Raw genomic sequence first — 72,089 nt, 5'->3', positions numbered from 1 at the left:
ATGATAAGACTTTTAAAATTGAAATTTTGACTTGACTACCAAAAAACAACTTATTTTAAAATTTTTTGACTAAGTCAACCCAAAGATTTCGAAAATTATGAGTAAAATAAGGAAAAGATATTTTTTATGTTTGAATTTTTAATGAGGAGAGAGAAAAATACAAAAATGACCAAAAACATGAAAATTTTGGATCAAAACTAATGATGCATGCAAGAACACTATGAACGTCAAGATGAACACCAAGAACACTTTGAAGATCAAGGTCAAGTCTCAATTCACCAAAAAGACCACTCACATTGATTTGCTTTGGACAAGCAAAGCTTAAGTTTGGTGTTGTGATGACTTACATTATCTACCTTTTTTCTTGCATAAAAAGGACCATAAAGGAGGCATAATCTCATTTGATCATTGCAATTCATGCCTTAATTGATGAATATCATAGTACATTACTTTGAAATGAGTTTGTGCTGTATTTTAGGTGGAGAAGACATCAAAAATGGGAAAGAAAACAACAAAACAAGTGAGGCGTGTGAAGCAGGCGTGTCTCTTGGAACAAACGCCACAAAAATGTATTGGCGTGGCACGCCAAAAGCTGGGCGTGACACACTGGTACAACATTCCAGAGAACAAAATTGAAGACCATCAAAGGGGTGTGGCATGCCAGGAGCAACGCGTGGCACGCGAACTCGTTACAAGAAGAGCCATCACTATGGTGTGCCACTTTGTGTCAAAGGCGTGGCACGCCAGCCCCAGAGTTCACTTGGGCATGCCACTTGAGGACCAAGGCGTGGCACGTAAAGCCTATAAGACCCACAATTGAATGGGCGTGCCACTTGAGCAACAAGGCGTGGCATGCCAGTGAACAAGGAGACAATACAAAAGATGGGCATGCCACTTGGTATCGAAGGCGTGGCACGCTAGCTCAAGAAGTCCCACTAAGGTGTGCCACTTGAGAAACAAGGTGTGGCACGCCGGTACCTAAAGAGGCCAAATAAAGCTGGGCGTGCCACTTGGTATCGAAGGCGTGCCGCAGCTTAATTTTCTCACTTTGGCATGCCACTTGAACATCCAGGCGTGGCACGCCAACCTCTGGGACCATGCCAAATGAAGAGCGTAACATGTCAGTCTCATGGCGTGGCACGCTGGTAGTGTTTTCCAGAGGAGGAATTTAAGGGCCAGTGAACTCAGGCGTGCCACTTGGGAAATGAGGCGTGGCACGCCAGCAAGAAGAAGAAGCAAATGAAGGGCATGACAAGCCAGTCTCATGGCGTGGCACGCTGGAAGTATTTTCCAGAGAGGAAGAAGAGGAGCCAATGAACTCAGGCATGCCACTTGGATGACGAGGCGTGGCACGCCAGCAAGGGGGTGAAGCTTTAAGAAAGGCGTGGCATGCCAGACCCTGGGCATGCCACGCTGGTACAAATCTCCAGAAGCATAGAAATAAGGGAAGTGACATTGGGCGTGCCACTTTGGCTCGAAGGCGTGGCACGCTAGGTTGCTTTGCAATTTAAAAAGCCTTGGGCATGCCACTTTGGTTCGAAGGCATGGCACGCCAGGCTACTTTGCCATTTCAAATGTCCTGGGCGTGCCACTTTGGTTCGAAGGCGTGGCACACTAAGGGTGAAACAGAGGACGGCGTGCCACCTGAATGAAGAGGCGTGGCACGCCAAATCAGAAATAGAAGGAGCGTGACACGCCAGAGACACGCCAACTGGAAGATCACGTTTGTTGAGTTTCTTTTCCCTCCAAATTGTAATTTTCTTTTCACTTTTATAATTTTCTTTTATTTTCTAGATCTAGGAGTAGTGTAAATACCCTTGGAAGTATTGGAAAAGGGGTTAGCAAGTCACAGAGTTTAGTTTTGGGGGATTTCACTTTTAGCTTTCACACTTCATCTCTTCCATCTTTTGTACTTTCTCTCTGAGCTATGAGTAGATAAATTCCCTCTCATTGAGAGAGGAAGCTCTGTTGTACTTGATGGATTAATGATAGTGAATTTCTTCTTCTCTTCATCTTCTCTTTGATTTGCTAGAAGGAATTTCAATTTTCATGCTTAGTGTTCAATTAACTTGGAAAATAGATTGAATGCAAAATGGGTTTCATGGGAACCTTGGAAAAGGAAACATGAAACCATGCTAGAAATCCCTTCTCACACTTGAGTAGAATCTGGGTTTTGGTGTTTGGATATGGTGATTGGTGCACATAAATTGTGATCATCAACAATGGCGCCAAAGACTTAGAGCTCTCAAATGTGAATTACACTTTGTCACAACTTCGCACAACTAACCAGCAAGTGCACTGGGTCATCCAAGTAATACCATACGTGAGTAAGGGTCGATCCCACGGAGATTGTTGGTATGAAGCAATCTATGGTCATCTTGTAAATCTCAGTCAGGCGGATTCAAATGGTTATAATGGTTTTCGAAGATAAAAATAAATAAAACATAAAATAAAGATAGAGATACTTATGTAATTCATTGGTGAGAATTTCAGATAAGCGCATGAAGATACTGTGTTCCTTCTGAATCTCTGCTTTCCTACTGATTTCATCCAATCCTTCTTACTCCTTTCCATAGCAAGCTGTATGTAGGGCGTCACCATTGTCAATGGCTACTTCCCATCCTCTCAGTGAAAATGGTCCAAATGCTCTGTCACAGCACAGCTAATCATCTGTCGGTTCTCGATCATGTCAGAATAGAATCCATTGATTCTTTTGCGTCTGTCACTACGCCTAAAAATCGCGAGTTTGAAGCTCGTTATAGTCATTCAATCCCTAAATCCTACTCGGAATACCATAGACAAGGTTTAGACTTTCCGGATTCTCAGGGAATGGCCGCCAATAATTCTAACTTATACCACGAATGATGGTTGTCAGGCACACGTTCATAAGGACGGATGATGATGAGTGTTACGGATCATCACATCCATCAGGTTGAAGTACGAATGATATCTTAGAACAAGAATAAGCTTGAATTGAATAGAAGAATAATAGTAATTGCATTAATTCTCGAGGTACAGCAGAGCTCCACACCTTAATCTATGGTGTGTAGAAACTCCACCGTTGAAAATACATAAGTGATGGTCCAGGCATGGCTGAGAGGCCAGCCTCCAAAATGTGATCAATAGTCTCCTAATATGAAGAATTGACTAAAACTGAGACCGAAGATCAGACGCCTAGTACAATAGTAAAAAGTTCTATTTTTACTAAACTAGCTACTAGGGTTTACAGAAATAAGTCTAAGTGTAAAAATCCACTTCTGGGGCCCACTATGGTGTGTGCTTGGGCTGAGCTTGAGCTTTACACGTGCAGAGGCTTCTCTTGGGGTCAAATGCCAAGTTGTAACGTCTGTTTGGCGTTTAACTCTGGTTTGTGACGTGTTTCTGGCGTTTTACTCCAGAATGCAGCATAGAACTGGCGTTGAATGCCAATTTGCGTCGTCTAAGCTCGAACAAAGTATGGACCATTATATATTGCTGAAAAGCCCTGAATGTCTACTTTTCAACGCAGTTGAAAGCGCGCCATTTGAAATTCCGTAGCTCCAAAAAATTCATTTTGAGTGCAGGGAGGTCAGAATCTAACAACATCAGCAGTCGTTATTCAGCCTGAATCAGATTTTTGCTCAGGTCCCTCAATTTCAGCCAGAAAATACCTGAAATCACAGAAAAATACACAAACTCATAGTAAAGTCCATAAATGTGAGTTTTGCATAAAAACTAATAAAAGCATCCATAAAAGTAGCTAGATCCTACTAAAAACTACCTAAAAACAATGCCAAAAGGCGTATAAATTATCCGTTCATCAGTGACATACAATCCTCCCTCTACCTGGACCTATGATGATGTGTGGTATAATCAGGGACCAAGCATATCTCTTTTCATGAGTAATTAGACCAAGGAATTGGCTATTGATCAAGATCTGAGAGATTGAGTCACCAAGGGATTGTGGCTCAATCAATCATGATTGCCAAGAGGTCAATGAGTTGCATGATTGAAGAGGATATGAGCTGGAATTAATCCAAAGAGACAATATCTCCTGATCTCAATGAATTCCCCCATTCTTATCTCTCCCATTATTTTATAGCTTTACTTACATTCTGCAAAATCCCATTCCCCTTTACATTCTTGTTATTTCCTTTCTGCAATTTATTGCTTTCTTTTATTCCTTTTGCCATTTATGTTTCTGCCATTTATAATTCTGCACACACAACTTATTCTGTTGAGCTTGACTAATTCACTAATTGATTGAAATTGCTCAAATCTACCAATCTCTGTGGATACGATCCCACTCCACTGTGGGTTAATACTTGACGATAATTTTGGTGTGCTTGCCAAGAGCGGATTCATCATTATTATTGTGGAAGGGTAGTGAATTCAGCCCATCAGCTGCACCAACGCATCGATGCGTACGCGTCATGTACGCATACGCGTGCATGAAACTTTTGCTACAGGCCCAATGTTCGCACCACGTTCGTCCAACTGTCTGGAATCATGTATGGTGCTGCAGCCACTAATCAACGCGTACGCGTACAGCGTGCGTACGCGTCTCTGCCCCTTTTTTTCAGAAATACCAAAAATAGCTTAAAACCTTCCTAACACTACCTACAACACACAACCACTACAAATTCAAAATTAACAAAAATCTTTTTGGTTTTGAAGCTTTCCCAACTACTAAAAAAGCATAGATTGCATGTCAAGCAACCAACAACCAAATTATTAAAACAAGCCTATATGAAGAGAAAAACTACCTATAATGGTAATTCAAATCACTTATTAATCAAAGCTGCAAGAGAGTGGAAGGAGTTTACCATGGTGGGGTGTCTCCTACCTAGCACTTTTAGTTTAAGTCCTTAAGTTGGACATTTGGGAAGCTCTTTGTCATGGTGGCTTATGCTTGTACTCATCCTTGATTCTCCAAGGATGCATGCTCCTCAATCAGATGTCAGAAATTTCAACCGTCTTCACCAAGCATGGGTAGAGTTCTACCCAAGATATGAGCTCCCATGGTTGGTCTTCATGCTTCAATCCAGGATCCCATATCTTATTTTCACACTCGTCTTCAAGTTGATCATCATGATTCCTCCATCCGGTTAGTTGACACATAGAATTCTCTTTAGCACACCAAATTTTCTTCCTAGACCCATACAAAGCAGCATTCTTCCAATCATGGTCCCTATGTCTTGAAATCTTGACCTTAATGAGCCTAATTCCAAACTTCCAACCACTGTATAACTCCCTTTCACTCTTAGTTCCATAAAGAGCTCTAAGTTGTCCATCTGTTTCAATCAAACCATATTCAAGTGAGAAAGTGAAGCTTAAAGATAGAAATTTTACCCACATGAATGTTGTGTTGGATGGTGACTTAGGAATGGTGACATCCCCACACTTAGACAATGCGAGGTCAACTCCCTTATGCTCTTCCTTAGTTATTTCCACCTCTTGACAACTTCTTTCAATTTCTTCTTGCTTGTCAACTTCTTCCAATTCCTCTTCATCATCAATCAAATCAAATCTTAGAGGTTGTGTGAAATTTACTTCGACATCGGCTTCACATTCATTGGAAGAGTCTTCAACAAGGTCATCAATGTTACTTGATGGTGAATTGTCTTCAATAACTTCAATTTCAATTTCCATGGGGAAGGCTTCCATTTTGGATAAGAATTCATTAATGATGGAATCTTCCTCTTGATTACCCTCTTCAAAGTCTCCAACTATGATATGATTTGAAGGTTGTATACCCTCTTCAACATCAATATTAAGCTTCTTGGAGAAAGGTTCTTGAGATTCCCATGGTAGTTTCGCATCTCCTAAATCTTCAACCACTTCTTCCTCTTCTTCAATAATCATGGCTTTCTCTAATTGTTCCAATACAAAATCTAACTCCTCACTCCCCACCGGAGCTTCTAATCTCTCTTTTATGCTATGCTCTTCTTTTGATCTTTCACATATGGCCACGAATGTACCTTGAGTGTTTACTCATTGGTAGGCTAAAGTGTGCACTACCTCGGTCAAGATAGCCACAAACACTAGTGCATTCCTTTGCATGGCCTCTTGTCCTTAAAGTAGCAAAGTGAGAGAACTGTCTATTTGGACTTGGGGTGGATGGGAGGGTTCATCATTTTAGAGAAAGGGTTCATAGTAGGAAGGTGGTTCTTCTTGGTAAGGGTAGGGAGATGGTGTGTATTGAGGTGGTTCTTGGTAGTAATCATGATAGGTTTGTGGTGGTTCTAAAGGTTCTTGCTCGTAATGGTCACAAGGATAAGATAGGAGTGATTGGTCATATGATGAATATGAATCATAGGAAGGTATTTGGTAAAAAGGGGCTTGTGAGTATGGTTGAGGATCATGTTGAGGATAAGATTCATAGGCATATGATAGTGGTTGTTGATAGTCACTAGGAGATTCATCATAGTCATTGAATTGACATGCATTAGGATGGGAATTATACCTATGAGTATCCGGAGGTTGTTGCCAAGAGGAGTGATCAATTCCTTAAGGCTCCTCCCATCTTTGATGGTTCCATCCTTGGTGCACATCTTCATTGTAGCTCTCATTTCCTACAACATAGTAAGAACCAAACTCATAGCCAAAGTGAGAATTCATAGTAGCAAGAGAAAATAAGAACAAAAAACTAGTAACAAATAAAGGGAGCAAACTCCTACAACTACCAAAAACTAACAAAGAAGCAAAAGGCAAACATATTCACAATATTCACATATATACAATAACCAATAACAAGGCACACAATTGAAACTCCCTGGCAACGGCGCCATTTTGATGAACGGAAAAATTGATTGGTATAGAATTTCACAAATGAAATCTCGTTGCAAGTATAGTTTCTAAACCAACAATAATCCTTTCATACAAAAATTTGTTTGTCACAAGTACAAACCCCTAATAAATCTAATAAACCGAAGTATTTAAACCTCGGGTCGTCTCTCAAAGGAATTGCAGGGTAGTGTTATTGTTATTGGTTATGAGTTGTATATTTTGGGGTTTTGGATAAGAGACATGAAAAGTAAATGGCAATGAAAATCAAATGATAAAGTGTTCTTGGCAAGGTTTGGTGGTCAAGGATCTCTATCCTTATCACTAACCACAGCATGATAATTGTAAGGATCAATCCCATTAAATCATCCTCTAACTAGTAAAGGAAGGTCAAATGAGCTATATCAATCCAAGTCCATAAGTCCTACCTATCCACTAATTGAATTAATGAAAACTAGAGTCAACGGCTACCAATCATCAATCACTTGGACATTAGTAACTCAAGAGTTCCTAAGTTACCATCTCAAGCCAAGAACATAAAATTTTACTCTAACATCCTTCCAAGCATTTTATCAAACACTTAGAAGGCATAAAAGGAAAGCATGGTAAATTGACAACAAGGATGAATTCTAACAACAATTAATTGCAAAGAATTAACAACAACAATCAAGGAAATCACAATTAACATGAATTACCTCGAATTACATTAAAAGAAAAGAAGAAGAAAAAGAGTATATTAACTTACAAAGTATAGAAACAAAATGGAGTAAATTGCAACATGAGAATAGAAAAACAATATGTAGCAACACAGAATTGAAAGGTAGAAGTAGATGAAAGCATGAATTAAAATCTAGATCTAAGAACTTCTAACCTAAACTTAATCCTAATTCTAGAGAGAAGAGAGAGCTTCTCTCTCTAGAAAACTAACTCTAAAACTAGATCTACAACTTCTAATATGTGTAAAAATGATGGAATCCCCATTTTCCCTTCAATCCTTGGTCCTTTTAAGCATTTTGGCGCCAAAGTTAGTTTCAAACTGGGCCCATAGCTTCTGTGAATTCGCTAGGCATGATTTCACTTAAAAATCACGTGCCAGCACTGACGCGTACGTATACAGCACCCGTACGCATCCCTGGAGTTTCACGATCCGCGCATATGCGTCTAGTGCGCGTTCGCGTCCATGGACGTATCCCAAATCTTTGGCTTTTCATGATTTCTCCACTTTGCATGCTTTCTCTTCACTCCTCTAATCCATTCCTAGCCCTTTTCAATCTGAAATCACTAGCAAACATATCAAGGCATCTAGTGGAATCAAAGAAAGATTAAAATTATCAAATCAAGGGTCCAAAAGTATGTTTTCACATTTGAGCATAAATTAGGAGATAATCATGAAACTATGCTATTTTATTGAATAAATGTGAGAAAAGGTTAATAAAATGCTCTAAATTCAACACAAGATAAACCCTAAAAACAGGGTTTATCACACAAGCATGTGAGTTTTGAGCCCGATTGCGTGGTTAAATCATATAACCACTTATTTCTATTCTTGTGTGCATTATTCTCTTTCTATGATTGCAATCCTTGATTTGCTTGATTCTATATGTCTATTATTTTGTGTATAAATGCATTTATATGATTGAGGCCATCACTTCAATAGCTCACTTACCCGAATGGCCTTACCCTCTTAACCACCATTGTTAGCCAATTTTGAGCCTATGCTAAACCCACTTGTTCTTAATTTTAGTACATTACAAGCCTTAAAGCAAAAAATAATAAATGTCCTTAATTTGGATTTTGATTAGCTTAGGCTAGTGAGTGTGTGTATCATTCAACTGTGGGAAAACTTGGGACATTGGTTGAGGTAAAAGTATATTTTGTATTTTTTATGGAAATCATGGGATTAGGTACATGCTCATGCATTAAATATATAAAATCATATGCATTGATGCTCTTGTATAGATTTTATCTTGAAAAAAAATAATAGAGAAAAAAAGAAATAGAAAAATAAAAGAAAGAAAAATATATAGAAAAAGAAAGTAATAAAAGGGGACAAAAATGCCCCAAAGCAAAGTAATAATAACAATGCATATGAAATGTGAATTAAAGAGAATGCATGAGTATGTGAAAAAAGTGAGGATTATGGGTAGTAAGGTATTGTATTAGAATTGTATAGGTTGTTATGTGTGTTGGGTGAGAGCTTAGGTTAATCAAAGATTCAAATTTCAAACTCACTTGACCATATGCATCCCTACCTTTACCCTAGCCCCATTACAACCTAAAGATAAGTCCTTATGATAAATGTATGCATGCATTGAAAAACTGTTGATTGTTAGATGAAAAACAAATCATGGAAAGCATGATTAGAAGAGAATTTAGTGAATCAACCCTATACACTTGAGCGACAAGAACGGATATACTTTCGGTGAGGGTTCGATGCTCAATTCCTTATTCCCAGCTTTTATGAGCTTTCTTCTTGCAAGTCTACTTGTACTTTATTTTGAGATTTGAATTGGTGAAATTCATGAATCATTGGTGCACGAAATTGTGATACACAATGGCGCCAACAACTTGTACGCACAATTGTAATCTCACTCTTTTTCACAACTTCGCACAACTAACCAGCAAGTGCATTGGGTTGTCCAAGTAATAAACCTTACGTGAGTAAGGGTCGATCCGACAGAGATTGTCGGCTTGAAGCAAGCTATGGTCATCTTGTAAATCTCAGTCAGGCAGATTCAAATGGTTATGGGGTTAATAAATAAAACGTAAAATAAAGATAGAGATACTTATGTAAATCATTGGTGGGAATTTCAAACAAGTATATGGAGATGCTTTATCCCTCTTGAATCTCTGCTTTCCTACTGTCTTCATCCAATCCTTCATACTCCTTTCTATGGCAAGCTGTATGTAGGGCGTCATCGTTGTCAATGGCTACTTCCCATCCTCTCAGTGAAAAAGGTACTCTACGGTCTCCCGTATGGCTAATCAGCTGTTCGTTCTCGATCGTGTAGGAATAGGATTTACTATCCTTTTGCGTCTATCACTACACCCTACAGTCATGAGTTTGAAGCTCGTCATAGTTATCCCATCCTAGATCCTTCTCGAAATACCACAGACAAGGTTTAAACTTTCCAGATCTCAAGAATGCTGCCAATGGATTCTAGCTTATACCACAAAGACTCTGATCTCACGGAATGGGAGGCTCGGTTGTCAGGTGAGACAACCATGCATCGTGGGTCAGGAATCCAAGAGATACACACTCTAGCTTTCGCAAGTAGAACAGAAGTTTTTGTCAGGCACGCGTTCATAAGTGAGAATAGTGATGAGTGTCACGGATCATCACATTCATCAGGTTGAAGTGCGAAAGAATATCTTAGAATAAGAATAAGCATGAATTGAATAGAAAATAGTAGTAATTACATTAATACTCGAGGAACAGCAGAGCTCCACACCCTTAATCTATGGTGTGCAGAAACTCCACCGTTGAAAATACATAAGTGATGAAGGTCCAGGCATGGCCATGAGGCCAGTCCCCAAAACATGATCAAAGGATCAAAAGATAATCCCCCGATCCAGAGATGAAAATACAATAGTAAAAAGTTCTATTTATACTAAACTAGTTACTAGGGTTACAGAAATGAGTAAATGATGCAGAAATCCACTTCCGGGCCCACTTGGTATGTGCTTGGGCTGAGCATTGAAGCTTTCACGTGTAGAGGTCTTCCTTGGAGTTGAACGCCAGTTTGTAACTTGTTTCTAGCGTTTGACTTTGCTTTGCAACTTGTTTCTGGCGTTTAACGCCAGAATAGGGCAGAAAGCTTGCATTAAACGCCAGTTTGCGTCATCTAAACTCGAGCAAAGTATGGACTATCATATATTGCTGGAAAGCCCTGGATGTCTACTTTCCAACGCAATTGAGAGCGCGCCATTTGAACTTCCGTAGCTCCAAAAATTCCATTTCGAGTGCAGGGAGGTCAGAATCCAACAGCATCAGCAGTCCTTTGTCAGCCTCTGAATCAGATTTTTGCTCAGGTCCCTCAATTTCAGCCAGAAAATACCTAAAATCACAAAAAAATACACAAACTCATAGTAAAGTCCAGAGATGTGAATTTTGCTTAAAAACTAATAAAAATATACTAAAAACTAACTAAACCATACTAAAAACTATATGAAAACAATGCCAAAATGCGTATAAATTATCCGCTCATCAATCATCATGCTATGTGAGCCCTACATGCTTATATATGTTCTTGAGGATTGATTTACTTTTAACTAAGTAGGCAGAAGTATTTTGCAATTAGTTGCATTTATGTAGATAGATTGCATTAAATAAATATTCATACCCCCATTTCTTCTTTTTCTTTATGCTTAGCATGAGGACATGCTAATATTTAAGTGTGGGGAGGTTGATAAATCACAATTTTATGGTTTATCTTGTATTAAATTTGGTGGATTTATCAACTTTTCCTACACTTATTCATTAAAATAGCATGGTTTTGTGGATTTCTCCTAATTGTGCTTAAAATAAAAACATATTTTTTAGGCTCTTAAATTGCTAAATTTAATTCACCTTCCTCCCATTCGATGCCTTGATATTTTTGTTTGAGTGATTTAAGGTTTCGAAGGCAAAGATGGCTTGAAAGAAATGGAAGAAACGCATGCAAAGTGGGAAAATTCATGAAAACATAAAGAAATTGCTAAGTTGTCAAATCTGATCTCTTTGCGCTTATCTGATCATAACTTGAGCTATAGAGGTCCAAATGAGGCTGTCCTAGTTGCATTGGAAAGCTAACATTCGGTGCTTCAAAATTATATGCAATTTGCCATAGTTGCCAGGACATTTGGTGATGTGTACGCGTCGTTCCACGCGCAGGCATCACAGGATCAGTGTGGGTCATTTTAAGCAACTCGTGGCCAGCGATTTCTAGCTCATTTTGGCCCCAATCCAACTCATTTCTGATGTTATTGAACCCAAGGATTGAAGGGGGATGAACCAAGTAGTGTAAGGGGGAGAACCATTCATACACTTTAGCTTAGTTTAGATGTAGAAATCTAGAGAGAGAGGCTCTCTCCTCTCTCTAGATTAGGGTTCTTAGTTTTACTCTTTTTGTTAGATCTAGATCTCTTTCTCCTTCAATTTAGTTTTCCTTTACTTTTATTTGTTCTAGTATTTTGCTTCTCTTTTTAATTTCTTTATTTTGTTAATTTTAGTCCATGCACTCTTTTGTTAATTTCAATTCTCTTTTAATGCAATTTATGATTTCCATGTTTTTTTATATTTGCCTTAGTTTCCATTGTTGATTTCTCGCTTTGATTAGTTATAGCTTCCTTTAGTTCTTGCAATTGATGATGTTTACTTTTATTGCCTCTATTGTTTGATGAATTGTTTCTTTTAGTCATGATTAAGATTTTTCTCCTCTTGGCTTGGGTTGAGTAATTGGAGACTCTTGAGTTATCAAAATTTTTTGTTGATTGATAATTGGAAGTTGCTCATTGACTTGAATGCCACTAAAGCTAGTCTTTCCTTATGATTTGACAAGGACTTGTGGATAAGAGCCAATTCCATCAACTTGACTTTACTTCATAGTTAGAGGTTAACTAAGTGGGAGTAATGGACAATTCTTGTCACAATTGATGATGATAATGAGGATAGGACTTCTAGTTTTCATTCCTTGCCAAGAGCTTTCTTAGCTATTAGTTTATTTCTTTTGCTATTTACATTTCTTGTTTCTTATTATAAAAATCCCAAAACATTCCTTCATAGCCAATAACAAAGCACTTTATTGTGATTCCTATGGAGAACGACCCGGGATTAATACTCTCGGTTATTTTATTGGGGTTGAACTAGTGACAACTATAATTAAATTTGATTTGAGGATTCATTGTTAGTTTAGAACTATAGTTGCAACGTGATTATTTCATTGAGAAATTCTTTACCGACAATTTTCCTCCATCATGGATGTAGCCGAGAAATTTGGATTCGTGATGATGAAGGATCAGAGTAACGCAGCGAAGGAGTGTTGATTAGCATTTTTTAGGGCGAAAATCTTTTTAAGAGGGGATGATGTAAGAACCAGAGTTTCGCATAAAACCGCTTAAGTAGAGTAGAAATTTTAATGGCCCGTAATAGGTTCGAAAATACAAAAATATTTTTCTAAAATATAACTATAAGATTCGGATTTAGTGGATTTTTCTAAGTGGAAAAATATTTTCTTTTGAAAATTTTCGCGTAAAAACGCGTACCGATAGATTAGCCGGCAGTACCGACTTAAGTCTGTCCATTACTGTGTAAGAGAGAATAAAACAAAAGAAAATCTTATAAAAGCATTTGAAATAGCAAACCGGGCACTTATCCTAAAGGTTAGGCCCAAAGTTGGGACAAACGAATCAAAAATACTACGCGGTTAGACCAGGCCCAAGTTGGGTCCAAGCCCAACTTATATAAAGTCATAAATGAGCCAAGAAAGCTCATTTTCATCACAAGAGGGAGAGAGGGTCGTGAGATTGAGAGAGAGAAGAGTGTCCACTATTGACACTATTCATCATCTCCTTCTTTGAGCCATAACTTGAGCTATGGTGCTCGGATTGACGAGCCGTTTGTGGCCACGTGAAGCTCTTGTCAAGGTCTTCATTTCTAATGAAACCAACTGGTAAGAAACTTACTCTTTCCTCCCCAGTTTCTCTACCCTATGTCATTTTCAAAAATGGCTCTTTGTGTTGTTGAGTTTCTTTGTGTTCTTGTTGTTTAGGTACAATCTAGCTTGGGTGAGTAGCGGGTTTTATCCCAAAACTCGTTGGACAAGGTAAGATATTACTAAACCCTTGTGTTTAGTTGAATGTCATAAACCCTAGCTTTGATTCTTGTTGTTTTCATGTCATAAAGTGTTTTTGGTGTTGTTTGGTGTTGAGTGAATGCTTGAAAGCTTGTGGTGAAGTGTTTTTATGCGTCAAGGGTAATCGGCCAAGGTATCGTTTCAGTTTTCTTTATGTAATATGTAATGTTTCGTGAAACTTAGGCTAGTTGACCTTAAGATAGGATTGAATGTTTGGGATGTATGTTTAATTTTGTGTGAAATTGATGTTTGAAGATAAGTTGTATGGTGATGATGATATAGAGTTTTGAGATGTGAAAAATATAATACTATCGATGTTGCTTGTTGATTTTTAATGACTATAGAGGTTGATGATGAAGGTTGTGATTTATTGTTGTTGATGAGGGTTTGTTGATATTGTAGATTATTAATGATTTTAATGGTATGGAATTGGTGAAATTGGGTTACTACTAATAGTTGAGTTGAGGAACGATTGGTATGAAATTTTGTGTTGCCTTGGGTGTTGTTTGGGGTGTGTGTAACTAGGCTTGAATTGAGAGATTTCGTAAATTTGAGGTTTAAAGATTTTTGGTAAAAATGGATTTTTGACGAACTTTGGCGGATCATATCTTGAGCTACAATTTTTAAAATTGATTGATTTTTATATCAAATTAAAGATAATTGAAAGATCTTTAAAACGGTATAGATTTTATAGATATCAGAATTTTTTAGAAAAAGATATGATCGTTGGAAGTTGTTGTCAAAAATCTGATTTCTGTGATGTTGCAAAAATTGTGAGTTTTGGTTTGTGTGCGCACGCACACTGCTATGCGCGTGCTCTGATCAGGGACCACATTTTTACTTGTGCGTACGCACACTTTGGTGTGCACGCACACACAGTGATATGTCTTTTGTTGATAGCGTTCGCACACTCTGGTGTACACACACCCTGAGAATTTTGCAAGTTATGCGTACACACAACATCATGTGTATGCACACACTGGGAAGTGTCTTCTGTTGAGGCCGTTCACACATATCCATGCATGCACTCAAATGCAAATTTTTACCTTCTGTGTGTACGCACACCTCTATACGTATGTACACTTTGAGAAAACTCTTCTGGGAGTGCGTACGCACAACTATATGCATATGCATACTGCCCTGTTTTTCAATGAAAATCTTGTTTTTAACTATTTTACCTTCCCAGCATGCTTGTGAACTTCTGTAAAGCTTATCTAGCGTGTCTTAACTTGTTTTTAGGCTTTGAAGACGGAGACTAACTAGACTTAAGTTTTGAAGACAGAGACTTAGGTTTCTGGAGTATTGAGGACGGATTAGTCGAATGAGAAAAATGGTGACTTAGGCTTGGTATGTCAGTAGGTGGAGTTGTCTTGTAAACTAATGGGGAGCTGGATTGATGATGAGTTGGAATATTGATGATGGATGATGATATTGGAATGAGTATAAAAGAAATAATGTTATGAGATATGCTGTATTATTAAATTATTGTGATTGGTAAGTCGCTATACGCCTCGAGCAAGGGCTGTGGCAGTCTCCTGCTTGTAGAGGTAGCACTGCCAGCGTAGGGGCCAAGGCAATCTCCTGCCTACGTTGAGATGTGAGGACTGTGGCAGTCTCCCGCTTACATAACCTTTCTGCTGCCAGAGTGAACATGGGCACTATAAGCCGAAAGCGTGTGATGGGTGTTAGAATATAATTAGGATCAATTAGTATTATTTAGTATATCTGAATATTTATTATAGGAGATTACGCCTTTATTATTACGATTTTCTTAGTACACATAAATACCCTTTTATATTGTATTATTTTAGACAACTTGAATAGACAACTAGAATACACTCAATAATATACCATCCATTCTCTAGTTTAGTCTCTTATTTCTAACATGGTATCAGAGCCATGGTATCCTCCTTGAAGAGGATAGGTTGTTTTCCTTACGATGAAATCACCGTAGTTTTTGTATTTTTTCTATGCTATTCTTCTTTCCCTTTTGCCACTCCTTTGATGATTTTTCACCTCACCGACTAGCCTATTTTCTCTGTCTTATGTTTTTTCGACTCGAATGATCAAACACCATTGTCATCCGTTGCTTACCTATTCTCATGAAGAAATCATATAGTTTTCGCTCTCTTTTGGCAGTTTCGTCTGCGTTCTTTCGTGGCAGTTCCGTCTGCGTTCTCTCGTGGTAGTTCCGTCTGCGTTTTGTCTGTGTTTTCTTGTGGTAGTTCCGGCTGCGTTTCTTTCCGGCAGTTCCGTCTGCACTTCCTTCAGACTAGCGGCAGTTTCGTCTGCACTTCTTTCTGGCAATTTTGTCTGCACCCGTTTTATCAGTTTATGCAGTTTTTTCTCTTTATTTCGTTGTTTTAAATAAGTTTCAAAGTCAAGTTGTCACTTGAGTAACTCAAGTTGTCACTTGAGTAACTCAAGTTGTCACTTGAGTTTGAAGGGGGATGTTAGAATATAATTAGGATCAATAAGGATCAATTAGTATTATTTAGTATATCTAAATATTTATTATAGGAGATTACGCCTTTATTATTACGATTTTCGTAGAACCTATAAATACCCTTTTATATTGTATCATTTTAGACAACTTGAATAGACAACTTGAATACACTCAATAATATACCATCCTTTCTCCAGTTTAGTCTCTTGTTTCTAACACTAGGCACTAAAACTCACGGGGTGCAAGATAAAGTGTTGGGCACTAGAAAATAGTGAGCAGGGCACTACAACCCTAGTCGTGGAAGAAAGGCGACATCCCGGGGATGTGTCGGGTTGACATTTTGAACCGACAAGTGATGATATTGATAAACTACTATTTTATGGTTTATCTTGTGCTCAATTGAGTGGTTTTCATCAACTCTTTACCCACTTATTCATACTATTTGCATGGTTTTACATTTCCCTTCCTAATTATGTGCTTTGATTGAAAACATGCTTCTTTGGCCTTAAATTCCCTATGTTTAATCCTCTCTTATTACCATTAGATGCCTTGATATGTGTGTTAAGTTATTTCAGAGATTACAAGGCAGGAATGACTCAGAGGATGGAAAGGAAGCATGCAAAAGTGGAAAGAATACAAGAAGTTGGAGAAACTGCTAAAGCTGTCCAGCCTGACCTCTTTGCACTCAAACGGCTATAACTTTAGCTACAGAGGTCCAAACGACGCGGTTCTAGTTGCGTTAGAAAGCTAACGTCCGGGGCTTCGATTTGATATATAATTTACCATAGCTGCCTCGATACCAGGCGACGCGAACGTGTGAGTCACGCGGACGCTTGACCTGGCAGGAAAGCAACCCGCGCGGTCGCGTGAGCCATGCGGCCGCGTCACTTTTCTGTGACCTGTACGGACCAAAAAGTGCTGGAAGTGACTTTTGGGCTGCTTTTGACCCAGTTTTCAGCCCAGAACACACAGATTAGAGGCTATAAAGTGGGGGAATGCATGTATTCATAATAATGCACTCATAATTCACTTCTCATGTTTTAGATGTAGTTTTAGAGAGAGAGGTTCTCTCCTCTCTCTCTCTTAGGATTAGGATTTAGGATTTCTCTTAGTTTTAAGAGTGACTCTCAATCCCAGGTTCAACGTTCTTTTACTTTATGTTTATTTCTTATTTTCAGACACTTGAATGCTTGCTTGTATTAGTTATGTTGCCTATTTGGCCTATGCCACTTTCATGATGATTTTCTTATTTAATGATACTTGAGGTATTTTAGTTTATGATTGTTCCTTTTCATTATTCCTAATCTGAGGATATTGTTATTCTAGTAGATTTAGTTTTTCCCCTTTTGGCCTTGGTTAAATAATTGGTAACTCTTGAGTTATCAAACTCATTGTTGATTGAAAATTGGAATTAATTTGTCCACTTAACTTACCTTCATAGTTAGAGGTTAATAAGGTGGGGGAAGAATCCAATTCTCATCACAATTGATAAGGATAACTAGGATAGGACCTCCAGTTCTCCATACCTTGCCAAGAGATTTTATTATTATTATTTTATGTTACTTGCCATTCAACATACTGCTCCCTTAATTTCTAAAAACCCTACCACTACTTTCTCAAACCCCCAAATTTACAATCTCCATAACCAATAATAAGAACATACCTCCCTGCAATTCCTTGAGAAGACGACCCGAGATTTGAATACTCGGTTATCAATTTTAAGGGGTTTGTTACCTGTGACAACCAAAACGTTTGTACGAAGGGATTTTTGTCGGTTTAGAGACTATATCTACAACGCGAATGTTTTTATGATATTCTTTACTGGCAAAAATCCTAACGTCAGATATCATGAGCCAAATAGGGTAGGCATTCATCATAGGCATCTTCTATCTGCTTGTTTGCTTTGATTACTTGAGTTATGCCTATTTGATTAATATGTCTAAATGCTAATTGAGTTATCTGTTATACATGAACACTATTTGTGTTTTACTTGATTGCACTAAATGTATTTTATTGGTGTTAAGCAGGATCAGGGGGAAGTGGCAACGGGATCGCACAGAGGTTAGGTTGGCGAAGGCTGTGGGATACAACGGCGTGTTTAGTATTAGTTAAAAATTCCCTAAGTTTAGATATCCCTATTTATGGTTTATAGTTTAAGTTATTTATTTTTCATTAAGCTTGAATATTTGTTTTCGATGTGAAGTTCTAGGATTATCTTTGGCATCCCAGAACCTTATATCTTACATATTGGGCACTGTTACCATACTGAGAACCTCCGGTTCTCATACCATATGTTGTTGTTGTTTTTCAGATGCAGGTCGCAACCCACCTCGGTGAGTTTACTGATGGTGACAGAGCGGGGGATCTTTTATTATCTTGTATTTTGGTTATTATGTTGTAGCTCTCTCACTTTTGTTATTATACTTTGTTGCCCTAAAGACTTATTTTGAGAGATTAAGTTGTATAAGCTATTTTAACTCAAAATCTCTGCTATGTCTGTATATGACTAGTCGGCCTAAACTCTGCAGGTCGTAACTAGTACTCTATGTTTATCATACTTATATAAATACCTATCTTGACTATTATCATATTAAGTCTCATATTGTATCTCGTGTCTTTACGCTTTTAATTATCATGTCTAAACACTTTGCGTTTTGTAATTCCGCTTTATGCAAATTTTGAACTTTATTCCTTTATCGGGTTTCTAGTTTTATAAATTCTTGGACACATATTATATATTATAAACTTTAAAACTATCGTGGCACTTTATTATCCTTTGCTTTACGGCTAGAGGTAAGGTTTAGGGTAACGGGGTATTACAACTAGGATCATATATCGGTGATGTGAAGGCTGAGATTCAAAAGATAAAAGCTGAGATTCAAAAGATGAAAGCTATTACTAGTAATCCTGATTGGCATTTTCGGCGTTGTCAACTATTGATGCAAAGACAAGCACAGAAAATGGTTGTGGCTTTAAAAGACTATGAAGAGAGACTATGCAAAGACTATGCAACTAACCATGCAAAGAATTAGTTAGTTGAATCAATAGAGTATTTCACCAAAGTTTAGGTTGTGCTTGTATTTTTCATTTAGGTTAAATTATTAACATTTGGTATTAATATTTGTCTGAGAACTACTTTTGGTGTTAGCTAATATATTATTTTTGGACATGTTTATCATGTAACATCCCTAGTGTGATTATATATTAATATATGATATATGTCTTGAACTACTTTTATTTATCTTTTATCATATATTGCTAGTAAATTTAGTTGTCAATTTATTTCTAAATGAACATTTGAATTTTTAATTATATTGTAATATATATTGTATAGGTTCAGATTTAAAATTAGAATTAATGAAAAACTGGAATGAAGAAGAATGCAATGATGAAGCTAAATTACTTTCCATAATAAAATATGATCTAATAGAAGCTGAAGAAGTGTGCATATTGATTGATGAATATGCAGTTAAGTATATTTGCAAAGAACCACGTAAAAATAATGAATAAACTAGATTCATGGGTTCAAGAAATTTTAAAAGGTCATCCTATTCGATGTTATAAAATATTTCGAATGAAAAAACATATTTTTATTTAGTTGTATGCAGAGTTCGTTGAACATAATTTAAAGAGCACTAAACGAATGAAAGTCTAAGAAATGGTTGGAACGTTCTTAAATATGGTTGGTCAAAGGATTGACAATAGAATGATACAAAAAAGATTTTAACATTCTGAAAAAAATAGTGAGTAGGCATTTTAAATACTTGTTTGAGGTTATCATTCAAATACATAAAAGTCATTAGATCTTATATTTTGAAAAATTCAAACCAAAATACAAAATGATCAATGATATTGGCCATTTTTTAAGAATGCTATAGGAGTCATTGATGATACTCAGATTCTATGTGTGGTTAGCCAAACTGAACAAGCCAAATTCATTAAAAAGAAAAGATTTTCAACACAAAATGTGATGACAGTGTATGATTAGAATATGTGTTTTATATTTGCATTACTAGGACGGGAAGGCACAGCTCATGATGCTCGTGATTTTGAAGAAGCAATTTCTAAATGAACATTTTAAATCCTCCCACAGGTATAATATTTTCTCATAATTATGAAATATTTATATTTTTTTAGATTTATTATTGATATGACAAAAAATATTTTTTTTTAGGTAAATATTATTTGGTAAATTTAGGATATCCAACACCAAGTAGGTATATTGGCCTATGTAGATGTAAATACTATCATCTTTTAGATTTTAGGCATTCATCTGGATTTGCAAATGGTAATGAAGTGATTAATTATTATCACTCAAGTCTATGGTGCACAATTAAAAAAACTTTTGGTTTGTGGAAGAATAGATTTGTAACTTTGCGTCGTATGCCGAAGTTCAAAATGGAAACTCAAGTTCAAATAGTTAGTGCAACAATGACTATTGATAATTTTATTTAACGAAATTTTGAAACAGATTTTGAGTTCACACGGTATGAAAATGAAAATATTATTGAAAATGACGATGATAATCAAATTGGTGATAGCCTATTCCCAAATTTATCTGGTACCTCTTCTTTAGAAATGAACATTGTTCGAGACTCTATTCGAAATTAAATTTTATGCACAGATCAAATCTTATCAAGTAGATCAAATCTTAATACTTCTGCAATTAAATTAGTATTATACTTATATTTTTGTTTAATTTTATAAACTTGTTTGTCTTTTATTATTATAGTTTATAATTATTAGATATTATCAATTATGTATAATTTATTATAATGGAAGCATTTCAAGTATACTCCTGTTCTTTTCTGGAAGTTTGAAATGTCATGATTTAAAGTCATTTAGATTTAATATAAAAAAATAATCGGTTCAGATATAAGGGAATATGCATTATGTGGATATGCACAAAAAGAGTTGCATGGAAGAGTTGCAACAACAGCGTAATGTAGCAGGTTTTGTAGAGGTAAGCATGCCACTATTTACTGCAGTCTTTTGTACGATAGATTAGCATAATGTGCATGTGTGGCTTTAAATGGGTGAACCAGCCAATAACATTATCGATTGAGAATGCATTTTTTGGCCCATACAAAGAAAAAAGAATTGAAAACATTTTTTTAAATTAATTATTTATTTTAATACCAACAAAAAAAATATTACTGATAACAGTAAGATAGTTTATGATAGTCATCAGGTATATATTATTAATTATTATATCATAGTAAAAATTTATAAATATGATATAAGAATAAAATTATTTTACGAACTAAGTTGAGATCAATAAAATATATTATTAGTTTGAGAATATTTTTTTTAAAAGAGTCATTTAATTGATCAACTAATGTTCTTAGTTTATACTTTTTTGTCGAAGTACACCAAAATTAGAAAAGAAGTAGGCAGTTAAATTATTTTTTTGAGAGGTAAAAATATTAATATTTAAGTATAACATTGTTTGTGATGTTGTTGTAATATACGGTAATTAAGAACAAAAAAAATATTTATTTTTGTGTATTTCTGTAAGAAATTTGAAAAATAAATATAATAGAATGAATATTAATAATTATAAAATTTAGTGATTCTACTAGCATGAATTTAAAATAGAAATAGTATTTATTGAGAAAAATAAATATTAGTTCTAATATCTAAGAGACTATAAGTAGAACAAATTCAGAGCATTAATAATATTTTTTTTGAAAAATAGATTGATTGTAAGAAAAAAGGATGTCAAATAATTTTAATTTCAAAAATTATGAAAAAAATATAAAATTATTAGAAATAGAGAATGACGTGAAAAAGGAAGTGGAGTTACTAAGTTAGACATACTAAAATAATATATTTTATTTATGGGTTTAGTTAATACGTATTATAAAGACACACGATAAATTTATTATTAGTAAAAAATTTTAAAAATTTTTATTTAATAAATATAAAATAAATGCAATAAAAAGTTAAATTTTTATATTTTTAATTTAAAAATTTTAATTTTATAATCTTAATTAATATGTGTTTTAAGAACATAAAATAAATATTTTTTTAATTATATTTTTTAGATTATAATATTTTATCATGAGTAATATAACACATCTAAATTTTTTTAAAAACAAAGTTCAACTAAGTTAAACAACAAAAATTTAAAATAATATTAGTTATAATTAATTTTTGTTACCTTAAATTAACTTAATTAAACTTAGTAAAAATGTTTAACTAAAGTCAACTTGCATATACCACCTGTAAAAATAGCTCAACTCTGTTATCTTTATATTCTCTCATCCTTCAACCACCCTTCATAGTCTTTTTCTTTCTTATCTCAAGGATACAATTGTTATTGCCAACTTGAGGTGCAGACAAGTTTTTTTAAACTATCGTTTCGTATACCAGTACTCCAATAAAGTACACTAGAGAACCTGAAATGTATCCTATTATAATATATATATAATATTTAAAATAATATTTTATATAATAATATATTCTAATTTAAAATTTTGTAATTAAAAATTGTTAAAATAATAATATTAAAAATTTAATCTAATCTTTATTTTTTTATAATTTTACATCTAAAAATAATTTTGGTCATTGTTATTTAAATAATATTTTATTAATTATAATTACTTTTGAATCAAAGTAACATTAATCACGTTAAAACAAACTTATTTTAATTAAAATCAATTGTAGTATAATTAAATTGAATTCAACTCTGATTTACAAAAACTAAACTATATACACAATTTGTATCTGATCTATTTATATTAAAAATTATTTTTATAAAATTGTTGTTAACTTAATTTTAAATTTTTAAAAATTTAACTGTTAAAATACATGTAATACAAACTAAAAATTTTTTGAATAAACTTAAATATTTGACAAATTTTATAAAAAAGTGTATTTTTATCTGTATAAAATAAAAGTAGTTGTTGTAATTATTATTATTATTATTATTATTATTATTATTATTGAATAATGATTTTTTAAGAAAAGGATGAAAAAAAATTGGATCTCCTGGTCTGGGTGGGGAGGGTGAAGCGTATCTTGTTTTCTTGTGTATTGCCAACGTATTGTTTTTGTTGGTATTATTAAATTATGAGCAATAATTTAGTTGGGAACAAAAATAAATAAAAAAATGCAAGTGTCAATCACGATGGTTAATCTTTTTTGCTTCGAAAAAGCATTTTAACAGTGTGTCATACAACCGACTATATAGACACCAAAAAAAAATACAACCGACTATATGACTAAGCAAAGTTGCAAACACATCACAACCTCTCGACACAAACTCTTTACCATTCATTCTCCTCTTCTTCATCACTTGAGAGAAAGTAAAGTTCTCTTTTTCTTCTTTCTTACCTCTCTTTTCTTTTCAATTGAGACTTCAATTACTGTTAAGCCTTTACCTCTCGTTTGACCTTGATCACTGCCACAACCACCATCTTAAGATTCATTCATTTAGAAAGGGAGGAGTTGGAGCATCATGGATTTTGATCTCAGGTCTAGTGTTCATCATTCTGCTAAGCACCTTTCTAGGGTCCAAGCTTCAAGGCTTCATTCTGGTACTCTTCTCTTTTTTTATTTCTTTTTTATTTTTTTAACATGCTATTCCCATATGTTGTTTTGTTTGAGCACCTTTTCCTTGTAATTTTGTTTCAAGTATATTTTTCTATTCTATTGAGTTTAACTTTTTTTTAATTAAAATCCTGCAATTTTTGTATCTTGTTGGGTGTGTTTCACACGTTTTGATATGAACTTCCGTTTTTTTGTTACAAGTGATTTTGGATGTTCTGACTTTAAATTTATCACATTTGATTTTAAAGTTGTCATTTTTCTTCTATTCACAAGCAACCTGCAACTATCATTACAAGAATATTTTTAGGCATTCATTATTGTTGCAACATATCTGGAGGGTGAAGGAGAGAGGCACAAAATATTAAAACATACGAGAGTCTGCCACTACAATTTAAAGAAATATCATCTTAATGTTTGTTATTTTGCTAACGGTTAATTAAAGAAATGTAAAAACTCATATGTGGTTATATTAATGCGAAGTTGATAGATAAAAATTATTAAATAACAATTTAATGAAATATCATCTAATGATTTTTAACTATTAATTTTGAGTGATGCTACATGTATACCAAAATCAGCCTACTAAAGTCAGCTACCAGTATAAAATACATATTGAAATATAAATACACATTAAAAATAAATTAAACTACACATGTATTTATACACAAATACATTAGTGATTGATTTTAGTGTACAAATAGCATTTTTGATTAATTTTTCATAAAAGCAATTACAGTTGAGTCTCCACTTTAGAGAAAAATTGGTCCTTAGCAAAATGGATAATCATCGTGATAGTAGGAATATTAATAAAAGAAATGTTAAAATATGAGAAGAAGAAGAAGAATAGAAGAATCCAGCTGTGGGGTTTGTGCATGCTATAAATGTCGGCATGGCTTCTAAAGACGGCATTGTGGAAGAGGGATCTAACATGCTATGCATGCAAATGAACATATTAGTATGATTGAAGATTTCTTAATGTGCTTAAAAATTACTATACAATATGTCATAGTTGCTAGAATTAATTCTTCATGCGATGTGAAATTTGAAGACTTTTCATTTATGTGTTATATATGATCAAATATTCAAATGGATCTAATTTGTAACAATTGTCCATTTTTTTGAATGGCTATGATTGTATGCATTTCACAACTATGAAAGAGTCACTAATTGTGTTTAAAGCAACTGGGCTATATATACACAAAAAAATCAATTATCACATTAGTTATTCATATAAAATATATATTAAAATACAAAATACATATTAAAAATATATGAAATAATATTATATATATATATATAAATAAATATATAATGATTGATTTGATGAGTGATTTTTATGTGTATATAATAATTTCGGTTTTTATGTATACTAATTATTTTCAGATGTTAACAGTGGTTAAGTTTTCTGATCTTAATTTAGACAAATGAATTGCTAGAGCATAAAAGTTCTAATTTATTTAGAATGTTTAAAAAATTTTAAATTGACTAAGTCAGCACAATTGAAGTTTCGTTAAAAGTTCTTTGTACTCTATATCTCTAGTAAAGAGTACATATCAGTTTGGATTGACTTTTGAAAAAAGTACTTATTTTTTTCATTTTTAAAAAATATTATTTTTAATAGACAAAAGCTATTTTAGATTTGGATACTTTTTTATTAAAACATTTTTTGCTTTTGTTTTTTTTAAAAGTAATGTATTGTTAACTTTTAAGAAAAGCAAAGATGTATCCAAATAGGTTTAAAATTGAATAAAAGTACTTTAATTTTAAAAGAAAGTATTTTTTTATTCAAAAATGTCAATCCAAACCAACACTAAATTACTTAGTAATATCACACAAGTTACAACAAATGATTGAAAAACATCAATAGGTTTCATGTTGAGTACTTTAACAACAATGTGTGTACATAAAACATAAGCTATCAAATTAGTCATTATGTATTTGGTAGCTGATTTTTTATGCACACGTAATATGGTTGGTACTTTAATGACATGGTTAAAATATTTAGCTCGGACGTTGAATCATATAAAGAAGTTTCTACTTTTTATCCTAGTGCTATCTTCTTGGGTTTGACATGTTCGCTAGAAGAAACTAAAGAGCATAAATGAGCCCTATCATATTCATATATTTGTTGTTAATTTCTGAGTTTCTGCAGTTGTATCAATGTATCAAATGCAGTTCATTTGTTTTTGCTACTCTATCTTCTGCCATGACACTTGCTATCATTTCTTTGTGGAATTATTGTGCTGGAAATAGCCTGTTAACTAATCCCTTTAAACCAACAGATGATTATTCAGTGTTCCAGTATACAGACGTAGATGACGATCCTCAATCTCACTTCCGATGTCCTTTCTGTGATTTTGCAATTCAAGTTCGCGTCCTCTGCAGCAATTTAGAAGAGGAGCATTGTCCTGACCTGAAAAATGTGGTATGACCTATCAAGAAACTTCTAGAAACCTTTAGATAGGGATATCAGATATGGACCTTTTTACTTAAAATTAGAAAAGATGAAATAATACATATGTCTAAATGGTTGAAAGATGATGACTGATTCAATGTTCCAATCTCAGGTTTGTCCTGTCTGTGATCAAAATTTAGGGAGGGATGTTATCAGGCAATTCACTCATTCAAATCCACGAAAGGTGTGTTTTTTACTTTCATCAAAATTTGAAGTGCAACCTGGCACATTTTTACCTCTATCTGCATATATGTCTCATCTAACTCATTATTGAATTTGATATTTTGATCTATAGTGGATGTGGAAGTCTGAGAAATATAATTTCTGGTCTGGTAATTCAGCTATGCTTGGCAAGAAATTGGCTGCAATGGGAAACAAGCAAGAATCAATGCCGGATCCGCTTCTGTCACCGTTTATCTGCAACATGCCAGTCCCAAGCTCTAATGACATCCACCCTAATGAAGACTCCAGCTCCAGCAAGAAGGACTTAGACATTCCTGATGCTAAAAGGTATGATCCTTTTAGGGATTTTGAAGCAGTGTTAAGTTACTATAACTTGAGAAAACGAGAAACTTTCTAAAGCATGTAAGTCAGTAAGTGTGTCACACGGTAGACAGAACTCGGAATGCCAAGGTGCACGCATTCCTTAGCTGCCACGAATACTACCTTTGACGGCCTGCATCTAGCTTTGCCTTGTGCTGCTAATTTCCATAACTTGAAACTCGAAAACACACCGCTACAATTACCACTGTCAACATGGTGAGGCATGTGCTTTGTTATGCGCCTTTGTTTTTGTTTACCAAGCCTGTTTCTCTGATCCTGAGCAATTTAGATTAATTTAAATATTTGTTACAAGTTAAAAAAGATTAATAACATCATAAATGATTGATAACATCCAAAAAGAAAAGATCATAGTGGAGCATGATGCACCATGCATGGTATGCTTACCAAAATGCCCAAGCCAATCAATTGAAACAATCAGAATTATTCTCATTTTAAGATAGTATGATCATGCCCTGTAAGCTTAGTAGTTAGTATCAAAAGTGGATTCAAGCCTCAGTAGTTCGTAAGATTGGCTGCCTAAACCAAAAATTATCTCCAAAATCTCAATTGCACTTATTAGGTTCTTGAGATTGGTGAAAGTCCACCACGTTAGTCTCTAAGAGTGTGATGAGTCACTTGACGGTAAAAGGGCTGAGTGACTAACATGGTGCACTTTTGCAAATATTGGAGACATAATTGGTACAATTGAGATCTCAGGACTATTTTAATGCATGCAGCCAATCCAAGGGACCGCTTTGGAGCCTTACTCATCAAAAGTGAATTCGATAATACACTGCTGAAATATTGTTTTATGGCTTTGCAGGTCAGGGACAGATGCACCACGCATTGGCAATGAGCAAGATCTACAAGAGAGAAAGCTGAGGGCTGATTTTGTTCAAAGTTTGGTATTATCAACCATACTATAGGACCGTGATGGTAGAATTTGCAACATCCACGTTGAAGTCATGATGAATTGGCAGAAGCTGCTTTCATAAGAAGATGACCTTTGGTGAAGATGCTTTTTCAGCATAACTGGGATTTTAGTTTGGTGAACAAGATCAGGAATGCGTAGTAGGAGTACCGTAGCAGTATAACTGTATAAACAGTAGTAGTCACTTTGGTGATGCAAATTTAAAAAAAAAATATTGGAGGCTGGAGGGGTTGCCTCATTCTAATGCCCTTTGTATTTATTTAACTATTATTATTATTATTATTATTATTATTATTATTATTATTATTATTATTATTATTATTATTATTATTATAAATTTGTAATTACATTTTCATATTTTTAATTGCATTTTTAAATTAATTTAATTTTTTTATTTTCTAATATAATAAAAATATTTGGATTAATGGAATATTTAATTTTGGAATTGAAGATATCTTTAGTAATTATTAGATCTCTAACGCATTGTTTGTTTTAAGATTGTTTGTTTTAAGAGAATTTGGGAGGAAAGAAAACAAAGGGAAAGAGAATGGGTGAAAATTAAAATTTCTTCCGTTTGATCACCAAAGAAAACTAAGAGGAAATAAAAAAAGTGGAATGACGTACAATCAAATGTTTTCTCTTCTCCCATGAGATGAAAACAGATAAAAAGGAATAAAAAAGATATAATTACATATTTAATCTTTATTAAAAAAATAATTTACATAAATTAGTGTTCATACCTGGCTCAACGCCAAGGTTTAGGACCAAACAAGACAAAAAAGTCCAATCCATAGATTGGCCTCCCCGCGTAACCGACCTCTTCCCAAGAGGTCGGATTCAACACAGACGTCACTCCAAGGAAATTGGGATCAAATGTTAGCTGGCAGATAACACTTATTCAAATAAGTAACTGCACCTAAAATCTCTCAACCCACTTCCAGGAGCCACATCTCAACTTCCCTAAGATAAAGGGACGGTTATCCTCCTTAAAAGGTGGAACCACTCCAACGGTGGTTATTGGTTCACCACAATAAATATACTGACATCCCTCAGGTATCTCTAAGTTCCAATACACTCTAAAACCTACTTATCCCCTTGATAACTTAGGCATCGGAGTGTCTTTGCAGGTACCACCCCCCATTCCTTTATACATACAAGTCGGATGGTGACTCCCTGACGCAAACCAAGTCGGAGTCCTCCTGCTTCAGACGATTGGGCCAACCTTATCAGTCTAACCCATCAATCTCCGGTTACCCATTGTAACATTGGCGCCGTTGTCGGGGACCCACGAGATCAACCAGTAATGGTGGACGATTCACACGAAGATGGCCACATAGCGTCCGATTCTGAGCAATAGAATCAGGACGTTGGAAACCATGATGCGGATATAGTCACCCATCAAGGGGTGACAAACCAACATGGAGAGGGCACCTCTGGGTTGAAAGACCCAAGGGCAAACTCTTCTGAAGGGTGCGAATCTGGAAAGGAGGGACAACACCATGCAGCTGATTTCATGTGATTGTTCCACGGCCACCAAGGGCGCCTGGAACAGTTGGAACAAGAACTGAAGCGACAGCGAGAGGCGGAGAGAAACTTGAGAAACGAGATCGAGTGACGAAAATAGCTAGAAGAAAAGCTCCTAAGACTGGAGTCTGCTCTTAAAAGTCGAAGCTCTCGCAGTGACAGAGAAGATTCTCCCCTAGGAGGAGAAGACCTGTTCAGCGAGGACATAATGAGGATAAAAGTTCCAAGGAACTTTAAAAGCCCTGATATGGACCTCAACGATGGAACCACTGATCCAAAGCATCATTTAAGAAACTTTAAAAGTTGGATGTATTTGGCCGACGCTTCTGATGCTACTCCCTGCAAGGCTTTCCTGACAACCTTGACGAAAGTAGCGATGAAGTGGTTCGATAGTCTTCCCCCAAGGTCGATCACCATCTTTGACGACCTCTCGAGAAAGTTCCTGATGCGATTCTCCATCCAGAAAGACAAAGTAAAACTCGCACCAAGCCTCCTGGGAGTAAAACAGGAGGTCGAAGAACCTCTGAGGGACTATATGGAGAGGTTTAACAAAGCGTGCTTGGAGATTCAAGACCTGCCTACGGAGGCAGTGATCATTAGCCTAGTAAATGGACTTCGGGAAGGCCCCTTCTCCCAGTCCATCTCGAAAAGGCACCCGACCTCTTTTAGTGATGTACAGGAAAGAGCTGAGAAGTACATCAACATGGAGGAAAATCCCAGGCTTCGAGAGCCAAATTGGCGACCTGGGCACTCTCACTCGTTAAAAGAGAAAGAGAGAGAGCCCAAGAAAAAGGAGGAAGTCGGCCCGGAAAGGCCTAGGAGATATCACTCTTATACTCCTCTACGAGATTCCCTAGATGATGTCTACAGGAAAATTTGTCACATTGAGAGACTACCTCCCCCTAGGCCCATCAAAAATAAAAAGGGGAGAGTCGTGGCGACTACTGTGAGTACCATAAGCTATATGGTCACTCAACGAATGAGTGTTATGACTTGAAAAACATGATAGAAAGGCTGGCCAGAGAAGGTCGGCTGGATAGATATCTCGTAGAAAGGTCGGATCATCACAGTAAGAGAAAGCGAGACGAAGAGGACCGAAGAGATCCACCACCACATACCCCGGAAAGACATATACATATGATCTCAGGGGGATTCGGTGGAGGCGGCCTCACAAAGTCATCCCGCAAGAGACATTTGAAGGAAGTCTACCACGTCAGGGCTGAAGCTCCCAACCTTCCTACCATCTCTTTTACTAAAGAAGATGGGCAAGGAATCATTCCTGGACATGATGATCTAGTTGTGATAACCATGATTCTTGCCAATGCCCATCTTCACAGAACCCTGGTGGATCAGGGAAGCTCAGCCGACATCCTGTTCAAACCGGCATTTGATAAGCTGGGGCTGGATGAAAAGAAGTTAAGAGCTTACCCCGACACTCTGTATGGGTTGTGGGATACCCAATAAAACCATTAGGATTCATACCCCTACATACAACTTTTAGAAAAGGAGAAAAATCCAAACCTCTGAGTATCGACTTCATAGTCGTCGAAGTGGGTTCAGCATATAATGCTTTAATAAGCAGAACTATCCTAAATCGGCTCGGAGCAATGGTGTCCACCCCCACCTTTGCATGAAATTTCCAACACCCGAGGGAATAGCAACCATTAGAGGAAACCATAAATTGACAAGAAAATGCTACAATGAAAGTCTGAACCTGAGAGGAAAGGGCAAAGAGGTTCACACCATAGAGCTTGGAGGAGTCAGAGCTAAGGAAGAGTTGCACCCACAGCCCGGGGGAAAAACTGAAGAGGTGCAGATTAGAAAAGAGGAAGGAAAAAATACCAACATAGGAGCCAACATGAAAGAAGATTTTAAATAGGAACTTATAAGGCTCCTACAAGAAAATTCAAACCTCTTCGCTTGGAAAGCCTCTGACATGCCAGGAATAGATCTAGAGCTCATGTCGCATAAATTGGTGGTATACCCCAGATCGGGGCCTATTTAGCAAAGAAGATGGAAGCTCGGACCTAAACGGACTCAAGTAGTGGAAGAGCAAGTACAAGCCCTCCTAGCAGGGCTTCATCAAAGAGGTAAAATATCCGACGTGGTTGGCAAATGTAGTGCTGGTAAAAAAGCAAAACGGCAAGTGGAGGATGTGCGTCGATTACACTGACCTGAATAAGACGTGTCCGAAAGACCCATATCCACTTCCAAGCATTGATACCTTAGTAGACTCCAGCTCGGGGTATCAATACTTGTCTTTTATGGACTCATACTTGGGATATAATCAAATTCCGATGTATAAGCCGGATCAAGAAAAGACATCTTTCATCAGGCCAAGAGCAAATTATTGCTATGTGGTTATGCCTTTCGGGCTAAAGAATGCAGAAGTCACATACCAAAGGCTAATGAATAAGGTGTTTGCAATTCACCTTGGGAATCTAATGGAAGTCTATGTAGACGACATTTTGGTAAAAATCAAGGATGAGGCCGACCTCTTGGCTGACCTATCGCAAGTCTTCCACACCATTAGGATGCATGGGATGAGGTTGAATCCCGCAAAGTGCACCTTCGCGGTGGAGGCAGTAAAATTTTTAGGATTCATGCTAACACAAAAGGGAATCGAATCCAACCCTGACAAGTGCAAAGCTGTCCAAGAAATGAAAAGTCCGACTTGCTTAAGGAAGGTCCAGCAGTTGAATGGCCGACTTGCCGTCCTCTCTAGATTCCTGGCGGGATCAGCATTGAGATCCCTACCACTTTTCTCTCTACTAAAAAAAGGATGCTAGTTCGAATGGACTCCTGAGTGCGAAGAAACATTCCAGGAATTCAAAAGGTTTTTAAGCCAACCTCCCATTCTGACCCGACCTACATTCGGGGAAAAACTCGTCCTGTATTTGTATATAGCAGACAAAGCTGTAGCATCAGCTCTAATACGGGAAGACGAGGTCAGGCAGCATCCTGTATACTTCACACAATAAAAGTTCGAACAAACCAGCCCATGAAGCAAATCCTTCAGAAAATGGATATTGCGGGAAGAATGGTTCAATGGGCAATAGAACTATCTGAGTTTGACTTAAAGTATGAAACTTGGACGGCAATCAAAGTCCAATGCCTCACTGACTTCGTGGCAGAATATGCAGGAGATCAAGAGAAAGCGTCCATTACATTGGAGCTATATGTAGATGGGTCCTCAAACAAAATCGGAAGCGGTGCAGGCATAATATTTGTTAGCCAAGAAGGAACTCAAATAGAAGTCTCCCTCAAATTTGAATTTTCAACTTCTAACAATCAAGCAGAATACGAAGCCTTGATTGCAGGTTAAAGCTGGCAGAAGAAGTCGGCGCAACGAAAGTAGTTTTGTTAAGCGACTCCCAGGTGGTGACCTTGCAAATCAACGGAGAGTATCAGGCCAAAGATCCCAATATGAAAAGATACTTAGACAAAACCTTGGAGCATCTTAGGCGCTTTGCAGAAACTGAGGTTAAACATATAACTCGGGATCTCAATAGTAGAGCAAATGCCCTCTCCAAGTTAGCAAGTACCAAGCCAGGAGGGAATAATAGAAGCCTGATCCAAGGAACTCTCTAAGAACCCTCTGTCACAAAAGCAGAGGCTAAGCAAGATGCCTTGAAGTCTCCGGATTGGACCTCAGATGGATGAACCCATTAACCTAATATATAAAATTTGACATCCTACCCAAAGAGAAAAAAGAGGCTAAGAAAATCCGGAGGGAAGCGCAAAACTACACTTTGGTGAAAAATATCCTCTACAAAAGGGAGATATCAACACCATTGTTAAAATGCGTCCCGACCTCAAGGACAACAGAAGTCTTAGAAGAGTTCCATAATGGTATCTATGGAAATCATCTCGGAGAAAGGTCCCTGGCTAGGAAGGTCATTCGAGTCGGGTTCTACTGGCCGACTTTGCAGAAAGATGCCACCAAGTTCGTGAAGAAGTGCGAGCCATGCCAAATGCACGCAAACTTCCACGTTGCTCCCTCCGAAGAGCTCATTAGTATAACTTCTCCATGGCCTTTTGTAAAATGGGGATTGGACCTGCTAGGACCCTTTCCCCAAGCGTATGGACAAGTAAAATATCTAATAGTGGGGGTAGACTACTTCATGAAGTGGATCGAAGCAGAACCACTAGCCACCATTACAGCCCAAAGAAGTCGGAAGTTCCTCTACAAAAACATTATCACAAGGTATGGGGTTCCGCACTCCATCACCACTGATAACGGCACCCAGTTCACCGATTCTACCTTTAGATACCTAGTGGCCAGCCTGAAGATCAAGTATCAATTCACCTCGGTAGAGCATCCACAAGCAAATGGACAAGCCGAGGTGGCTAACAAGGTCATATTGGCAGGGTTGAAGAAAAGGTTGCAAGATGCAAAGGGGGCCTGGGCTAAAGAACTCCCTCAAGTACTATGGGCTTATCAGGCTACACCTCAGTCTGCCACAAGAGAAACACCCTTCCAACTTGCTTATGAAATAGAAGCCATGATACCAATGGAAATCAATGAGCAAAGTCCAAGGGTGAGCTTCTATGACAAGGTTGGAAACATACAGGGACACAAAGAAGAACTCGAGCTACTCCCTGAAGTCCGAGAACAAGCCCAGATAAGAGAAGCAACATTGAAACAAAGGATGACAAATAGATATAACAAGAAAGTCATTCGAAGAATCTTCACTCCAGACGACTTGGTCTTGATTAGAAACGACATTGGAGTTAATAGGTCTGGGGAAGGAAAGCCTGTTGCTAATTGGAAAGGGCCATACAAAATTAGTGAAGTCTTAGGAAAATGCTACTACAAGGTGACCGGCTTAAACGGAACCGAGCTACCTAGGTCGTGGCATGCTTGTAATATAAAAAGGTACTATAGTTAAAAGTGAACTTCATTCCCTGGTGTACTCTTTTCCCGACTTCATGGTTTTTCCCCAAAGAAAGGGTTTTTCTGAAGGGGGCTTTTAACGAGGCAACAAAGTGGAGGCTAAGGGGCAACAATTTTAAACCCTTAGTAGCAAAAGGTACCTTTGGCAATAAATAAAGATCTTTTCTACATCTCTTGTAACTTCCATTAAGTTATTTTTACTACGAAACGCGCTGACTTAAACTCGACAAAATGTGAAAATCCCATGAACCGACCTAGTAGGTCGTCAGGATAAAACGACGAGGTACAAGTCAGTGTAAAGAGGTTATAAAAGTAGATAATGACAAACTCGGAAATTTATCGACCTATAAGTTGGCAAAACCGAGAAGAATGAAAATACATCGCGAAAATAACCTAAGTTACAAACAATTCAAATAATGAAAATTTGAATGAGTAAGGAATGTCAAAAAGAGACGAAAGAAAACCATCAAAAAACGAAACGCAAAAACTGTGTCAAAGGTTATGAGAATCCAAGAATAACTTAGGCAAAATACAGTCTGCCCAGATAAGAGGTTTTTTCCAAAGCAAAGATCAAAAGGGTTTTTTGAAAAAGCTAAGAAAAATTTCAGAAAGCATGCGCACACGAACTAGTTTTAAACCCTTTATCCAAAAAAGGGAGACAACAATTAAAACTTATTTTTTGTTAACGGCCTTAAAAGGCCAGGAAATGTTAGGAGCAAACCGCTACAACAACAAAATACCAAATTATTCAAAAAAAAAAACAAGGGGCCCATAGGCCAGGCCCCAATAACCACATTTTAATTAGTAGGAAGATTGGCACCTGGTATTTTATAACCCACAAACTAACTGGAAAGTGCATCGGGTCATACCAAGTAATACATTACTTGAATAAGGGTCGATCCCACGAGGATTGATGGATCAAACAAAGATGATTGATTGATTGACTTAGTTAGGCAAGCAGAAAAGGGTTTTGAGATATTCAAAAGGTTTAAGTTCGAACTCAGAATATCAAATGGATAGACAAATAAATAAGTTGGGAATAAAATATGGAAAAAAACAGTTAAGGTTTCAGAGTTATCTATTTTTTCGGATTAATTTTTCTTACTAACTATTTTAATCATGCAAGATTTAATTCATGGCAAACTATATGTGACTAGACCCTAATTCCTTAAATCTTCCTAGTCTCCTCTAAAATTTATCAACTGCCAATTTCTTGGTCAATTAATTACAATTAGAGGGTACATGATCAAATTCCAGTTTATATGCCACAAAAACTCTAATTACCCAAAAATAAAAGGATTATATGTCACGTATCCCGTTAAATCTAGATAATTAAAATTTAGGAGAATATATTTTCAAGCTGTTGTTCAAGTAAAGAGCTTTTCCAAGTTTTACAAGAACTCAAATAGAAAGAGGGTCATACTTCCGTTCCACCCAAATTCATAAAATAAAGAGCAAAAACAATTCTTAAATTATAAATCCATGCATAAATTAAAATAGAAAAAGCAAGAAAATCAATCCATACAAATAGACAGAGCTCCTAACCTTAACAGTGGAGGATTAGTTGCTCATGAAAAAGAGAGAAAATTAGGATTGTCAGTTATGTTCCAATCTGATGGCATCTAAATTCCTTTATAACTAATCCTAATAAATTTAAAATCTAATTATCTAAAATTAAAAATAATATCTTTTCCTAAAAGATAAGATTTGAAATTAAATTCGAATTAATTAACAGATCTTCAGTTGATGGGTGGAGACCACTTGATTTGTCCATTCTGTAGCTTCTAATCTGTGTTTTCTGGACTGAAAACTGGGTTAAAACAGTCCAGAAATTGCCCCCAGCGTTTTCTGTATTATTGCAGATCGTGCATGTGACGTGTCCGCGTCGTCCACGCGCTCGCGTCATTTGTGCAGATTCCAGTACACGCATTCACGTCAGGCACGCGATCGCGTCATTGCGATTTCTCCATTCCGCGCGGTCGCGTGAGCCATGCGTCCGCGTCGGTCTTCGCTGGTCATCTCTTTGGTTTCTTCTTTTTCTCTGCAGAAATTTCATCAAATCCCTCTGAATGCGACCTAAAATAAATAAAATTGCACAAAACTCAAAATAGCATCCATAGTGGCTAAAATATAATTAATTCTGAATTAAACTCAACAAATTAGATGCAAATTCACTAGGAAAAGATAGATAAGATGCTCACACATCACAACACCAAACTTAAACTGTTGCTTGTCCTCAAGCAACCAAAACTAATATAAGCTTAGGATGTGAATTTGCATGAGAATGAAAGTTCGATTAAGCTCGTGTCTCTTTTTATAGTGGGGTTTATAACTGTACTCTTGAATAGGTTTGGCATCTCACTCTCCTTTGAATCAAAAGAATGTTAATGTCATTCGGAATTTTAATCCGGATAATATTATGAATTCTCTGATATTTTATATTTCAGTTTAATCTTTGAACACAGCAAAATTTTCGTTAATTTATTTTTCTTTGGTGCTTTGCACCTTGAGCCTAGCCATGACTTTAAATCTTTTGTCTCAAGAGTTACTTGACATAGAAACACCACAAGCACTTAACTAGGAAACTCTCTTTGAGTTCTGATTTTTCTTTTAATTACTCCCAGAGAGTGGTGCTCAAAGCCTTTGGCATACTCTGTTAAATGCAATTGATCTCGACTCTAAGTGTTCTGTCTCAAGGATTACTTGACACAATCTCACCACAAGCATATGACTAGGGAAATAACTCTTTGAGCTTTTAATCATGTCTGACCTCCCTAGTCATTGATGCTTAGAGCCTTGGACCTTGCTATTATTTTATTCATTCATTTTTCATTTTTTTTGCTTCAAGGATTAAATTTTTATTTCAGAGAAGTCATAATAATTCTCTAAATTCCTGTTCCTTATACATCAACATCCCTTTATTCAAATTCAAATATACATTGTTCATATCATGCATTCAAAAATCACAGAAAATACCATCACATTTAAGTAAATAAGACTATTCTTAAAATTAAACTCAATTTTTCATGCAATACATCAAAAAAATTTTGATTTCAAGCTCAGTGGGCAATGCATGAGACATCTTTTAGAATTAAAGCATTTTAAGGGAAAACTAAACTAGTCCTAGGATTCTAACTAATAAAGGATCATGCAACAAACAAAGCAAACTAGCAAAAAATCGGAACATAACGTAGAAGAAGAGGGGGACGAATAAAAATGAAAGGAACTCAACCACCTTAGTTATCCTTGCGGTTGCTTTATTCTTCAGGTTGTGCTCCTCAGTGAAGATGATTCGCCTCCCTTTTGTGCTAGAAAACCTATAAGCGTAGCGTCAACACCAAACTTAAAGGTTTGCTTGTCCTTAAGCAAAGAAGAACTGAAAATAAAAACAAATAGTGGGAGGAAAGAAGAATATAAGGATAAAAGAACAAGAGAGAATTAGGAGTGGGAGAGAGAAAGAAAAGTGAAAACTGGGTGGCAAACTACTAGAGTTATGCGGCGCAAGCGACGTGTATGCGTGCAGCACGCGTACACGTGGGTCACTGATAAATTCTATTTGTAGGGTTTATCTTGTATTGATTTTTGGGGATTTTATCATCTTTTACCCACATTTATTCAATGAAATAGCATGGTTTTGTATATTCTCCTTTAATTGTGCTTAAGAGTGAAAACATGCTTTTTAGGTCTTAAAATAGCTTAATTTAATTCACCTTAACTCCATTAGATGTCTTGATATGTTTGTTAAGTGATTTCAGATTTAGGAGGCAAAGATTGGATCAAGGGAATGAAGGAAAAGCATGTAAAGTTGGAGAACTCATGAAGAAATGAAGGAATTGCAAAAGCTGTCAAGCCAACCTCTTCGTACTTAATCGACCATAACTTGAGCTACAGAGGTCCAAATAATGCGGTTCTAGTTGGGTTGGAAAGTTAATATCCGGGGCTTCGAAATGATATAAGATTTGCCATAGTTGCTATACGTATAAGGACACATACACGCACTGTACGTGTACGCGCCGTTGGTGCACGTGATTCACTTCATGCAAACTCGTGGCTAGCAAATTCACAAGCCTTGTGGGCCCAATCCAACTCATTTCTGATGCTATTTAAGCCAAGAATTAAAGAGGGATGAAAAAATCTAGTTACCATTTAGTTTAGATTAGGTTTTAGAGGGAAAGTTAGTTTTAGAGAGAGAAGTTCTCACTTCTCTCTAGGATTAGGTTAGAGTTAGATTAGGATCTCTTAGATCTAGGTTAATTTCATGCTTTGATTTACTTTTCCTTTTGTAATTCTTCTTCTTCTACATCTCTTTTCTCTAGTTTAGCATTTAATTCTTGTAATTCTTTACTTTTATGTTGATGTACTTTTGTTCTTCTATTTTCCTTTAATGCAATTCATGATTCATGTTTCTTTATTTTTCATTTGATTTGTTGTTGTTTAATTCCTTGCAATTGAGTAGTATAGATTTACTTTTCTTGCAATTTTACTATGCTTTCCTTTTATGCCTTCCAAGTGTTTGATGAAATGCTTGGTTGGATTTTAGAATAGAATTTTATGCTCTTGGCTTGGAGAGGTAACTTAGGAACTCTTGAGTTACTAATGTCCAAGTGATTGATGATTGGGAGCCGTTGACTCTATTTCTCACTAATTGGAATAGTAGAGAATTAAGACTTATGGACTTGGGTTGATATAGCTCATTTGACTTTCCTTTACTATTAGTTAAAGGATGATTTAGTGAGATTAATCCTTGCCAATTCTCATATTGTGGTTAGTGATTAGGATAGAAATCCTTGACCACCAACCCTTGCCAAGATCTTTTTAGCCATTAGTTTATTTTTTGCCATTTATCTTTCATGTCTCTTATCAAAACCCCAAAAATAACTCATAACCAATAAGAAGACACTTTATTGTAATTTCTAGGGAGAACGATCCGAGGTTTGAATACTTTGGTTATTAATTTTAGGGGTTTGTTACTTGTGACAAACAATCTTTTGTATGAAAGGATTTTTGGCTGTTTAGAATTTCACTAATGAAATCTCGTTGCATGTATAGTTTCTAAACCAAGCAATAATCCTTTCATACAAAAAGTTGTTTGTCACTAGTACAAACCCCTAAAATTTATAAACCGAAGTATTGAACCTCGGGTCGTTCTCCCTAGGAATTACAATAAAGTTTCTTGTTATTGGTTATGAGTTATTTTTGGGGTTTTGATAAGAGGCATGAACGATAAATGGCAAGAAAGTAAACTAATGGCTAAAAAGGTCTTGGCAAGGGTTGGTAGTCAAGGATCTCTATCCTAATCACTAACCACAATATGAGAATTGGCAAGGATTAATCTCATTAAATCATCCTCTAACTAGTAGTAAAGGAAAGTTAAATGAGATATATCAATCCTAGTCCATAAGTCCTAACTCTTCACTAATTCAATTAGTGAGAACTAGAATCAATGGATCCCAATCATCAATTACTTGGATATTAGCAACTCAAGAGTTTCCTAGTTACGTTTCCAAGCCAAGAGTATAAAATTCTACTCTAAAATCCTTCCAAGCATTTCATCAAACACTTGGAAGGCACAAAAGGAAAACAAAGTAATTCAACAACAAGAACAAAACTTAACAACAACTAATTGCAAAGAATTAACAACAACAAATCAAATGAACACAATTATTATGAATTACCTCTAATTGAATTGAAAGAGAATAGGAGGAACAAAAATAGATCTACAACAAAACACAAGAACAACATAAAAGAGATTACAACCAAGGAATGGAAGAAGAATGAATGTAACTACAAAGAATTGAGAAGATAGAAGTAGAAGAAGATGAATTAAAATCTAGATCTAAGAACTAAACCTAATCCTAAACCTAATTCTAATCCTAGAGAGAAGTGAGAGCTTCTCTCTCTAAAACTAACTTTCCCTCAAAAACTAAGCTAAAATAAACTAATGGTAACTAGATTCTTTCATCCCTCTTCAATCCTTGGCTTAAATAGCATCAAAAATGAGTTGGATTGGACCCACAAGGCTTGTGAATTCGCTAGCCACGAGTTTGCATGAAGTGAATCATGTGCACCAATGGCGCATATGCGTAAAGTGCGCGTACACGTCCTTATACGTATAGTAACTATGGCAAATCTTATATCATTTCAAAGCCTCAGATGTTTGCTTTCCAACCCAACTAAAACCGCATCATTTGGACCTCTGTAGCTCAAGTTATGGTCGATTAAGTACGAAGAGGTCGGCTTGATAGCTTTTGCGATTCCTTCATTTCTTCATGAGTTCTCCAACTTTACATGCTTTTCCTTCATTCCCTTGATCCAATCTTTGCCTCCTAAATCTGAAATCACTTAACAAACATATCAAGGCATCTAATGGAATCAAGGTGAATTAAATTAAGCTATTTTAAGACCTAAAAAGCATGTTTTCACTCTTAAGCACAATTAAAGGAGAATATACAAAACCATGCTATTTCATTGAATAAATGTGGGTAAAAGGTGATAAAATCCCCAAAAATCAATACAAGATAAATCCTACAAATGGAGTTTATCAACCTCCCCATACTTAAACCAAGCATGTCCTCATGCTTAAGCCAAGACAGAAACAAAGGGTATCAACATTTATTCAATGTGAATAAATTATATGCAACCTAAACTATATGCAACTATCTATATGAATGCAATTGCTTGGTCAAAATAAATTAATTCCCAAGAAGCATATATGCACAAAGGCTAAAGGACTAGCAAGTCTAATCCAAAATTGAATTGAGCTATTAAATATTTTTACAAACTTGCATGAAAGGAGATGATCATTGGTGGAGACATGTAATTGAGCATCAAACCCTCACCGGATGTGTTTGCACTCTATTCACTCAAGTGTTTAGGGTTGATTCTCTCAATTCTCTCCTAATCATGATTTCTAAGATTTGTTTTTCTTCTAACAATCGACATATATTTCATGCATGCATACAAGTATCATGAGGTCTTTTCTTTAGGTTGTAATGGGGCTAGGGTCAAGGTAGGATGCATATTTTGTTAAGTGAGCTTGAAATTTGAATCTTTGATAAGCTTAAACTTCCCACCTAACCTATGACATCCTATACAATTTCAAAGCTAATCTAACTACCCATTCTTCACTTTTTCACATTCTCATGTATTCCTTTTTATTTCACAACACATATGCATTGATTTTATTGGACCTTGCTTCACTTGGGGCATTTTGTCCCCTTTTTATTACTTTTCTTTTTCTTTTTTTTTCTTTCTTTTTCTATTTTTTTTTCTTTCTATATACAAGAGCATCAATGCATAAGGTTTTACATTTGATCAATATATGAGTATGTACCCAATTCCCAATATTTTTCATAACAATACAAAACTACCCTTTTATTCACCCAATGTCCCAAAGTTCCTACATTTGAATGATACTCACACACTAGCCTAAGCTACTCAAAGATCCAAACTAAGGACTTTTATTGTTTTTCGCTTTAAGGCTTGTAATGTGCTAAAATAAGAACAATTGGGTTAAGCGTAGGCTCAAAGTTGGCAAACAATGGAAGATAAAAGGTAAGGCTATTTGGGTAAGTGGTGGACGAAATTGTGATCCTCTTTGTATTTGCATGAGATTTAAAAATTAGCTCTATTGGAATTTATGATCACAACTTCATTCAACTTAACCAGCAAGTGTACTGGGTCATCCAAGTAATACCTTACGTGAGTAAGGGTCGATCCCACAGAGATTGTTGGTATGAAGCAAGCTATGGTCACCTTGTAAATCTCAGTTAAGTGGATTCATAGGGTCAAATGTAATTGGATTAGATATTTTAAAGATAAATAAAATAAAAAGGGATAGGAATACTTATGTAAATCAATAGTGGGAATTTCAGATAGGAGTGTGGAGATGCTAGAATCCTTTCGAATCTCTACTTTCTTATTGCTTTCATCCAATCCTTCTTACTCCTTTCCATGGCAAGCTGTATGTAGGGCATCACCATCATCAATGGCTACTTTCAATACTCTCGGGACAATGGTCCTATGCGCTGTCACTGCACGGCTAATCGTCTGGAGGCATCACCCTTGTTGATAGCTACATCCCATCCTCTCAGTGAAAATGATCCAAATGCTCTGTCACAGCACGGCTAATCATCTATCGGTTCTCAATCAGGTTGGAGTAGAATCCATTGATTCTTTTGCATTTGTCATCACGCCCAGCCTTCAGGAGTTTGAAGCTCGTCACAGTCATTCAATACCGGAATCCTACTCGGAATACCACAGACAAGGTTAGACTTTCCGGATTTTCGGGATCCTACTCGGAATACCACAGACAAGGTTAGACTTTCCGGATCCCCATGAATGCCACCATCTATCTAGCTTATACCACGAGGATTCTGTTGGAGAATCTAAGAGATATGCGCCCGGCCTAAGGTAGAACGGAAGTGGTTGTCAGTCACGCACGTTCATAGGTGAGAATGATGATGAGTGTCACGGATCATCACATTCATCAAAGTGTTGTGCAACGTATATCTTGGAATAAGAATAAAAGAGAATTGAATAGAAAGTAATAGTAATTGTATTGAAACTTGAGGTACAGCAGAGCTCCACACCCTTAATCTATGGTGTGCAAAAACTCCACTGTTGAAAATACATAAGTGAAAGGTTCAGGCATGGCCGAATGGCCAGCCCCCCTGGTCTAAGGACTATGCGCCCCCAGATGTTCCTCAGATCTAAAGTGATTAAAAGATGTCTAATACAATAGTTAAATGTCCTATATATACTAGACTAGCTACTAGGGTTTACATGAGTAAGTAATTGATGCATAAATTCACTTCTGGGACCCACTTGGTGTATGTTTGGGCTGAGCTTGATCTATCCACGAGCTGAGGCTTCTCTTGGAGTTGAACGCCAGGTTATAACGTGTTTTGGGCGTTCAACTCCGGGTTGTGACGTGTTTCTGGCGTTTAACTCCAGATAGCAGCATGTACTTGGCGTTGAGCGCCACTTTACGTCGTCAATTCCCAAATAAAGTATGGACTATTATATATTGCTGGAAAGCTCTGGATGTCTACTTTCCAACGCCGTTGAGAGCGCGCCAATTGGATTTCTGTAGCACCAGAAAATCCATTTCGAGTGCAGGGAGGTCAGATTCCAACAGCATCAGCAGTCCTTTTGTCAGCCTTTTTCAGAGTTTAGCTCAAATCCCTCAATTTCAGCCAGAAATTACCTGAAATCACAGAAAAACACACAAACTCATAGTAAAGTCCAGAAATGTGAATTTAACATAAAAACTAATGAAAACATCCCTAAAAGTAGCTTGAACTTACTAAAAACTACCTAAAAACAATGCCAAAAAGCGTATAAATTATCCGCTCATCACAACACCAAACTTAAATTGTTGCTTGTCCCCAAGCAACTGAAAATCAATTAGGATAAAAAGAAGAGAATATACTATAAATTTCAAAATATCAATGAATATTAATTCTAATTAGATGAGCGGGACTTGTAGCTTTTTGCTTCTGAACAGTTTTGGCATCTCACTTTTTCCTTTGAAGTTTAGAATGATTGGCTTCTCTAGGAACTTAGAATTTCGGATAGTGTTATTGACTTTCCTAGTTAAGCATGTTGATTCTTGAACACAGCTACTTATGAGTCTTGGCCGTGGCCCTAAGCATTTTGTTTTCCAGTATTACCACCGGATACATAAATGCCACAGACACATGACTGGGTGAACCTTTTCAGATTGTGACTCAGCTTTGCTAGAGTCCCCAATTAGAGGTGTCCAGAGCTCTTAAGCACACCCTTTTTGCTTTGGATCACGACTTTAACCACTCAGTCTCAAGCTTTTCACTTGGACCTTCATGACACAAGCACATGGTTAGGGACAGCTTGATTTAGCCGCTTAGGCTTGGATTTTAATTCCTTGGGCCCTCCTATCCATTGATGCTCAAAGCCTTGGATCCTTTTTACCCTTGCCTTTTGGTTTTAAGGGCTATTGGCTTTTTCTGCTTGCTTTTTCTTTTTTTTTCTTTCTATTTTTTTTGCCATTTTTTTTTCGAATGCTTTTTGCTTTTCACTACTTTTTCTTGCTTCAAGAATCAATTTCATGATTTTTCAGATCATCAATAACATTTCTCTTTGTTCATCATTCTTTCAAGAGCCAACAATTTTAACATTCATAAACAACAAGCTCAAAAATATGCACTGTTCAAGCATTCATTCAGAAAACAAAAAGTATTGTCACCACATCAATATAATTAAATTAAATTCAATGATGAATTCGAAATTCATGTACTTCTTGTTCTTTTGAGTTAAAACATTTTTCATTTAAGAGAGGTGAAGGATTAATGGATTTTACTCATAACGTTAAGACATAGTTACTAAACACTAATGATTTTCCTCATGCATCTCTTGAGATCCGTGGAGGGTCTCTCTTGCTTGCTCCATCCTCTTCTTGGTGATGGGCTTATCTTCTTCAATGGAGATGTCTCCTTCTATGATAACTTTAGCTGAGTAACATAGATGGCAAATAAGGTGAGGAAAAGCTAGCCGTGCCATGGTGGAGGACTTGTCGGCTATTTTGTAGATTTCATTGGAGATAACCTCATGAACTTCTACTTCCTCTCCAATCATGATGCTATGAATCATGATGGCCCGATCCACAGTAACTTCAGATCGGTTGCTAGTAGGAATGATGGAGCGTTGAATGAACTCCAACCATCCTCTAGCCACAGGCTTGAGGTCCAGTCTTCTTAGTTGAACTGGCTTGCCTTTGGAGTCTATTCTCCATTGAGCTCCTTCCACACATATGTCCATTAGGACTTGGTCCAACCTTTGATTGAAGTTGACCCTTCTAGTGTAGGGGCGTTCATCTCCTTGCATCATAGGCAAGTGAAACGCCAACCTTACATTTTCCGGACTAAAATCTAAGTATTTCCCCCGAACCATTGTGAGATAATTCTTTGGATTCGGGTTCATACTTTGATCATGGTTCCTAGTGATCCATGCATTGGCATAGAACTCTTGAACCATTAAGATTCCGACTTGTTGCATGGGGTTGGTTATGACTTCCCAACCTCTTCTTCGGATCTCATGTCGGATCTCCGGATACTCATTCTTCTTGAGCATGAAAGGGACCTCAGAGATCACCTTCTTCTTTGCCACAACATCATAGAAGTGGTCTTGATGGCTCTTGGAGATGAATCTTTCCATCTCCCATGACTCGGAGGTGGAAGCTTTTGTCTTCCCTTTTCCTTTTCTAGAGGATTCTCTGGCCTTAGGTGCCATTGATGGTAGTGGAAAACAAAAAAGATTGTGCTTTGACCACACCAAACTTAAAATATTGCTCGTCCTCGAGCAAGAGAAGAAAGAAGAGAAGAAGAAGAAGAAGAGACTATGGTAGAGAGGGAGAGATGTGGGTTCGGCCAAGGTAAAGAAGAGGGGGTTGTGTTGTGTGAGAATGAAGTAGAATGGATGGGTATATATAGGGAGAGGGGGTAGTGTGTATTCGGCCATTTAGGGTGGGAATGGGTGGGAAAATGTTTTTGAATTTTTGAAAGTAGGTGGGGTTTATAGGGAAGAGTGGATGGATTTGAGTGGTGAAGGGGGTGATTGGGAAGAGGAATCGAGGTGATTGGTGAAGAGTGTTGGGAAGTGTGACATGGGGAAGAGTAATCACAAAAATAGGATTAGGAGGTAATGTGGAAATATAGTAGGTGGGGATCTTGTGGGGTCCACAGATCCTGAGGTGATCCTGTGGGGTCCACAGATCCTGAGGTGTCAAGGAATTCCATCCCTGCACCAATTAAGCATGTAAATTGCCTTTGCACACCATTCTGGCGTTTAAACGCCGTGTGGTGCACATTCTGGGCGTTCAATGCCCATGTAAAGCATGTTTCTGGCGTTGAATGCCAGTTTCATGCTTGTTACTAGCGTTCAGCGCCAGCTTTTCTTCTCTAGGCACATTCCTGGCATTCAGCGCCAGAATGTTGCTTGTTTCTGGCGTTCAGCGCCAGGTTGATGCTCTGTTCTAGCGTTGAACGCCAGCCAGATGCATCTTACTGGCGTTGAACGCCAGCCTGTGCTTCCTCTAGGGTGCGAATTTTTTCTGCTGTTTTTGCTTCTGTTTTTAATTTTTATGATTTTTTCGTGACTCCTCATGATCATGCACCTAATAAAACACAAAATAACAATAAAATAAAATAAAAATTAGATAAATAAAATTGGGTTGCCTCCCAACAAGCGCTTCTTTAATGTCAATAGCTTGACAGTGGCTCTCATGGAGCCACAAGGTGATCAGGTCAATGTTGTATAGTCCCAACACCATACTTAGAGTTTCGATATGGGATCTTAACACCAAACTTAGAGTTTGGGTGAGGCCTCTCAACACCAAACTTAGAGTTTGACTGTGGGGGCTCTTCTTGACTCTGAACTGAGAGAATTTTTGGATTGACTATTACTATAGCCTAATATATTTATATAATAGATATATAATATTATTCTAAATTTTCAGTTTTATTGGATGGACTGATGTAGACAATAAACATTTAATTACATTAAATATACATTTAAATACATTAAATATACATTTAAATGAAATATGCATTAAATATTCTAAACTAAATATTAAATATAATAATATATAAATAAGATTATTTAGTAAGATAAATATAGTAAGAAATATAAAAATCTAATTCACCTCTGTTGACATCTATCACAGCTTCTGCTGTGGCTAGGAAAGGTCTTCCAAGGATGATGCATTCATCCTCTTCCTTCCTAGTGTCTAAGATTATGAAATCAGCAGGGATGTAAAGGCCTTCAACCTTTACTAACACGTCCTCCACTATTCCATAAGCTTATCTCAATGACTTGTCTGCCAATTGTAATGAGAACAAGGCAGGTTGTACCTCAATGATTCCCAGCTTCTCCATTACAGAGAGTGGCATAAGATTTATCCCTGACCCCAGATCACATAGAGCCTTTTCAAAGGTCATGGTGCCTATGGTACAAGGTATTAAGAACTTGCCAGGATCTTGTTTCTTTTGAGGTAAAGTTTTCTGAATCCAGGTATCTAGTTCATTAATGAGCAAGGGAGGTTCACTTTCCCAAGTCTCATTACCAAATAGCTTGGCATTCAGCTTCATGATAGCTCCTAAGTATTGAGCAACTTGCTCTCCAGTCACATCTTCATCCTCTTCAGAGGAAGAATAGTCTTCAGAGCTCATGAACGGCAGAAGGAGATTTAATGGAATCTCTATGGTCTCTGTATGAGCCTCAGATTTCTTTGGATCCTTAATAGGAGACTCCTTCTTGCTTGAGGGACGTCCCAGGAGGTCTTCCTCACTAGGATTTTCGTTCTCCTCCTCCCTTGTGCATTCGGCCACATTGATCACATCAATGGCCTTGCACTCTCCTTTTGGATTCTCTTCTGTATTGCTTGGGAGAATACTGGGAGGAGTTTCAATGACTTTCTTACTCAGCTGGCCCACTTGTGCCTCCAGATTTCTGATGGAGGATCTTGTTTCACTCATGAAACTGAAAGTGGCCTTTGACAGATCAGAGACTAGATTGGCTAAATTAGAAGTGTTTTGTTCAGAATTCTCTGTCTATTGCTGAGAAGATGATGGATATGGCTTGCTATTACTCAGCCTATTGCGTCCACCATTGTTAAAGCCTTGTTGATGCTTTTGTTGATCCTTCCATGAGAAATTTGGATGATTTCTCCATGATGAGTTATAGGTGTTTCCATAAGGTTCACCCATGTAATTAACCTCTGCCATGGCAGGGTTCTCAGGATCATAAGCTTCTTCAGAAGCTGCCTCTTTAGTACTGTTGGATGCATTTTGCCATCCATTCAGACTTTGAGAGATCATGTTGACCTGCTGAGTCAACACTTTGTTCTGAGCCAATATGGCATTCAGAGTATCAATTTCAAGAACTCCTTTCTTCTGAGGTATCCCATTATTCACGGAATTCCTCTCAAAAGTGTACATGAACTGGTTGTTTGCAACCATGTCAATGAGTTCTTGAGCCTCTTCAGGCGTTTTCTTTAGGTGAATAGATCCACCTGCAGAATGGTCCAATGACATTTTCGAAAATTCAGATAAACCATAATAGAATATATCTAATATGGTCCATTCTGAAAAGATATCAGATGGACATCTTTTGGTCAGCTGCTTGTATCTTTCCCAAGCTTCATAGAGGGATTCACCATCTTTTTGTTTGAAGGTTTGAACATCCACTCTCAGCTTGCTTAGCTTTTGAGGAGGAAAGAATTTATCCAAGAAGGCAGTGACCAGCTTATCCCAGGAGTCCAGGCTATCCTTGGGTTGTGAATCCAACCATATTCTAGCTCTGTCTCTTATAGCAAAAGGGAAAAGCATGAGTCTGTAGACTTCAGGATCAACTCCATTCGTCTTTACAGTCTCACAGATCTGCAAGAACTCAGTTAAAAACTGATAAGGATCTTCAGATGGATGTCCATAAAACTTGCAGTTTTGTTACATTAAGGCAACTAGCTGAGGTTTCAGCTCAAAGTTATTGGCTCCAATGGCAGGAATGGAGATGCTTCTTCCATCAAACTTGGACGTTGGCTTTGTGAAGTCACCAAGCATTCTCCTTGCATTATTATTATTTTCGGCTGCCATCTCCTTCTCTTGTTTGAAATTTTCTGAAAGGTTACTTCTGGATTGTTGTAACTTAACTTCTCTTAATTTTCTCTTCAGAGTCCTTTCAGGTTCTGGATCAATTTCAACAAGAGTGCCTTTATCCTTGTTCCTGCTCATATGAAAGAGAAGAAAACAAGAAAAGAGAGAGGAATCCTCTATGTCACAGTATAGATATTCCTTTATGTTAGTAGAAAAAGAAAGGGGAGAAGAATGTAGAAGAGGGGATTCGGATATTAGGTGGAGAGGGGTGAAGAGAAGTGTTAGTAATTAAATAATTAAATAGAATAAGAATAGAGAGGGAGAATTTCGAAAACAATTTTGAAAAAGAGGTTAGTAATTTTCGAAAATTAGAGATAAGATAAGATTAAAATTAAAATTTAAAACAAAAAGAATTTTAAAAAAAGAGAGAAGTATTTTCGAAAATTAGAGAAGGAAGAGTAGTTAGTTGGTTTCGAAAAAGATAGTAAACAAACAAAAAGTTAGTTAGTTGATTGAAAAAGATATTAAAATCAAATTTGAAAAAGATAAGAAGATAAGAGGTTAGATAAGATATTTTGAAATCAAATTTTGAAAAAGATAAAATTTTTGAAAAAGATAAGATAAAAGATAAAAAGATCTAATTTTTAAAATGACTTAACTAACAAGAAACTACAAGATAAGATTCTAGAATTTAAAGATTGAACTTTTCTTAACAAGAAAGTAACAAACTTCAAATCTTTGAACCAATTACATTAATTGTTAGCTAATTTTCGAAAATTAGATGTAAAGATAAGAAAAAGGTTTTGAAAAATATTTTGAAAAAGATTTTTGAAATTTTCGAAAAAATAAAAAAATGAAAAAGATATAATTTTTGGAAAAAAGATTTTTAAAAAGATAAGATTTTTAAAATTGGAATTTTGACTTGACTTGTAAGAAACCACTAATTTTAAAAATTTTTGACAAAGTCAACCCAAAATTTCAAGAATTGAAGGAAAATAAGGAAAAGATAATTTTTTGATTTTTGAAATTTTTAAGATGAGAGAGAAAAACATAATCATGACCCAAAACATGAAAATTTTGGATCAAAACACTTAATGCATGCAAGAACACTATGAATGTTAAGATAAACACCAAGAACACTTGGAAGATCATGATGAACATCAAGAACATAATTTTGAAAAAATTTTGATGCAAAGAAAACATGCAAGACACCAAACTTAGAAATCTTTAATGCATGGACTCTAACAAACAAAAAATGCACATGAAAAACAACAAACAACACAAAACAAGAAATCATCAAGATCAAACAAGAAGACTTGTCAAGAACAACTTGAAGATCATGAAGAACACTATGAATGCATGGAATTTTCAAAAAAAATGCAAGAAAAAATTTTAAAAGCATGCAATTGACACCAAACTTAAAAATTAACACAAAACTCAAACAAGAAACACAAAATATTTTTAATTTTTATGATTTTCTAATTTTTTTTGTATTTTTATTTTAATTTTTTCGAAAAACATGGTTAGAAAAACGAAAAAGAAAAGAAAAATTTTGAAAAAGATTTTTGAAAAGAAAATTACCTAATCTGAGCAACAAGATGAACCGTCAGTTGTCCATACTCGAACAATCCCCGGCAACGGCACCATAAACTTGGTGGACGAAATTGTGATCCTCTTTGTATTTGCATGAGATTTAAAAATTGGCTCTATTGGAATTTATGATCACAACTTCATTCAACTTAACCAGCAAGTGTACTAGGTCATCCAAGTAATACCTTACGTGAGTAAGGGTCGATCCCACAGAGATTGTTGGTATGAAGCAAGCTATGGTCACCTTGTAAATCTCAGTTAAGTGGATTCATAGGGTCAAATGTAATTGGATTAGATATTTTAAAGATAAATAAAATAAAAAGGGATAGGAATACTTATGTAAATCAATAGTGGGAATTTCAGATAGGAGTGTGGAGATGCTAGAATCCTTTCGAATCTCTACTTTCTTATTGCTTTCATCCAATCCTTATTACTCCTTTCCATGGCAAGCTGTATGTAGGGCATCACCATCATCAATGGCTACTTTCAATCCTCTCGGGAAAATGGTCCTATGCGCTGTCACTGCACGGCTAATCGTCTGGAGGCATCACCCTTGTTGATAGCTACATCCCATCCTCTCAGTGAAAATGGTCCAAATGCTCTGTCACAGCACGGCTAATCATCTGTCGGTTCTCAATTAGGTTAGAGTAGAATCCATTGATTCTTTTGCGTTTGTCATCACGCCCAGCCTTCAGGAGTTTGAAGCTCATCACAGTCATTCAATACCGGAATCCTACTCGGAATACCACAGACAAGGTTAGACTTTTCGGATTCCCAGGATCCTACTCGGAATACCACAGACAAGGTTAGACTTTCCAGATCCCCATGAATGCCGCCATCTATCTAGCTTATACCACGAAGATTCTGTTGGAGAATCTAAGAGATATGCGCCCGGCCTAAGGTAGAACGGAAGTGGTTGTCAGTCACGCACGTTCATAGGTGAGAATGATGATGAGTGTCACGGATCATCACATTCATCAAAGTGTTGTGCAACGTATATCTTGGAATAAGAATAAAAGAGAATTGAATAGAAAGTAATAGTAATTGTATTGAAACTTGAGGTACAGCAGAGCTCCACACCCTTAATCTATGGTGTGCAGAAACTCCACTGTTGAAAATACATAAGTGAAAGGTTCAGGCATGGCCGAATGGCCAGCCCCCTGGTCTAAGGACTATGCGCCCCCAGATGTTCCTCAGATCTAAAGTGATTAAAAGATGTCTAATACAATAGTTAAATGTCCCATATATACTAGACTAGCTACTAGGGTTTACATGAGTAAGTAATTGATGCATAAATTCACTTCTGGGACCCACTTGGTGTATGTTTGGGCTGAGCTTGATCTATCCACGAGCTGAGGCTTCTCTTGGAGTTGAACGCTAAGTTATAACGTGTTTTGGGCGTTCAACACCGGGTTGTGACGTGTTTCTGGCGTTTAACTCCAGACAGCAGCATGTACTTGGCATTGAGCGCCACTTTACGTCGTCAATTCCCGAATAAAGTATGGACTATTATATATTTCTGGAAATCTCTGGATGTCTACTTTCCAACGCCGTTGAGAGCGCGCCAATTGGAGTTTTGTAGCTCCAGAAAATCCATTTTGAGTGCAGGGAGGTCAGATTCCAACAGCATCAGCAGTCCTTTTGTCAGCCTTTTTCAGAGTTTTGCTCAAATCCCTCAATTTCAGCCAGAAATTACCTGAAATCACAGAAAAACACACAAACTCATAGAAAAGTCCAGAAATGTGAATTTAACATAAAAACTAATGAAAACATCCCTAAAAGTAGCTTGAACTTACTAAAAACTACCTAAAAACAATGCCAAAAAGCGTATAAATTATCCGCTCATTAGTAAGTGAGCTAATGAAATGATGGCCTCAATCATATAAATGCATGAATACACAAAATAATGGACATAAAGAATCAAACAAATCAAGGATTACAATCATAGAAAGAGAATAATGCACACAAGAAGGAAAATAAGTGGTTATAAGATGTAACCACACCATTAGGCTCAAATCTCACAAGCTCGTATTCTTAGTTCAAAAACATGATCCACAAGATATATAATTCAAGCAAATTCTATGAAAAGTTTTCACTCAAATCAATTGGTGCCCTATAGATAGAATTCTTGAAAAATTTCATTATTTGACTAAGCTTGTTGTGTATATATATGCAAAAATAAGAAAATGCACGTAAAAATCCTAAAAACCTAAAATGAAATGCAAAAGTGTTGGAATTAGAAATTTGTCACCCAAAATCGTCGATCGGTCGGACGACCAGTTGATAAACCCCATTTGTAGGGTTTATCTTGTATTGATTTTTGGGGATTTTTTTCACCTTTTACCCACATTTATTCAATGAAATAGCATGGTTTTGTATATTCTCCTTTAATTGTGCTTAAGAGTGAAAACATGATTTTTAGGTCTTAAAATAGCTTAATTTAATTCCCCTTGATTCCATTAGATGCCTTGATATGTTTGTTAAGTAATTTCAGATTTAGGAGGCAAAGATTGGATCAAGGGAATGAAGGAAAAGCATGTAAAGTTGGAGAACTCATGAAGAAATGAAGGAATCGCAAAAGCTGTCAAGCCGACCTCTTCATACTTAATCGACCATAACTTGAGCTACAAAGGTCCAAATGATGCGGTTCCAGTTGAGTTGGAAAGCTAACATCCGGGGCTTCGAAATGATATAAAATTTGCCATAGTTTCTATAAGTATAAGGAGGCGTACGCGCACTGTACGCGTACGCGCTGTTGGTGCACGTGATTCACTTCATGCAAACTCGTGGCTAGCGAATTCATAAGCCTTGTGGGCCCAATCCAACTCATTTCTGATGCTACTTAAGCCAAGGATTGAAGAGGGATGAAAGAAGCTAGTTACCATTTAGTTTAGATTAGTTTTTGGAGGGAAAGTTAGTTTTAGAGAGAGAAGCTCTCACTTCTCTCTAGGATTAGGTTAGAGGTAGATTAGGATCTCTTAGATCTAGGTTAATTTCATGCTTTGATTTACTTTTTCTTTTGTAATTCTTCTTCTTCTACATCTCTTCTCTCTAGTTTAGCATTTAATTCTTGTAATTCTTTACTTTTATATTGATGTACTTTTGTTATTCTATTTTCCTTTAATGCAATTCATGATTCATGTTTCTTTATTGTTCATTTGATTTGTTGTTGTTTAATTCCTTGCAATTGAGTAGTGTAGATTTACTTTTCTTACAATTTTACTATGCTTTCCTTTTATGCCTTCTAAGTATTTGATGAAATGGTTGGATTTTAGAATAGAATTTTATGCTCTTGGCTTGGAGTGGTAACTTAGGAACTCTTGAGTTACTAATGTCCAAGTGATTGATGATTGGGAGCCATTGACTCTAGTTCTCACTAATTTGATTAGTAGAGAATTAAGACTTATGGACTTGGGTTGATATAGCTCATTTGACTTTCCTTTACTATTAGTTAAAGGATGATTTAGTGAGATTAATCCTTGCCAATTCTCATATTGTGGTTAGTGATTAGGATAGAAATCCTTGACCACCAACCCTTGCCAAGATCTTTTTAGCCAATAGTTTACTTTTTACCATTTATCTTTCACGTCTCTTATCAAAACCCCAAAAATAACTCATAACCAATAACAAGACACTTTATTGTAATTCCTAGGGAGAACGACCCAACGTTTGAATACTTCGGTTATTAATTTTAGGGGTTTGTTACTTGTGACAAACAATCTTTTGTATGAAAGGATTATTGTTGGTTTAGAAACTATACTTGCAACAAGACTTAAATAGTGAAATTCTATACCATCAAAAATCCAATCGTCAAAATGGCGCCGTTGCCGGGGAAATTACAATGGTGTTATGTTATTGGTTATTGTATATATGTGAATATTGTGAATAGCTTGATTTTTGGATTGCTTGTTAGTTTTTGCTAGTCTTAGTATTTTGTTTCATTATTTCTTATCAGTTTTTGTTTCTTATTTTCTCTTGCTACCATGAATTCTCACTTTGGCTATGAGTGTGATTACAACTATGTTGTAGGAGATGTGAATTTCAATGACAACATGCATCAAGGATGGGACAACCAAAGGTGGGAGGAGCCATATGCATATGATCAATCTTCATGGCAACAATCTCCACCCATGCACTATGAAGAAGAGCCATTTTTTGATGCATATCAATCCAATGGCTATGGTGAATATCCTTGTGACTTTCAAGAACCACCACCATATGCTTATGAATCATATCCTCAACATAGCCCTCAACCATACTCACAAGCCTCTTTTTACCAACCACCTTCATATGACCCTAATCCATATCCATCCTACCAACAACCATATGAGCCATATGAACCACATATAGAGCCACCACCACTCCAACATCAACATTTTCAGGAGCCATCCCCTCCATATTATTACCAAGAAGAACCACCTTCCTACTATGAACCCTTCTTCCAAAATGATGAACCCTTCCACCCACCCCAATCTCTAATGGATGAAACCCTTGGTGTTCCTATTCAAGGGCAAGAAGAGATGAAAAGGGATGTGTAAAATTTCATGGCCGCCTTGGATGCAATAACAAATCAATTATCCTCCCAATGCTTGAACACTCAAGGAAATCTCACGGCTACATGTGGAGAATCGAATGAAGAACATATCATGAAGGAGAGATTGGAAACTCCGGTGGAAAATGAGGGAAGTTGCTTTGTATTGGAACAATTGGAGGAAGCTTTAATTGTTGAAGACAAGGAAGAAGCGGTAGAAGACTTAGGAGATGCGGAGCCTCCATGGGAACATAAAGTTGAAGAAAATCCCTCCAAGATGATTGAAATTGATGCTAGAGAGGAAAGTGCACACCTTCCAAGGCATATTTCATATGAAGACTTGGATGGGATAGAGCAAGAATTGAGTTCCCATGGCAATGAAGAGCAAGCATCAAGTCCTAGTGGTGGAGAATCCTTTGAACTTGAAGAACCTTCTCCCGGTGCATTTGAAAATGTTGTGGAGGTAAACTTCTTTCACCCTCCCAATTATAGTCTGTTTAAGGGAAAAGGCTTAGATAGTATTAATGAACAAAGGATTGAATTAGAGAAATCTTGTGAAGAGGTGGAAGTCCTTATAAATAGAAGGATGGGAGTGGAATACGCTTTGTCAAGATCGTTGGAAGCATCTTTGCCTAGGTTGTCATCTACTCCTTCACTTGAGTAGGTAAATTCATTTCTATTAGCTTTATTGTCCCACTTAAGTATGGCTTGCTTGAAACGGATGGTCAACTTAGGATGCTTTGTGGGATGAAGCGTAAGCGAAAGATGTTTCGTGGTTGGCGTTGCAAATCAATGCTCATTTTAGTTAATACTTCAAGAGTTGAATACAAAGGTGGGAATAGTGCTCAGATAGATGGGTCTAGGAGGATTGTTGGGCACTTCATAGAGGATTCTTCTTGTTCACCACCCGGATGGACTAATAATGATGATCAACCTCAAGATGGGTGTGAAAACAAAGTGTGGGATCCCGGATTACAAGAAGAGGATCAACTTTGGGAGCCCCAAGCTTGTGAAGAACTCCATCAATACTTGGCTCAATCCATAAGAAATCTTGGGGCACAATGGAGAACCAAGCATTGGTGGGAGTTCCAAGATGAGTACAAGCACAAGCCACCTTGATGAGGAGCTCCCCATAAGTCTAACTTAAGGACAATAAACAAAAGTGCTAGGTGGGAGACACCCCACCATGGTAAAATCCTTTCATTTTCTCTTTTGTACATATTGGTAGAACTAGTTTAATTTCATGTTTAGATTAGTTGGTTGAGTTTAATTAGTATTTTATCATGTTAAATAAGGTTTTAGGGTGTTTTGGTAGTTGTTTGGAGGATTAGAATGCTTGGATTGGTGCAAAAACATATAGAAAATTTAAAAAAAAAAACAGAGCACCACCCATGCGTATGCGCACTGTACGCATACGCGTGCATCAAGTGTTTTCGACCATCCACGCGCGCGCACCATGCGTGCGTACGCGTGGATTGAGAAGTTCCACATTCCATATATTCTCTAGAGAGTTGTGCCTGCGCTGCGCCAGCGTTGTGCCTTTGGCACAACCCCACTAGCGTGTACGCGCACATGACGCGTACGCACAACTCTCGAAATAAGCCATCGACGCGCGCGCGCCATGCGTGCGTTTGCGCGGATGCCCTTCCTTCACTACATTTTTTCTTCTCCTCTTTCTATTTCTTTCCTTCTTCTTTCTTCTTCCCTTCTTCTACCCCACATCTAACACTCTCAAACACCATTGTTAACCATTTATTTTGTTAGTTATTAGTTAATTAGTTAGTTAGTTAGTTGATTAGTTAGTTAGTTTTAGTCTAGTTTTCATTCTATTTTCTCTTTTTCATTATAAGTGTTGGATTGATATCCTTGTTTACCATTAATTGCTGCTGAGTATTAAAAAGGGATATTTTCTTAACATCATTATGTTTATAATCTTTGTTGGATTCTATGATTGAGGTTATATTTTGCTACTTGGTTTTGAGTTCTTCATGCTTACCTTTTAAGAATACCAAGTGATGAGAATTGCCTTCGAGCTTGTGACTCCTTTGAATTACATGATTTGACCACCATGTGATTTGAGCCTTATTCTATGATTAGGCAACCTCTTGATGGATGATGTTGTGCATTTACCTTAATGCATTGTATTATGATCATATGCATCCATATGTTTTTAGCTTGAACGCTTTCATGCTTCTTCAATGCTTGTTTTACCTTACAAGTTCACTTAAAGCATCTCAAGCACACTAGAATAAGTGAAGTGCATGCTTCTTTTGTGACATTGCTTTTTATGCTAATGCGTGTTCTAAAAGGTGCCTAATTTAGAACTCACATCCCTATTTTCACTAATGTCACACTAATTCACTCACTCATTCCTAGTGATTTACCTCATTCCAACAATGTATGCTTCCTTGCTTTTGTTTTCTCATCTTATGGTGTTATACTTTTGTTTTTCATGAACGATGCACCACAAGCAAACATGGAAGCAGAAGAAAGAACACACAGCAATCCGGAGAGTTGCCGTACCCCCTTGCCCATCTTTGAATGCACCGAGGACGGTGCAAACTTTTAAGTGTGGGGAGGTCGTCCGACCGATCAGCGATTTTGGGTGACAAATTTCTAATTCCAACACTTTTGCATTTCATTTTAGGTTTTTAGGATTTTTACGTGCATTTTTTTATTTTTGCATATATATACACAATAAGCTTAGTCAAATAATGAAAATTTTCAAGAATTCTATCTATAGGGCACCAATTGATTTGAGTGAAAACCTTTCATAGAACTTGCTTGAATTATATATCTTGTGGATCATGTTTTTGAGCTAAGAATACGAGCTTGTGAGATTTGAGCCTAATGGTGTGGTTACATCTTATAACCACTTATTTTCCTTCTTGTGTGAATTATTCTCTTTCTATGATTGTAATCCTTGATTTGTTTGATTCTTTATGTCCATTATTTTGTGTATTCGTGCATTTATATGATTGAGGCCATCATTTCATTAGCTCACTTACCCAAATAGCCTTATCTTTTATCTTTCATTGTTAGCTAACTTTGAGCCTACGCTTAACCAAATTGTTCTTATTTTAGCACATTACAAGCCTTAAAGCGAAAAACAATAAAAGTCCTTAATTTGGATCTTTGAGTAGCTTAGGCTAGTGTGTGAGTATCATTCAAGTGTAGGAACTTTGGGACATTGGGTGAATAAAAGGGTAGTTTTGTATTGTTATGGAAAATATTGGGAATTGGGTACATACTCATATATTGATCAAATGTAAAACCTTATGCATTGATGCTCTTGTATATAGAAAGAAAAAAATAGAAAAAGAAAGAAAAAAAAAGAAAAGAAAAGTAATAAAAAGGGGACAAAATGCCCCAAGTGAAGCAAGGTCCAATAAAATCAATGCGTATGTGTTGTGAAATAAAAAGGAATACATGAGAATGTGAAAAAGTGAAGAATGGGTAGTTAGGTTAGCTTTGAAATTGTATAGGATGTCATAGGTTAGGTGGCAAGTTTAAGCCTATCAAAGATTCAAATTTCAAGCTCACTTAACCAAATATGCATCCTACCTTGACCCTAGCCCCATTACAACCTAAAGAAAAGACCTCATGATACTTGTATGCATGCATGAAATATATGTCGATTGTTAGAAGAAAAACAAATCTTAGAAAGCATGATTAGGAGAGAATTGAGAGAATCAACCCTAAACACTTGAGCGAATAGAGTGCAAACACATCCGGTGAGGGTTTGATGCTCAATTACATGTCTCCACCTATGATAATCTCATTTCATGCAAGTTTGTAAAAATATTTAATAGCTCAATTCAATTTTGGATTAGACTTGCTAGCCCTTGTGCATATATGCTTCTTGGGAATTAATTTATTTTGACCAAGCAATTGCATTCATATAGATAGTTGCATATAGTTTAGGTTGAATATAGTTTATTCACATTGAATAAATGTTGATACCCTTTGTTTCAATCTTGGCTTAAGCATGAGGACATGCTTGGTTTAAGTGTGGGGAGGTTGATAAACCCCATTTGTAGGGTTTATCTTGTATTGATTTTTGAGGATTTTATCACCTTTTACCCACATTTATTCAATAAAATAGCATGGTTTTGTATATTCTCCTTTAATTGTGCTTAAGAGTGAAAACATGCTTTTTAGGTCTTAAAATAGTTTAATTTAATTCACCTTGATTCCATTAGATGCCTTGATATGTTTGTTAAGTGATTTCAGATTTAGGAGGCAAAGATTGGATCAAGGGAATGAAGGAAAAGCATGTAAAGTTGGAGAACTCATGAACAAATGAAGGAATCGCAAAAGTTGTCAAGCCGACCTCTTCGTACTTAATCGACCATAACTTGAGCTACAGAGGTCCAAATGATGCGGTTCTAATTGGGTTGGAAATCTAACATCCGGGGCTTCGAAATGATATAAGATTTGCCATAGTTGCTATACGTATAAGAATGCGTACACGCACTGTACGTGTACGCGCCGTTGGTGCACGTGATTCACTTCATGCAAACTCGTGGCTAGCGAATTCACAAGCCTTGTAGGCCCAATCCAACTCATTTTTGATGCTATTTAAGCCAAGGATTGAAGAGGGATGAAAGAAGCTGGTTACCATTTAGTTTAGATTAGTTTTTGGAGGGAAAGTTAGTTTTAGAGAGAGAAGCTCTCACTTCTATCTAGGATTAGGTTAGAGGTAGATTAGGATCTCTTAGATCTAGGTTAATTTCATGCTTTGATTTACTTTTTCTTTTGTAATTCTTCTTCTTCTACATCTCTTCTCTCTATTTTAGCATTTAATTCTTGTAATTCTTTACTTTTATGTTCATGTACTTTTGTTCTTCTATTTTCCTTTAATGCAATTCATGATTCATGTTTCTTTATTGTTCATTTGATTTGTTGTTGTTTAATTCCTTGCAATTGAGTAGTGTAGATTTATTTTTCTTGCAATTTTACTATGCTTTCCTTTTATGCCTTCCAAGTGTTTGATGAAATGCTTGGTTGGATTTTAGAATAGAATTTTATACTCTTGGCTTGGAGAGGTAACTTAGGAACTCTTGAGTTACTAATGTCCAAGTGATTGATGATTAGAAGCCATTGACTCTAGTTCTCACTAATTAGATTAGTAGAGAGTTAAGACTTATGGACTTGGGTTGATATAGCTCATTTGACTTTCCTTTACTATTAGTTAAAGGATGATTTAGTGAGATTAATCCTTGCCAATTCTCATATTGTGGTTAGTGATTAGGATAGAAATCCTTGACCACCAACCCTTGCCAAGATCTTTTTAGCGATTAGTTTACTTTTTGCCATTTATCTTTCATGTCTCTTATCAAAACCCCAAAAATAACTCATAACCAATAACAAGACACTTTATTGTAATTCCTAGGGAGAACGACCCGAAGTTTGAATACTTCGGTTATTAATTTTAGGGGTTTGTTACTTGTGACAAACAATCTTTTGTATGAAAGGATTATTGTTGGTTTAGAAACTATACTTGCAACAAGACTTCAATAGTGAAATTCTATACCATCAAAAATCCAATCATCAGTCACGAATTTTCTAAATGAGGCGTTAGCGCCAGGCACGCGTCTGCGTGCCATGGGTTTTGTGCGATTCGCACGAAGCCAGCCGCACGCACGCACAACTCTCTGTCGAAACATATATTTATGCCGTTTTTCCAAGTCACGCGTACGCGTCAGTGATGCGTACGCGAGGTATGCCAAAATCATGAATGACGCGAACGCGTGGGGTACGCGTTCGCATGAGCTTGTTTGTTCGAAAGGCTTTATTCTGGCGCCACTCCCGCATAACTCTCTGTTCATATTTATTTTTCACGCACATGCATATGATGCGTATGCGTCAATGACGCTTGCGCATCATATGCTCCTCTTTTTTTTTTTTGATAAATATCCGGCTCCTGTCCTAAGATGGCTGCATGATCAGAAAATTAGTACGAACTTCAATAGAATCAACTAAGTAAGAAAACTACTACTATGAAAAACAACTAAGAATGAAAAGAAACGATCATACCACGGTGGGTTGTCTCCTACCAAGCACTTTTAGTTAAAGTCCTTAAGTTGGACATGTGGTGAGCTCCTTGTCATGGTGGTTTGTGCTTGTTTCTGATCCAGGAATCTCCACCATTGTTTGTACTTCCAATGGCGACCGGGATCCCAAACTAGGCGCACAACGCCTTCGAGCAAGTTGAATCAAGTGACAAGGCCCCAAGAGAGTTTATTGTGGGAATGAATTCTAGGGTCCCAAACCTTGCTTTTACACCCGTCTTCTTGTGTATCACCATTGTTCTCACCGGGTGGCGAGCGATCTAAATTCTCACAGAGACATCCAAATAACCTTCTAGATCTATTCAATTGAGCTCTACACCAATCCTTGCACTTCAATTTGGAGCATGCAACCTTATTGAACCTTGCTTAACATCCGTTGCCAATAACCATCTTCCTCTTACTCTTAATGCCACAAAGAGCTCTAAGTTTACCATCCGTCTCTAGTAGCCCATATTCAAGTGGGAAAGTAAGGATTAAGGATAGGAATTTTACCCACTTGAATGTTGTATTGGATGGTGATGGCTTTGGGAGAGGTCTTGCAAGCTATACTCCCTTGTGTTCTCCTTTGAATTCTTCCACCTCTTTGCAAGCTTCCTTAATTTCAACCTCTTCTTCTTGTTAGCTTTCTTCTAATTCAATCTTTTCTTCATTGCTTACCAAGGGCATGGGAGGTTATGCATCTTCGTCTTCTTCCGTATGTGAGGGTGGAAAGTTCTCTAATTCACTGGAGTATAAACTCCTTTGATTGGTTTCCTCACTTTCTTCCATAGGATCTTGCATTGTATCTCTTGGGAAGGAATTTGCTTGTTCCCCTTTCAGGTTCTTGATCATCGTCTGCACATAATTCTCTACATTTTTGACACTCATCTTTATATCATGTAGGAATTCTTTCATGAGGAGCTCAAGATCTGATGGCATTTGAGATGAATAAGGAGATTGTTGCTCTTGATATAAATAAGAAGGAGATGATGGTTCTTGATATGAAAAGAAAGATGGTGGTTCTTTGTATGGGTAGAAAGATGATGGTTATTGATATGAAAATTGAGATGGTGGTTCTTGATATGAATATGGAGGTGGTGGCTCTTGATATGAATATGGAGATGGTGGCTATTGATAGTTGGAACATGGAGCATTGAAGTTTCTTTGGTTTTGACTTTGCTAACCAAAATTTGGATAGTTCCTCCATCCACCATAATATGAATCAGTACTCAGGTGTGAGTAGTAACCCATGTGATCTCTCTCCATTATTTTTCCTTAGCACAAAACACCAAAAAGGATTAAACGCACCATGTGGTAAACAGGAAAGCAAAGAAGAAAGAACAGAATTCTAAGAATTAAAAAAAACTAACTAGGAAACACCAAACTTAATTTCAGAAATTAAGAAAAATATTGGTGGTATAAAAAAAATTTTCGAATTTTTTTTTTTGAAAAATTGAAATTTAATTAAAATATTTTTTTAAAATCAAGTAATAAAAAAGTTATTAGAACGAAACAGGGGGAGGGGGTTTGCTAACACGAAACAAGGAAAAAAAATTTTTTTGAAATTAAAATTAAAATGCCTAATCTAAACAATCAAACAACTAATAGTTGTTAATCACAATCAATCCCCGGCAACGGCGCCAAAAATTTGGTGCGGTATTTTATAACCCACAAACTAACCGGCAAGTGCACCGGGTCGTACCAAGTAATACCTTACGTGAGTAAGGATCGATCCCACGAGAATTGATGGATCAAACAAAGATGATTGATTGATTGACTTAGTTAGGCAAGTAGAAAAGGGTTTTAAGATATTCAAAAGGTTTAAGTTCGACCTCATAATATCAAAAGGATAGACAAATAAATAAGTTGGGAATAAAATATGGAAAAAAGAGTTAAGGTTTCAGAGTTATCTATTTTCTCGGATTAATTTTTCTTACTAACTATTTTAATCATGCAAGATTTAATTCATGGCAAACTATATGTGACTAGACCCTAATTCCTTAGATCTTCCTAGTCTCCTCTAAAATATATCAACTGCCAATTCCTTGGTCAATTAATTACAATTAGAGGGTACATGATCAAATTCCAGTTTATATGCCACAAAAACTCTAATTACCCAAAAATAAAAGGATTATATGTCACGTATCCCGTTAAATCCAGATAATTAAAATTTAGGAGAATATGTTTTCAAGCTGTTGTTCAAGTAAAGAGCTTTTCCAAGTTTTACAAGAACTCAAATAGAAAGAGGGTCATACTTCCGTTCCACCCAAATTCATAAAATAAAGAGCAAAAACAATTCTTAAATTATAAATCCATGCATAAATTAAAATAGAAAAAGCAAGAAAATCAATCCATACAAATAGACAGAGCTCCTAACCTTAACAGTGGAGGACTAGTTGCTCATGGAAAAGAGAGAAAATTAGCATTGTCAGTTATGTTCCAATCTGATGGCATCTAAATTCCTATTTATATCTAATCCTAATAAATTTAAAATCTAATTATCTAATCTATATTTTCTGGACTGAAAACTGGGTCAAAATAGCCCAGAAATCGCCCCAAGCATTTTCTGTATTATTGCAGATCGCGCATGTGACGCGTCCGCGTTGTCCATGTGCTCGCGTCATTTGTGCAAATTCCAGTCCACGCATTCACGTCAGGCACGCGATCGCGTCATTGCGATTTCTTCATTTCGCGTGGTCGCGTGAGCCATGCGTCCGCGTCGGTCTTCGCTGGTCATCTTTTTGGTTTCTTCTTTTTCTCTACAGAAACTTCATCAAATCCCTCCGAATGCTACCTAAAATAAATAAAATTGCACAAAACTCAAAATAGCATCCATAGTGGCTAAAATATAATTAATTCTTAATTAAACTCAACAAATTAGATGCAAATTCACTAGAAAAAAGATAGATAAGATGCTCACGCATCAGCACCGCCAGAAGAAAGACCACCACCACCATAAGGAGGATCAGCAGGGAGAGAAGTCAGAGAAGCAACAAGGGAGGTCGGAGCAGATTGTACTTGGTCTTGTGAAGGAACCCTTGAAGAACTTGGGGGATCTCCACCTTGTCGCTCCCCATAAGGAGGTGACTCTATTATCCTCTGTCCCTGAGTCTTCAGGTCAGAATCAGTCTCAGGACGGGAAGGAGAGACAATGGCACCATTGATGAATTCATATTTGACAATATATTTTGTCTTGATTTAAGTGGATTTCATCACATAAACCCACATTTATCCACGTAAATAGCATGCTTTTTGTGTTTTCTCTCCAAATAGTGCCTAATTGTGAAAATATGCTATTTTGAGCTTAAATTAGTTATTTTAATCCCACTTTTATGCCATTCGATGCCATGACATGTTTGTTGAGTGATTTAGATCCTAAAGGCAAGTTTGGCAAGGCAAAAGAGGAAGGAAGCATGTACAAAGGGAGAAAACATGAAGAAAATAAAAGAGAAGCATACATTGGAGTGTGCGTGCGCACAACTACCTGTGCATACGCACAAGAGCCACAAAATCATGTGTGCGTATGCATGACATCCTGTGCGTACACACAAAAGGAAAATCAGCATGTGTGCATACACACACACACCTGCGCGTACGCACAGGTTCTAGCGCGTGACTAATTTAATGGAAATCACTGGGGCGATTTCTGGACCTCCAGAGCCCAATTTTTGGACCTTCTGAAGCTGATTTTTCCTATATTAGACAAGGCCTCACTCCATGTGAAAGGGGGAGAGAAATTAGGATTAGTTTAGCATTACGTAGGTTGTTTTCTAGAGAGAGAAGCTCCCCTTTCTCTCTAGAAATTAGGGTTCTTAGTTTATTTTCCTTGTAATTTCTCTTTTTTTTTAATTCTTGTTTTACTCTAGTTTCTTCTACCTTTCCTTGTTCTATTGTCTTAATTTCATCAATTTATCTTGTCACTTTCTTTATTTTTTCCATCTTTATGTATTTGCATTATTGTTACTTTAATTTACATTTAATGCAATTTTATGTTTCATGCCTCTTTTATTGCTTTATTGGGTTGCTCTCTTTATTTTCCTTGCTTGGTAGTTGAAGCATTTATTATTCTTTGTCATTTACCATGCCTTCTTTTCATACCTACCAAGTGTTTGATAAAATTTTTAGTTGGGTTTTTACATAGTTTTCTCACTCTTGGTTGAGAAAGTGAGTGGTTTGGGTGAACTTGAGTGGTGGATGTCCATTCCACATTGTGTGAGGGTTGTTAATTAACTTTGTTTCCACTAACGCTAGCCTTTCACTAAGCTGATTAGCGAGTTGGCTAGGACTTGTGGATTGAGGTTAATTAAGCCCTTTTGACTTATCATCGATGTAGGGTTGACTAATTGAGATTAATTCACACACAATTACCATGTTTGTGATCCACTACTAGGATAGCAAGCCCTAATTACCCAATCCTCACCAAGAGCTCTTTTAGTATTTAAATTCGATTTTCATTGCCTTTACTTGCCTTCATTTAATTTCTTGTATGTTAAGTTACCTTCTTGCCTTTTAATTTCTTGCCAATTGCTATCATCCAACCCCCATTCCCTCATAGCCAATAATTGTACACTTAATTGCAACTCCTAGGAAAAACAACCCAGAAGTCTAAATACTCTCGGTTAATTTGATTTGAATTGTGACATCTTTAGGATTGTAATTTGATTGAGAGGATTCATTGCCGGTTCGGACTATACTTACAACGTAAATTTATTTAATTCCGAATTGGTATAAATTCTCTCGTATCAAATTTTGGCGCCGTTGCCAGGGAGTTGCAATAGTGTTGTTGTTGGCTATTGTAAATATGTAAATATGTAAATAGTTGTTTTTTATTATGAAAATGTCTATATGTGCATATGTAAATAGCTTCCTTTGATTGTTTGCTTGTTTTAACTAGTCTTGGGAGTCATTTGATTTGTTTTTATTATCTTTGGTTTTTTTTTTCTTTTTATCCTATGAATTCTCACCCGTTTCAGTGTGAGTTTGTTTGCTATTGTGCTATAGGAATTGAGAATTTCAAATGCTTGTTACTTAGATGGAATGAAAGAGGTGCACAACAAGGTTTGGTGGACAAGCTTTAGAGTCTCAAAAGCCTTGGAGAATACAAGCTTGGGTGGGATTTCAAAGAGGTTTGATGAGAGCTCTCTATAAGTCCAACTTAAGGACAATAAACTAAAGTGCTAGGTGAGAGACACCCCACCATGGCAACATTGTTTCAATCCTTCTCTTTGTTTTTTTTTTAATTTAGCTTAATTGCATATTTATTTGTCTTAGTTAGTCTAGGATTAGTTTAATTTTGAGTTTAGTAGGTAAATTTGCATGTGGGTCATGAAATTTTGAATGTTTGAATGTTTTTGGGGTTGAGCTTTCATTGAACTAAGGTTTGGTATCTTATAATTTTGAAGAAAAATTTTTCTGAAACAGGCCATTTGTGCGTATGCACAAAACTGCATTTTTTGCCACCTGTGCGGCCGCACAAGCTTGTGCGTCCGCACACTCCTTGACATGCCCTCTGGTCACAGCGCCATCACAGCTTGTGCGTGTGCGCTGCTTTATTTTCTGTGACTTGTGCGGCTGCACAGACGTGTGCGTCCGCCGCAGATTGATAGCCCCTCTGGCGGGAGCGTTGGCACAGTTTGTGCGCGTGGACCCCCTACTCTTTTTGCGTTTTGTGCGTGCGCACGGACCTGTGTGCACACGCATACATGACCCTTTTCCCAAAAAAAAAATCTTATGTGCATGCGCACGCCATTGTGCGCACGCACACTTCTTACTCCCTCTTCTTCCAGGAGCGCTCGCATAGGGTGTGCGAGCGCACACCTTTCTTTTTCCTCATAGTGTGCGTACGCACACCCCTGTTTTCTCACTATTATGCTTCTTTTCTTCTTTTCTCTTCCTCTCTCTTCTCCCCCTTTCACCCTATTTTATGCTTGTTTGTGTTTGTTTGGTTTCCATTTCCTTTTCATTTTAGTAATTTTATTAGTTTTGCTTTACTTGCTTGTTAAGTAAATAAATTGCAAGTGTTCGTTTGATGATTGGATTGCTTGTTGCTTGAAGTTTTCACCAATGCACTTGTACTTTGTCTTCATTTACTAGTACCTAGTGGGTTTAAATACTCATGTTTTAATTATACCACTAGGATAAATTATATAAGTGCAATGAATTAAGTGATTTGAGTTGAAATTACTTGTTCATCATGATTTTCATATCAAATTCATCACATGTCCGGTACTTGTTCCTTATTAATGCTTTACATTTGTTTGAGTAACTTAACTTGATTCTTGTCAAGCTTATCACTTTTTGTAACAAGTACCTTCCCATTTGACTTTTTCATTATGTTTCATGATGAATAAGGAGTTTCCGTTCATTAATGGATTGGTTATTGGTTATTGTGCTATTCTATACCAATTTTGCAATTTCACTTGCACAATTTCAATATCCAATATCAAATACTCAATTTACTTTTGTGGTCACCTAGGTTTGCTTGTACCTTGCGCTTTGTTTATTCCTTACTTGAAACCTAGGCTACTTAATTGAGAACCTTACTATTTCTTTTGATTATGTGGTTTCTATTTTTACCGGGCCAATGTGTGTCTTCTAAACCACGCGTACTTAGAGTACACACATTGCCTTTTATCAAACCACACACATTTTACTTTTCCTCAATTGTTGTTTATTTGTTTATAAAGCAGCCAGAGCCCCCCGGAGCCCACCAGCTAAAGGTGGAGCCGAATAGTCCTTCATCCCCCGAATCATGTGCATGCACAGAGGACCGTGCACAATTTAAGTGTGGGAGAGGATCGCCAACTTCTAGTGGGGTAAAATCCTTTTCTTAGACACTTTGCAATATTCTTTTTTGTTCTTTTTCTTCAATTTTTGCAATTTTTGTTCTTATTTGCAATTTGCTTGCTTTGTTTGTATATATTTCTTTAATTCTCATAGTATTATGGTAGTAAATACTTGCATGTGCATGTTAGATTGAATAAGTTTGGTAAAAACAACAAGAAATTTTTATGAAATTCCTTTTTTTTTTTGGGCTGGCCATTGATTGAATTAAAATTTCTTTCTTTCAACTTGCTTGAAGTATCCTTGTTCATGGAACATAGAAAAGACCTAGAACAACATAACTTGTGAGATTTGAGCCTTAATTGTATGGTTGCACATCTTCAACCATAAAGTTTGTTCTTGTATGATAAACTCCTTTTATGATTGTGATCTTCTATTTGCATGATTCTATATGTCCATTATTTTGTGTATGAATGCATGTATATGATTGAGGCCATTGTTTCAAATAGCTCACTCACCCAAATAGCCTACCCTTTATCTTCCATTGTTAGCGAACTTTGAGCCTATGCTAAACCCATTTGTTCTTAATTTTAACACATCATAAGCTTTAAGCGAAAAACAATAAATGTCCCTTGTTTGGATCTTTGATTAGCTAGGCTAGTGAGTGTGTTTATCATTTAAGTTTGGGAAGTTTGGAAACTTTGGTTGGGATAAAAGAGTGTTTTTATATTTTTGTCAAAATATTGGGAATTCGGTACATACTCATGTATGAATTATGTTAAACCATATGCATTGATGTTCTTGTATATATTTTAGTTTGAATATATATTTTAGTTTGAATATGTATATATATATATGAGTGTGTGAAAAATTGAAGAATGGGTAGTTAGATTAACTTTGAATGGTATAGGATGCCATATGAAGCTTAGGTTAATCAAAGATTCAAATTTCAAGTCAACTTAACCACATGCATCCTACCTTGACCTAGCCCCATTACAACCCATGGATAAGTCCTCCTAATATTTTTATGCATACACTAAATAATTGTTGATTGTTAGTTGACTTACAAATCTTTGAGAAACATTATTAAAGGAGAATTGAGTGATTAAGCCCTAAACACTGAGCAAATTGAGTGAATACACATCCGGTGAGGGGTTTGATTACTCAGTTCTATGTTCTTGTACCTTAGATTGTATCTTCTTGCAAGTTGTTTGTTTGTTACTCTTTTGGGAATCTCAATTCAATTCTTTCGGCATTGATCATAGTGCATTAATTCTTTGCCTTGGCCCTAAGGCTTGTTTTGGATTAATTAGAATCTCTTGTTTGTTTTGTGCCAAACTAAATAGGAACCATAGTGTACATATATATAGATAGCATTTAGTGTAGTTGCATGCATATAGTTAGTGTAATGAATAAAATGCTTTCCCCCTTTATGCTTCTCCTTTGATTGTGATTAGCATGAGGATATGCTATTGGTTAAGTGTGGGGGAATTGATGAATCCATATTTGACAACATATTTTGGTTTGATTTGAGTGGATTTCATCACATAAACCCACATTTATCCATGTAAATAGCATGCTTTTGTGTTTTCTCTCCAAATTGTGCCTAATTGTGAAAACATGCTATTTTGATATTAAAGTAGTAATTTTAATCCCACTTTTATGCCATTCGATGTCATGACATGTTTGTTGAGTGATTTTAGGTTCTAGAGGCAAGTTTGGCAAGGCAAAAGTGGAAGGAAGCATGTACAAAGGGAGAAAACATGAAGAAAATAAAGGAGAAGCACACAATGGAGTGTGCGTGCGCACATCTACCTATGCGTATGCACAAGAGCCACAAAACCATGTGTGCGTACGCATGACATCTTGTGCGTACGCACAAAAGAAAAATAAGCATGTGTGCGTACGCACAGGTCCCAGCACGTGACTAATTTAATAGAAATCGCTGAGGGCGATTTCTGGGACTCCAGAGCCCAATTTTTAGACCTTCTGAAGCTCTGATTCTTCCTATATTAGACAAGGCCTCACTCCATGTGAAAGGGGGGAGAAATTAGGGTTAGTTTAGCATTATGTAGGTTGTTTTCTAGAGAGAGAAGCTCCCCCTTCTCTCTAGAAATTAGGGTTCTTAGTTTATTTTCCTTGTAATTTCTCTTTTTTTTAACTCTTATTTTAATCTAGTTTCTTCTACCTTTCATTGTTCTATTGTCTTAATTTCATCATTTTATCATGTCACTTTCTTTATTTTTGCCATCTTTATGTATTTGCACTCTTGTTACTTTAATTTATATTTAATGCAATTTTATGTTTCATGCCTCTTTTATTGCTTTATTGAGTTGCTCTCTTTATTTTCCTTGCTTGGTAGTTGTAGCATTTATTATTCCTTGTCATTTACCATGCTTTCTTTTTATACCCACCAAATGTTTGATAAAATGCTTGGTTGGATTTTTACATAGTTTTTCTCACTCTTGGTTGAGAAAGTGAGTGGTTTGGATGAACTTGAGTGGTGGATGTCCATTACATATTGTGTGATGGTTGTTAATTAACTTGATTTCCACTAACGCTGGCCTTTCACTATGCTAATTAGTGAGTTGGCTAGGACTTGTGGATTAAGGTTAATTATGCCCTTTTGACTTATCCTCAATGTAGGGTTGACTAATTGGGATTAATTCACACACAATTATTATGTTTGTGGTCCACTACTAGGATAGCAAGCCCTAATTACCCAATCCTCACCAAGAGCTCTTTTAGTATTTAAATTCTATTTTCATTGCCTTTACTTGCCTTCATTTAATTTCTTGTATGTTAAGTTACCTTCTTGCCTTTTAATTTCTTGCCAATTGCTATCATCCAACCCCCATTCCCTCATAGCCAATAATTGTACACTTAATTGCAACTCCTAGGGAAAATGATCCGGGAGTCTAAATACTCTCAGTTAATTTGATTTGAATTGTGACATCTTTAAGATTATAATTTGATTGAGAGGATTCATTGCCGGTTCGGACTATGCTTACAACGGAAATCAATTTAATTCTGAATTGGTATAAATTTTCTCGTATCAACCATCCACCACAATCTTGTCAGGGTCTAAAGGAGAAAGGTCCAAGTGGGGAGCAATCACCCCGACTTGCTCCTTAAAGACCCTCTAGGCTTCCTCCGCACCCTCAGCCACCGAGTCCTCCAGATCTTGGAAAGCCTCCCGACACCTTGCCAGCTCTTTCTTCAAGTTGAGGTTCTCCCCAAAGAGCCTGACATAGTTGTGATCCGCGTTCTCCTTAAGGCCCTCCGCCATGTCACACTGGCCCATCAATTTCTTCTCCCTCTCACGAAGCCGATCCTTCTCCTTCTTCAACTCGGCGACCTCCCCCTTCAGCCTCTTCTTCTCCTCCTGATAAAGGAAAATCCTCCCCTCAAATTCTTTCACTTTTTGGACAAAACCCAAAGAGCTAAGGAGAGTCTTCTCCAAAATATCAAGGAGCTTCGTACATATCCCCGCCGCACGAACACTCCCCTGAACTAAACAATTAAGATGGTTTCGAACGGAAGCATCATCCATATTAATTCGAGTGTAAGGATAGATATGATTCCAAACAAACTTGGGGCCATCAAAATTAGCTTCCCCAGAAAAAGAAGAACCAGGATCTAAAGTCTTACGCTTCTTCTTCTCGGGTTCAGGAGAAGTGATAAACCACTATTTATGGTTTATATTGTGTTTAATTGTGTGGTTTTATCATGATCCTTACCACTTATTCATTAATTTAGCATGCATTTATATTTCCTTCTTGAAATTATTACATGATTGAAAACTGCTTCCTAAAGACTTTAAATTATGCATTTTAATTCTCCTTTATTCCATTCGATGCCGTAATCTGTGTGTTAAGTGTTTCAGGCTTTATAGGGCATGAATGAGTTGGAGATTATAAAGGAAGCTAGCAAAAATGGAAGGAACACGAGAAATTGAGGAGATAACTAGCGAGAAGTGACGCGGCCGCATGGCTCACGCATTCGCGCGAAAGAGGAGAAATCGCAGTGACGCGGCCGCATGGCTCACGCGATCGCGCGGATTGGAAAAGCACAAGTGACGCGGAAGCGTGGATGACGCGAACGCGTGGCAGGGAAAAACGCGAATGACGCGTCCGCATGGATGACGCGATCGCGTGACGTGCGCGATCTGCATAATCTGCAAAATTCACTGGGGGCGATTTTGGACCCTATTTTGACCCGATTTTCGGCCCAGAACAACAGACTAGAGCCAGAGAACATGCAGAAACCAGGGACAACAATTCATTCTACACAATTATAGTTTTAGATCTAGTTTTTACTCCTCTCGGTTTTTCTCTCTACACATTCATAGTTCTTAGGATTTTATTTTTCTATCACTTTTTGCATTGGGATACTGAGAAGAGTTATTATCTCATCAAGATTTCGTGATTCTAGTTCGTTTTCTTTACTTGGCTTTACTCTTTCATGTCCTTTGCTTTGTTTAATTTTACCATTGGAATATTTTTAAGATTATTTAATACAAGGATTACTTTTATTTTTAATTGATTATTTTGATTT

At 36.6% G+C, this 72,089-nt stretch overlaps 1 protein-coding gene and 1 non-coding gene across 2 annotated transcripts; both read left to right on the top strand.

Annotated features, from left to right (window-relative positions):
* The first annotated feature begins 23,216 nt into the window (after positions 1-23,216).
* LOC112805551 (protein DEHYDRATION-INDUCED 19 homolog 5) lies at positions 23,217-27,827 on the top strand. Its single transcript, XM_025847921.3, has 5 exons — positions 23,217-23,585; positions 25,881-26,023; positions 26,166-26,237; positions 26,349-26,563; positions 27,420-27,827. The coding sequence occupies exons 1-5, from the start codon at positions 23,507-23,509 to the stop codon at positions 27,520-27,522; spliced, it is 612 nt and encodes a 203-aa protein (XP_025703706.1). The 5' UTR covers positions 23,217-23,506; the 3' UTR covers positions 27,523-27,827.
* Positions 27,828-48,072: 20,245 nt separating this feature from the next.
* On the top strand, positions 48,073-48,179 carry LOC112711456 (small nucleolar RNA R71). The gene has a single exon (XR_003157497.1). It is a non-coding gene; the product is annotated as a small nucleolar RNA R71 (small nucleolar RNA).
* Positions 48,180-72,089: the final 23,910 nt, after the last annotated feature.

This window comes from Arachis hypogaea, chromosome 1, assembly GCF_003086295.3.
Source record: "Arachis hypogaea cultivar Tifrunner chromosome 1, arahy.Tifrunner.gnm2.J5K5, whole genome shotgun sequence".
NCBI classification, from domain to species: Eukaryota; Viridiplantae; Streptophyta; class Magnoliopsida; order Fabales; family Fabaceae; genus Arachis; species Arachis hypogaea.
Note: the sequence above shows the minus strand (reverse complement) of the source record. Positions and strands in the feature narration are given on the sequence as shown.

What these genes read in the sequence shown, in the direction of transcription:
- LOC112805551 (XM_025847921.3), top strand. Translation starts at nt 23,507, where the DNA reads ATGGATTTTGATCTCAGGTCTAGTGTTCATCATTCTGCTAAGCACCTT. An exon ending in AGCTTCAAGGCTTCATTCTG is followed by an intron (nt 23,586 to 25,880) that starts GTACTCTTCTCT and finishes TTAAACCAACAG; the next exon opens with ATGATTATTCAGTGTTCCAG. An exon ending in GTCCTGACCTGAAAAATGTG is followed by an intron (nt 26,024 to 26,165) that starts GTATGACCTATC and finishes TTCCAATCTCAG; the next exon opens with GTTTGTCCTGTCTGTGATCA.